This window comes from Microcebus murinus, chromosome 20, assembly GCF_040939455.1.
Source record: "Microcebus murinus isolate Inina chromosome 20, M.murinus_Inina_mat1.0, whole genome shotgun sequence".
Taxonomy (NCBI): Eukaryota; Metazoa; Chordata; class Mammalia; order Primates; family Cheirogaleidae; genus Microcebus; species Microcebus murinus.
Window position 1 is genome coordinate 24,779,309 of NC_134123.1, and position 71,295 is coordinate 24,850,603.

The window sequence follows — 71,295 nt, forward strand, 5'->3', positions numbered from 1 at the left end:
ATTCAGACTAAAAAATGTATAGTATTTAGAATAACTCATACTTTCTTTGGGTTTATCTTGGAATTGCCACTTGAAAAATAATCACAAAATTAAAAAGAAACTTCTAAAAGAAAATATAGCAGAAAACTTTCAGGACCTAGGGCTGGGTAAAGAATTCTTAGACATGACACCAAAAGTACTATTTTTAAAATTAAAAAAATGACAAATCAGATTTGATAAAAATCTAAAACTTGCTCTTCAAAGACCTTGTTAAGAGGATGAAAAGACAAACTATAGACTGGGAGAAAATATTTGCAAACCACATATCAAATGATATGCTTCTAAATAATTCATGAGTCAAAGAGGAAATTTTCTCAAGTGAAATGAAAAAATATATTTTGCCCAATAAATTTGAAGAGGTCAAAAATCACACAAAGTAACTTCTTTGACCACAATAGAATAAAACTAGAAATCAATAGCAGAAGGAAAACTGGAAAATTCACAAATATCTGGAAATTAAACAACATACTCTTAAACCACCAGTGAGTCAAAGAAGAAATTACGAGGGAAATTAGAAAATACTTACAGATGAATGAAAACAAAAATACAACATACCAAAACTTATGAGATGCAGCAAAAGCAGGTCTTAGGGGGAAATTTATCACTGTAAATGCCTAAGTAAAAAAAAGAGGGAGGCTGGTGAGGTGTCTCAAGCCTGTAATCCTAGCATTCTGGGAGGCTTAGGTGGGAAGAACACTTGAAGTCAGGAGTTTGAGACCAGCCTGAGCAAGAGTGAGACCCTGTCTCTACTAAAAATAGAAAAATTAACCAGGCATCATGGTACACACCTATAATCCCAGCTACTCAGGAGGCTGAGGCAGGAGGATCCCTTGAGCCCAGGAATTTGAATTTGCTGTGAGAAAGGCTGACGCCATGGCACTCTAGCCCCGGCAACACAGTGAGACTCTGTCTCAAAAAAAAGAAGGAAAGATCTCAAATTAATAACCCAACCCTGGCCGGGCGCTGTGGCTCACGCCTGTAATCCTAGCTCTTGGGAGGCCGAGGCGGGCGGATTGCTCAAGGTCAGGAGTTCAAAACCAGCCTGAGCAAGAGCGAGACCCCGTCTCTACTATAAATAGAAAGAAAATTAATTGGCCAACTAATATATATATAAAAAAAATTAGCCGGGCATGGTGGCGCATGCCTGTAGTCCCAGCTACCCGGGAGGCTGAGGCAGAAGGATCACTCGAGCCCAGGAGTTTGAGGTTGCTGTGAGCTAGGCTGACGCCACGGCACTCACTCTAGCCTGGGCAACAAAGTGAGACTCTGTCTCAAAAAAAAAAAAAAAAAAAAATAACCCAACCCTATACATTAAGGAACTAGAAAAAGAAGAGCAAACCAAACCCAAACTTAGCAGAAAGAAGGAAATAATAAAGATTAGCACAGAGATAATAAAACCAAAAGCTGGTTCTTTGAAAAGATTACCAAAATTGACAAACTATCTAGACTAACTAAAACAAAGATGAAAATAACTAATTTCAGAAATGAAAGTGGGGACCTTACTGTCTATCTTACAGAAATAAAAAAGGATTGTAAAAGAATCCTGTGAACATTACATGCCGACAAATTAGATAACTGAGCTGAGATGGATGAATCCCTAAACACACAAAAATTACCTAATTGACTCATTGAGAAATAGAAAATCTGAACATACCTAGAACAAGTAAAGAGTTTGAATTAATGAGCAAAACCCTCTGAACAAAGACAGTCCAGGCAAGATGGTTTCACTGGTGAATTCTACAAAACATTTAAAAATGGGCCAGGCTTGATGGCCCATGCTTGTAATCTGAGCACTGTAATCCAAGGCAGGAGGATTGTTTGAGGCCAGGAGTTTGAGACTTTCTCTACAAAAAAAAAAAAAAAGAACAATTCACGTGAGCATAGTGGCACGTGCTTGGAGTCCCAGCTACTTAGGAGGCTGAGGCAGGATTGTTTCAGATTGCAGTGAGCTATTTTTTTTTTTTTTTTTTTTTTTGAGACAGGGTCTTGCTCTGTCACCCAGGCTGGAGTGCAGTGGTATGATCACAGCGCACTGTAACTTCAAACTCCTGGGCTCAAGCCATTTTCCTATGCTCCTTCCTCAACCTCCTAAATAGCTGGGACTATAGGCACACTCCACCACACCAGCTAATTTTTAATTTTTTTTTTTTTTTTTTTTTGAGACAGAGCCTCACTTTGTTGCCTGGGCTAGAGTGCCATGGCGTCAGCCTAGCTCACAGCAACCTCAAACTCCTGGGCTCAAGCGATCCTCCTGCTTCAGCCTCCCAAGTAGCTGGGACTACAGGCATGAGCCACCATGCCTGGCTAATTTTATATATATATATGTTTTTAGTTGGCCAATTAATTTCTTTCTATTTGTAATAGAAACGGGGTCTCGCTTACTTGCTCAGGCTGGTTTCGAACTCCTGACCTTGAGGTATCCTCCTGCCTCAGCCTCCCAGAGTGCTAGGATTACAGGCATGAGCCACCGTGCCCAGCCTAATTTTTAAATTTTTTATAGAGACATGGGTATTGCCATGTTGCCCAGGCTGGTCTCGAATCCTAGGCTCAAGTGATCTTCCGCCTCAGCGTCCCAAAGTGCTGGTATTACAGGTGGGAGCCACCGTACCCAGTCTAGATTTTGATTTTTAGGGAACCTAAATTAAGATAGAATCCTACCTTTATGCCTTTGCCAGAACAAGATTTTTTCTTGTTTCTGATTTCTTCTTTTTCTCTGCTATAGGTGTCTGGGATGGAGTAAAGATGAGAATCCTGGCATTTACTAAATTTTACGTTGATCTTATATTAAATAGCATCCTTTATAGATAAAATTTATTCATTGGGCAAAGCACCTAACTATAAAGAAAGGTCTCATTGAAATTTTGCAGCCATTAGAGCTTTCTGGAAAGTTAGAACTGGAAAGTTCATATACGTAGTTCCAGTTTCCTCTCAAAAATGGCAGATGAGTCAAGAAAGTAAGTCAAGGGAACAGGTAAGGTGGGAAAGTGCTGGAATTTTGAAATCACAGATACCTGCTTCCTAAACTGTCACTGTGCCGGCAGTCATGATGGGACAGGGCTGCCTGCTGCCATCAGAGGGCGGCAGAGGCCAGGGAACGCACAAGGACCCGTTAATGCCACCGGCCAGAGATTTGATGAAGACACAACTAGCGTTTATAGGGCCCTGTTACAAGTTGGTCATTGTGCTGGGAACAATAAAAAAAAAAAAAAAAATCGTACAAAGTTCAAAGGCAGAGATCAGAGGCCAGAGCCAATGGAAGAATGGAGAAGAGTTGAATTAAGAGGGCAGTTCTTCAGGTCAGCCCAGGAACACCCAGACATCGTGGCTGGAAGCACAAACACAATACCAGAAATAAATACTATGGCTCTGGGCCTGTCCTTGACCAGGGCAGCTGGGTCATTGCCAGAGAATCAGGTGAGACAAATTGCTAAGATCACAGCAAGTGAGTCAACTCACTTCACACCAATCAGAATTTATATCTTCCTTCCCTCACCAGTAAACATTAAACTTATATATATTTTTTCTTTTTTATAATTATAAAAAATTTTTTCTTGTTTATTTTTATTTTTATAATTTTGTTCAGATTGAAAAAATTTGAGTATGTAGTATAACATTAAACTTTTTTGATAATTTTTGTGTCTTCTCCCAATATAAGAAATAAACACAATCACATGTTATAAGTTCCAGGCTTTTCCCACCATGCTAGATGTGTTGGCATTTCGATAATGTCCCACGCTTGCTTTTGCGTCCAACCATTGACCCTGACACTTGATAACAATTCTCTAGCCCCTCCAGGTGGTCCCTGATGTCACTCACGGCCACACCATGAGCACCGGATGCTTTGAGGTGGGGGGCCTCGTAACCCGTCCTATATTTTGCTCTTCTGTGAAGATGCAGGCGATTACCTCTAGACTCTCATTGCCCCTCTGTAAGGTGGGGCTTGCTCTCTCCCCAAGGCTAGTGACCATTCCTAACCCCTGTAACTCCCATTACAGCTAGGAGCTCTGCGGGGATCTGTCAGATGTTCATTGATTGGAACTTTTCATTACTAGGCTGGCTTGGTTTTGTGAGTTCACTTTTCTAGTTTTTTCCCTAATTCTTCTCACTACACTACAAACTCTCTCTCTCTCTCTCTCTCTCTCTCTCTCTCTCTCTACATATATATATATATATATATATATATATATATATATATATTTTTTTTTTTTTTAATTTTAAAGAGATTTATTCTGAGCCAAATTTAAGGACCATGACCCGGAGCCACTGCCAAGAGGCTTTGGGCAAGTGGACTCTCTGTGGCTGTGTTACAGTTTGGTTTTAATACATTTCAGGGAGGCAGGGGTTACAGGTAAAGTCATAAATCAATACATGGAAGGCATACATTGGTTTGGCCCAAAAAGGTGGGACATCTCGAAGTGGGGGGCATATAGGTTATAGGTGGGTTTAAAGATTCTTTGGCTGGCAACTGGCTGAGAGAGTTAGGCTTTATCTAAAAGACCAGAAAGGATATGCTTAATTTAGGATAAAGATATGAGCACTCTGGGAGGTCCAGACAGGAGAATGTTTCAAGTTTATGATAGGCATCTGCTAGGATGCTTGAGTTAAGATAGGAGCTTTTTATCTTTTAGGTGATGTTAATGCTGTATCGGAATCAGGTTGGGAAGTAAACCGCTGCTTTATTTGGTTAACAGAAACTCACTTATATTTTAGCCCTCCTCCTCCTCCTCCTCCTCCTTCTTGTTTCACTATGTCACCCAGGCTGGAGTGCAGTGGCATGACCATGGTCCACTGCAGTCTCGCACTTCTGGCTCAAGTGATTCTCCTGCCATGGCCTCCCAAAGTGCTGGGATTCCAGGTCTGAGTCACTGCACCCAGCCTGTTTCATTTTTCTTAAAGAAGCTGAGCCCAGGAATTTGAGGCTGCAGTGAGCTATGATTGCACCATTGCACTCCAGCCTGGGTGACAGAGTGAGACCTCATCTCTAAATTTTTTTCAAAAAATGTTTGCTAAAATGCGTTCATCTTAGACTTTTCTCCATGGACTTATGTGTTGACAGCTAGCCGAGTTCTTCCTTTACTCCTCTTGTGTGTTTTTCTCTTCCCCTTAGGAGTGAGGCTCTAGAGCCAGGTTTTCAGCATCATCTAGTAAATGGATGTAGTGATTTCTGCTGCTTGGATGGGGCAGGTTCCGGTGACAGGTTCTAGGAACTTGAGTGATGCATGGTGCAGATGGGAGCTGCAGGGATAAAGCTGCCCCCGTGGGTGCCTGAGCAGAGAGAAGCTTCTTGGGCAGGTGACTCCAGGGCCAACCCCCTCAGACCTACTGAATTAGACTCTGAGTGCGAGGCCTCCTGGCTGCACTCTGATACCTTCCAGGTGGTTCCAGAATGGTGGTGCAGAAAAGCATATCACTGAGTTGGCCTGATGTTCCACTTCCGACTATGCACATTTGTTGCTAGAGCCTGCGCATTTGTTTTAGGAAAGTTAACTGGAGGCTCAGTTGGGGTTGGATAAATTCCAGAAGAGACCCCTCCCCAGTGGCATATTAAGGTGGTTAGTGAGAGCAACACCCCCCCAACCAGGTGCAGGCAATTAGGGGAGATGCTGTCTGCAGAGAATTTAAAAACAGGAACAAAGCTGAGCAGGAGAATAAGAGTCAGTCAGCTTTCTGTCACCACTGTGCCCCAGCACTTCACATCCTGCTCAGTGACAAAATACTCCGGTTGGTTGGACTGCCTGCCCACCACTGCCCCTTCCCAATTGCGATGGACTCTAAGTCTCCTTCGGGGTCCAAATGAGCAACAAATCTTCGATGATTTCTTTTCAATGTTTTATTTTTCAAAATATACAATTTATTTAAATTTTTATCTCACAAATGTAGTTTTGTATATTTATTCCAAAATCTTTAAATAGCTCCATAGTAAACAGTACAAATCACAAGATCGGTCGAACTGCTGCTTTTTTAGCTTTTACACTCAGCGAGTTTTTAAAAAGTTTCAAGTAGTAACGCTGTGTGGGTAAGAAAGGAACAAAAAAACCAGGAGGAAACAATTTTTTACATAAGCTCGACATGTAGGATTAGAAAGGGCCGTCTGACCGGCTACTTGGTCTGGGGCCAAAGAATATTTATATCATTTATAAATAAGACCCTCTTCGGAGCAGTGAGGGTTTTGGTTATAAGGAGGAAAGGCTGGGAACCTCTTCTGCCAGGGAGATAAGGCACTGCTGGGAGGGTCCTGAGCAGGGGCTGGGGGTCTACCTGTGCCAGGTGGAGGCCAAGAATGGCCAGGGACAGACAGGGTGGGGGTGCCACCAATAGATAGGCCTCTTCTGCTGCCCTTGGGGACAAGTGTTGTGATTCTGGAGGCTGGGAAGGGACAGCTAGGGAAGCCGGTGGTTCCTGCAGACAGGGGCCAGGGCTCCCACCTGCCACCCGGGGTCTGACAGCACAGGCAGGTGGGGGTTGGCTGTGTGAGCACCGATGCGTGGCAGCCTGGGGCAGCTGGCAGTACAGCTGGCTTTTGTGTTGGCAGTGGCCAGAGGGGCGGCCCTGGGGCTTGGGAGTGGCCTGTGAGAGGCTTCATGCTGTCTCTCCTTGTCAGAGTCCTTCTTCCACCTCAAAGCCACCAAACCCTCCCCAGGAAGGGTAGGAGGTATGGCCCCATAGACCCACCCCTTGCTGTGAACACAGAGCTAGAACTCGAGGGGAGGCTCCTAGGGAGCCCGAGGCACTAAGGCACAGGTGGGACACAGGTGTGACCCCAGGGGTCAGTTTTCTTCATTTCCCTTGGGGTGGCTACCGTTGGCCAGGTCCCAAAGCAGTCCCGTGGGCTCAGCTGTAGCCAAGGATGCTCCAGGAAAGGCCTGGTCCTGGGGGCTATCTGGCCACCAGGTGGATGGGCCCCTCCTGGGGTGGGTTGGGAGGGCGGTCCTGCCCCAGGGTCCCCTTCACACCTTCCACCAAGCCCCAGGCCTCAGGGAGCCCATCCTGTCTACTGAGCCAACCTTATTAGCAGGGTCTGGATGGGGAGGAGGGGGCCGAGTAGGGTCCAGGGTGAGGTTGGGGACAGGACGGAAGGGCAGGAGTTGTCACTGTGTCTTCAGGTGAGGTTCCTCTAGGATGAGGGTATGGAAAAAGTAATCCCACAATTTAGAGCTGATGCCAAATCCTAGAGAGGGAGACAAACGGGGAGAAATTGAGGTGCTGTGGAAGCAGAGACAAACTTGCTCGGCAAGGAAGCTGGGAGAGGGCTAGCAGGTAGGGAATATGTCACCATCTGTCCCTGGTGGCCTTCCCAGTGCCCAGGGCCATCCTGGTAGAAGTCAAGGGCAGGCACCTATGTTCCTAGTGGCCCCCAGGATGTAATTGGAATAACCCCACTTCCTTATCTGGCCTGGGTTCCTGGGATGACTGTCCCCTGCCTGCTACTGCTCCCTCTCTCACCATTGTCCCTCTCTTTGAGGGGACCAAGTTCATTCCTGCCTCAGGGCTTTGCACCAGTTGCTCCTGGACTGCTCTTTCTCCAGATAGCGGATGCTGGCTTCTCTTCACTTGGGTCTCAGCTCTGGCCGGGCACGGTGGCTCGCACCTGTAATCCTAGCACTTTGTGAGGCAGAGGTGGGAGGATTGCTTGAGCTCAGAGTTAGAGACCAGTCTGAGCAAGAGCGAGACCCTGTCTCTATTGAAAAGAGAAAAATTAGCTGGGCATCATGGTGCACACCTATAGTCTCAGCTGCTCAGGAGGCTGAGGCAAGAGGATCGCTTGAGCCCAGGAGTTGGAGGTTGCAGTGAGCTATGATGACACCATTGCACTTTAGCCCAGGCAACAAAGAGAGATTCTGTCTTAAAATATCTAAATTTCAGTGTAAAAACTGATCCTTGATTCAGTTAAAACTTGGAAAATTTTTAAGCATGTTTGGAGCAACTTATGTACGTGAATCTACTTTTTGATTGCAAATTTTATAAAATCTAGATATAGATCCAGTATTTGCAACAAAACTTTAGCATCTCAATGGAGATGTGCTGTAAGTGCAAAATATACCCTGGATTTTGAAGACTTAGCATAAGAGAAAGAATGTAAGATATCACCTCAACAAATTTTTTTTTTTTTTTTGAGACAGAATCTCACTGTTGCCTGGGCTTGAGTGCCATGGCATCAGCCTAGCTCATAGCAAACCTCATACTCCTGGGCTCAAGCAATCCTCCTGCCTCAGCCTCCCGAGTAGCTAGGACTATAGGCATGCGCCACCATGCCTGGCTAAGTTTTTCTATATATATTTTAGTTGGCCAATTAATTTCTTTCTATTTTTAGTGGAGACTGGGTCTCTATCTTGCTCAGGCTGGTCTCGAACTCTTGACCTTGAGCCATCCTCCCGCCTCGGCCTCCCAGAGTGCTAGGATTACAGGCATGAGCCACCGCGCCTGGCCACATCAACCATTTTTAAATGTTGATTCCATGTTGAAATAATATTTTGGCTATATTGGGTTAATATATTATTAAAATTCTTTTCATCTGTTTATTAAGACTTTTTCATATGGCCACTAGAAACTTTAAAATCACGCAAATGGCCTGGACAATGTCTTATAGGACAGTGTGGGACCACATCCCCACCTCTGTGCTTCCATGGATGTCACCTTGCTTTATTTTCTTTATGACTTTCATCACTATCTGAAATCACCTTTGCCATTTATGGATTTCCTTGTCCGTTTCTGCACAGCCGCCTGCACCAGCAAGTGAAACGAAGGGAGCCCTGTGTGTATACCCAGTACTCAGTACGGTGTCTGGCCCTGAGTGGGCTCCACGGCAGTTGTCAAATAAATCGATGGACAAACAAGAGAGGCTGGGAGGTGACGGTGCATCCTCACCTGATTTCTGATGTGCAAAGTGGTGCTTGCCGTGGTAGGTCTTCATGCTGTACAGGTAAGAGCCTTTGTGCGGCGAGCCGAAGTGCAGGTAGTAATGGGTCATGTCATACAGCACGTAGCCCAGGAGGCCCCCTGCAAACACGGTGCCCGCCACTGCCTCGGGCAGGAGGAGCCGTAATAATATGTAGAAGCAGGCGATCATCAGAGAAGCTGGCACAGGGGGGAAGACCAGGCGAGAGCCGTCGAAGGGCGCCTGTGGACGGAGAGGCTCGTGCGTCACAAGGCAGCCCCGGGCCCTGGGACCTGCCTACGGTCACAACACGCCCAGCCCGAGGCGCTCTGTGCAGAGGATGGGGCGGAAAAGTCCAGGCATCCCAGTGAGGGGGCAGCCGGGTGTCGTGGGTAGTCTTGCCACCTTGGGGGGCTCTGGGGAGGGCAGGCCACCATGCCTGCAAGACCTGGAGAGACTGTCCTGCTCCACACGCACAAGCCGGGATGGGCCCTGGCACACCGCCCAGGAACACGGGCATGGGAGCCATGCGAGGCAGGATGCCCTGGGAGTGCTGATGGCTCAGAGCCTGCCTCGTGCCCAAGAGGCCACTTTGGCTGTTGGCGTTTGCTAGGTGCTAGACAGCAGCCCTGTCCCCCAATACCATGCCCCTGGCTAGAGGACAGGGCGCCTCGGCTGGGGCCTGATTCTGTCTGGGAGGGCAGCACGGCAGAGGCTGGGGTTCCTGGAGACGTTCTCTCCACCCCACATCCAAACAGGAGGCCTTTTTGGTACAAGGGGTGTTGTTACAGTGAACCAGAGAACAAAAGAGCCAAGCCTTTGGCTCTGGAGGTAAGATGTTAGATACTGCTTGGCGAGTATTCTGAGAAGAGAGAGACCCTCTCTGGGCTGGAAGAGAAGAGAGAGAGAACGCAGGCAGTAGCGATACAGCCACACGCCGGGGTGGGCCTCTGCCCCCCCCAGACCAGGAGCAGCAGGACAAGTCAGGCACTGGAAACACTCTCTCAGAAAAAGGAAGGGAGGCCATGTGCTGTGGCTCACGCCTGTAATCCTAGCACTCTGGGAGGCCGAGGTGGGAGGATCGCTCAAGGTCAGGAGTTCAAAACCAGCCTGAGCAAGAGCGAGACCCAGCCTCTACTAAAAATTCAAAGAAATTAACTGGCCAACTAAAAATATATAGAAAAAATTAGCTGGGCATGGTGGCGCATGCCTATAGTCCTAGTTACTCGGGAGGCTGAGGCAGGAGGACTGCTTGAGCCCAGGAGTTTGAGGTTGCTATGAGCTAGGCTGACGCCACAGCAGTCTAGCCTGGGCAACAGAGTGAGACTCTGTCTAAAAAAAAAAAAGAAAGAAAAAGGAAGGGAAGGTAGGAAGGTGAGAGGGAGGAAGGGATGGAGGGGGAGTGCTGATGTGCAGTGTTTACTAACTCCCGTGGTGTAAATATTCCCCACTATGGCCAACATCAAGCTACGGATGTGACATCACTTAAGGTGGAGCTGGGAAGTGCACGATGGCTCTCGTGGGCTGGTACGGGCTAGCTCCAGGCCACAGTTGGATCAGGACCCTCAGACAGATGGTTTTGGAGATCTGAGAAGACGTTCTTGACTGGAGCCCAGGTGGCTAAGAGCCACACAAGCTCCCCTCGTCCTCACGGTGTGGCAGCAGGAGATGGACATATTGAGACTGGACTGTCTCAGAAGAGGGAGCCTGAGACAGCCTGTGGGGCCCTGGAGTAGCCTAAGCAGCCCTCCAGAAGGTTCTTTTGTCCAATGAGGCTGGGAAAGTTAGCTAACAGGGCACAGCAGATCTGAAAAGGTATCTCGAGTGGAGCAAAGAACATGGCAGTGGGTGCAGCGAGCCCAGGAGGTCAGAGGCCAGATAGGGCTGGACGTTGACCTGGGCCGTGGTCCCTCTTAGAGCATGCCTGTGTGACAGGCTGTCCCAGGACTGGACACCACCCAATAGTGGCTGCCACAAAAGTCCCCTAGGATGCAGATCAGCTCTGGGGAGAGCTAGGAAGGTGACATGCCTGACCAGTCTGAGAGCTTCCCCCGCACCCCCAGGGGCTGATAAAACCTGAAAAGGTGAGACCTAAGTTCAATATCAGCAACAAAAGGGTCTTTGTTTGTTTTCCACATCTGAACTCTTGTCCTGAAATTGTCACATCTGCCACATTTTCTCTGATTGACACACAGGAGAGAACAGAATGTGGAGGAAGGGACTCACTTTTGAGGAGATGAAAAGGTAACAGGAAGTCCAGAGCGTGGGGCCTGCTGGGGACACCCCTGGGACAGCACAGTGGGGGACTGTGGGCAGGACAAGGGCAGCACAGTGCAGGGACAGAGAAGCCTCCGAGAGGGACATGGGACAGACCTGTCTTCTAGGCACAGCTTTTGGGACTGTCCTTGAAGAGCCCCAGGGCAGTGGGTGGTTGCACTCTGGAGTCCACAGAACTGAGTTGACAACCTGGCGGTGCCAGGTGTGACCTGGGGCAAATTCCTTTGTTCCTTAATGTCCTCAGTTTCCTGTTCTGTGGAATGGGGAGAACCATAGCACCACCTCCAGAAGGAAGCTCCACCAGGACAAGGATTTCTATTGTTCTATTCAATGATGTCCAGAACAGCGCCTGGCACTGAACACTCGCTGGACGAACGAGCGGCCATGAGGTTAAAGAAGATGCACGAGGGGTGTGGAGTGCCTGCTATTTGCAACGCTGGCGCCTGCTCACCCTGCCTCTACCTGGCTCAGATTACGATGCCCGACCCTGTCACCTCTCTGAGCAGTGTCAAACGCCCCTGGTTTCCTATTGCTCCCACAACCGGGTTCCCGGGAAGATCCGCAGCTGCCGGGAGCCACTCACAGCTACATCGCCTGTCGGGGGGTGGCACGTGCCGGGCCCCCGCCCCGCTCACCTTGTGGTGCTGGCCGTGCATGAGGAAGTGCAGCATGATGAGGTAATAGCTGTCGCTGGGGGGCTTCATGTGGAATAGGAAACGGTGGATGACGTACTCGAGGAGGCTCCACATGAACACGCCCAGCACGAAGAGGCCAGGGAACACGGACCCCGGCACCTGCACCGAGTACTCTGCAGGGCGGCAGAGAGAGGCGAGGTCATGGTGACAGCCCGGGTGCGGCAATGCCTGGTGGCTCCAGATGTCCTGCCTGGCAGCCCCAGTCAGTGGGGAGCTGCTGCCCTCTGGCGTGCAGCTACCAGGCCAGGCCACACTGCTGGGGCCCTTGGGCGCAAGTGGGAAGGAGGCTGCGAGGCCCCGGACTGGGTCTGGGGGTCTTTTACAGGAGGGTGGGCTGCTGGCCAGGGATCTGATGTCTTCCTTAGGGCAACGGTGGGAGACGCCGCTGCAGCCGTGCTAGACCTTTGCCTGGGAGGGTGACTTTGCCTCAGGGGTGCGGGGGAGGAGAAGGGGACAGTTCTGAGCCGAGGGGGTTACTGATGGAATTATTTACGTTGTTACGCATCTGTGGCATCTTGGAAACTGCCCCTGTCCCCGGGGCCGGAGCCTGGACCGTCCAGCCTCTCTGCTCACTCCCTGACTCCGACCACACCACGATCTGCACCTCCCCTCACTCTGGACAGCCCCTTGCTACCAAGCGTCACCACACTGTGTCCATAGTCCCCCAAGCTTCACATCTCCCAAATGAGGCCAGTCATCTTCCTCTTCCTCCCTGCCCACCCCCATCACTGCGGCTGTTCCTCTTGGGGTCCTTTGTATTATGCAAGGAGTCGGGCTTCAGTTACCCAGCCCCGCACATTCAACCGGTCCCAAGCCCTGCTGGCTCCAGTGCCTTGAGATCTCTCGGCAAAGCAGAAAATCAGAGCTGAAGCCTGAGAGTGTGTGATTCCATTTATGTGAAACGTCCAGAATAGGTGAATCACAGAGACAGAGCAGACTGGCAGTTGCCAGGGGGAGTTGGGGACTGACTGCTCAAGGGCACAGGGTTTCCTTCCTAGGGAATGAAATGTTTTGGAACTAGACAGAGGTCACACAGGATTGTGGATGTACTACATGCCACTGAATTGTTCACTTTAAATGGTTAACCATGGTTAAATGGTTAACCGCAGAACCAGGCCCAGAGACAGGCAGCTTCGGGTTCAGTTAAGGGAGTGCTTCTCACCGGCTGCAGCCATCCCAGGTCATCCCTGTGGACGGATGACCACAGGTGGCTGCCGAGGAAAGAAGGAAGTCCAGGAAGGCAGAGAGGGAGAAGTGACCTTCCAGGCTCATGGGACCAGGTTCTAATCCCAACCAGGTTCTAGGCCAACCCCCATCCTGATTCCAAATGAATCTCCATGCAATGAAAAGATATTTCACACCTCACCTGGGAACTAACATGTGATGGTGCTGAGATTCAATCCCAAAGGATCCACCTCTGTCAAATCAGGTTTCAAGCTGGTCTGACATCTCTCATCCGTGGGGCCTGCCATATCCCCATTTGGTACAAGATGCTTGCCTAACAGCTGGGCTGGTTTTGACTGCAAGTGGCCATTTGGCCTTGGCTGGGCTGCTCTGGTTGTCAAGAGACCCTGCTTCCAGGGAAGCCCTGATACCCCTGGGGTCCTTCAAGACACTCTGGTAAAATGCCGAGGCTTTGGATTTGCAGACTTGGGTTCAAATCCCGGCTCTGCACCACCTACAGTAATTTTCTCAGCAGTAAAATATTCTACCCATCTTGTCAAGCTCTTGTTAGGATAGAGGTAATACACTATCTGATTATATGATGAGTATATATTATATAATAAAAATAATAATACTCATTATAATAATATAATACTCCTGGTATTTAACAAGTAGCTACTATAACTTCTAAACATAAGTCCAAATCCATCTGTCTCAGGTCCAACCAGCAGTCCCTGCTCCTGTCCACCTCTGGATTCTCCTTGCTGAGCTCCAGAGGGTCCGGGTAAGGGAGGAGGAGTTCCCAGCTCCCTGGCTGTCCCCTGCCCAAAGCCGAGGTGCCTCCCTTGCCACCCAGCTCTCTTGTCTGCAGGGAAAGGACAGGACACGCAGGAGCCTCCTCTGGCCGCAGACTTTGGTCTTGACTTTGCCGGGGCGCCCCTAACGCCATGCCACTTGGGACCCATGTCCTTATCTAGGATGATGCACAGCAATGCTCACACCCCCCTACCAAGCCTTCAGGAACTGCTCTCAGACCACCCTGACTTTGCAGAACCCCTCTAGCGTTTCAAAGCATTATCATGCACGCATCTAGGAATTTCAGCCTCAAACTGCTGTCTCCGTTCAGCAGTGCTACTGCCACTTGGCACCCTGACTCTTCGGCATTTATTCCAGCGTGTCTTTGTTTAGCAGCTGCACTGGGACCCCGCCGAGTCTCCCCTCGCCTGGCTTTGTGGACTCTTATTTTCTTTGCCTGCGGCTTGTGCCTTGCATGACAAGCTGGGGGATGAAGGAGGCACGTGGAGACGTGGCTCTTGTCCCTCCACTGCTGGCATCGTGGTTACAGGCTTACTAACCTCCCACACTGGACCTTTATATGACAGGCACATTTGAGCTCTCTGCAGGGGCCTGCCAAGCAGACAGGGCCCTCAAACCACCCTCCCCACCATGCAGAAAGTCCCCTCCTATAGGTCAGGCCTCCGCCCGCCCCCTCACCCCAGCATCACCCCTGTCTGCCCATCCGGCTGGAGCTGGTACTGAGTGGCATCTCGGGAGGAATCCGGCAGAGGGACCTGGGCCAAAGCTTCAGTGTCCCCTTCCCCCTCCGGCCGCCAGCCCTGGAGGCCCTGCCACTGTTTGTGATTGTTAGGGGAGTGCCGGCGGACAGTGGGCGATTCAGGGAGCGGGGCTCTGAGCAACAAGCCCTGTGCTGTGCCTGAGCTATTCAGCGTGGGCAGAAAAGGGTAACCCTGGCTTGCAGTGGGGCAACTGCAGTAACCCTTGGTGACCAGGAGCAGCTCTGGGCTGGGATGGGGGTGCTTCCCACAGCTTGCCACTCCCCACTTGTCTCGGGTCAGGCGGATAAACTGAAGCTCCTGACACTGTGACCCTAGCTCCCAGCCCCCACATCCATTCAGGCCCTTGACATGCCCTCCCAGAGATGTGGCCAGGAGAGATGCCCGGGTATGGGGACTGAGCAGGGAGGGATGCGCGCCTGACAGGCATGGCACTCCCAGCACCTCCCTAGCTCCCTGGGGCAGGCTGTGCCCAGACAGACGGACAGAACACCGGGGCAGACGGCTGCACCTGGAGCCCCAGGTAAGCAGTAGGCTTGTGGGGCCAGCTTGCAGGTAGCCACACCTAAGCCAATGGCTGCCCTGACTCAGTCCCATAGGCTCTTTGGACATTATCTCCTATCAGCCCCTCTCTCTGTCCCCTGCCCCCCAGCTAGAAGCTGGGAGCACCTGGTATCCTCATCCTGGCCACATGACCCTGAAACACTCTCTTGATATCTCTGAGGCCCCATTTCCTCAACTCCAAAAGGGGACAATGATAGGATCCTTCACATGGGCTGGTGGCAGGGACATGTGAGTTGGTCCCTGGAAAGCACGTGGCCTGGCACATGGCACGTGCCTCACAGAGGTCAGTGGGTTGTTACTCCCAGTCTGGGGGTCGGCTGTATGGCCCTGCACCTCGGAGACCCGCTAGGACACCCCCAGGTCTCTCTCCCGGACACTCTGCTCATCTGTGCCGCCATATTAATGGACCAGTCTGAGTCCAGCTCCCAGCTGTGCCACCTGGCGAAGTGACTTCATTTTCATTTAGTTTCTTGCCAAAGAATCCCAGGTTGTACGTTTTCTGGTGTTCAACTCAGCGAAAAGCCCTCTTTTTGTTTTTTTATTGCTACGTCAGCTGACAAAACGATTTCATTTAGTTTCTGCTGATGTGTTGTTGGGTTTTGTATCCATCTGGGGGGGTGGGTGGGAGTCTGACAAAATGTTTCTTTTCTACACAGAGGCCTCACTTAGAGATGTCTGTGGTGTGGTTTGGGGGTTCTGTGCTCTCAGAAACGCAGCAGTGGGAGGGACACTGAGGTCTCCTGCCTCCAGGACCCATCAAAGCAAGTCAGGAGGGAACCTGGCATTACCTGTTGTGAAGGTCGAGAAGAGTCGGACGTTGCCCTGGGCCAGGGTGTGGTAGTAGGACCAGCTGAGGTACAGCACCAGGGGTACCCAGATGATGGGGACAATGTACCTGCAGGAGGGCCGTCAGGGTGAGAGGGACACATGCACAGGGGCTTGACAGGGTCCAGCTTTCCTCAACTGGAAGGGGGACAAGATGACACCAAACCACATGCAGAAAGCATATGGAGACCCGGGGTAAAGGGACATAGGTGTAGGGGATGGGGAAGACAGTCCATCCATCTCCTGCCTCTGACATGAGTTACTGGCAGAAAAGAACTGTGTCCCTGTGGCTACTGACACCATGCAACTGGATAGAAGAATGCTGACCACTTGTGGTAGAGGAGTGGAATTGCAGGCAAAATTGTTCCCATGGGCATTAGAAGTTAGAAACCCATCATGGAAGCAGGGAATAAACCAGGGGTGGCATCCAAAGAGGTCTCTGGCTACACGTTGGGCTGTCACCTACTCAGTAGATAAAACTTTGCATAGGAATGAATTATGCTTATGGGGTGTTTCACCCTCCCCAAGAACTTACAGCACAGCCCTGGGCTCTGGGGAGAGACCCAGTTGCCCCTTCCCCTTCCATATCTGATTAGCACCATCAGGAGAGGGACAGCCTGCCACAGGCTCAGGGAGGAGCTCACCAGACAGTCTTGGAGAGGTACTCAATGAAGTCTGAGTGGAAGAGGCGGATGGGTCTGGTCACCGGCTGGTGGACCCACTCGTCATACTTCTCTCCCAAGTGGCCCACCTGCCATAGGAGAGGTTTTCGCCAGTCTACCAGGTCCTGCAAGAGACAAAGTCAAGTGGACGCTTGATATCCACATCTTCCCACATTCATTTTCCCATCTCCTGGTTATAGTATCCCAATCCCCAGCCCCCATCTCAGCTCATGTGGTCTGTATAGGACACCCACCCTCTTGCTTCAGGGATGAAGAACTGACCAAGCTGCTCACCCCAGGGCCCCTGGCCACAGCTGTGGGATCCAGTGCAGGCTCATGACCTAAGCTGGTGCAATGAGCCATCAGACACACTCTCTTCCTGCCGGAGTTGCTAAGTTGGCAGGTGTGAGCCTGGAGTTGTTAGTGGGGTGTGCCCAAGGTCTCAGCCAGCACAGAGGATGGCCAAGCCAAGATCCAGAGAGCCAGAATCCTGGCGATGATACCTGAGCACCTAGATTCAGCACCAGTTTCCCTAGCTATCAAGTGGAAGTAATAATAGCAGTACCTACACCAAGTGCTCAGCAAGATGTGGCATGCTAATAAGATAGTTTAGTGGCGATTCAAGGCAGGCTGAGATCCAGAGAAAGAATAATTGGTACAGATCCCCAGGTCCAAGATAGGCAAGAGCTTTTTGGAGGACCTAGGGTTTAGGGTGGAGCTCATACAACATGGAGGACTTGGCAAGGGGAGAGAGGAAGGGACAGAAGGAAGTGTGGGCACAGACATAAAGGTGAGAACAAGGGTGGCCCATTTGGCACCTTGACACTGCTCTGCAGATAGCAGGAGGAAATCTGCTGAGAGCTTTGATAACAGAACACCCTGAACCAGGCCGAGGAGTTGGTGCTTCATTCTCGAGGCCAGCTGTGTGGAAGGCAGTGATGTGTATGTACCCCAGCGGTATTAACAGGCTGACCCTGGAGGCAGGGACAAAATATTGGAGATCCTATTTCTATTTTTCTATTTATGTTTGTGATATATTCATCTCATTTTTGTTTTTCCAGATTCAGGGTCTCACTATGTTGCTTAGTCTGGACTCAAACTCCTGGGCTCAAGTGATCCTCCTGCTTTAGCCTCCCAAGTAGCTGAGACTAAGATGCATGGGCACCTGGTTTTACCTCACCTTTAAATTACAGTTGAACATGCTCTAATGCACAGAATACAAGTGTACATTAGCACATACAAATACTTTCTAGATAATTAAAATGGAGCCACTCCAGGTGTAGTGGCTCACACCTGTAATACTAGCACTTTGGAAGGCTGAGTCAGGAGGATTGCTTGAGGCTAGGGGTTTGAGACTAGCCTGAGCAACATAGTGAGACCCCATCTCCACAAAATATAGAAAAATTAGCCGGGCATGGTGGTGCATACCTGTAGTCCCAGCTACTAGGGAGGCTGAGGCAAGACGATTGCTTGAGCCAAGGAGTTTGAGGTTGTAGTGAGCTATGATAACACCACTGCATACTAACCCGGGCAACAGAGTGAGACCTTGTCTCAAAAAACAAAGCACATATAATGGTGACTGTGCTCAAAAAGTTTTACTGATAGGGATGTAAGATTAGAAAACTTTGGAGGCCGCAGCTGTAGGCAATGGGAAGCCCTTGAAGATTTCTGATGGATCAGTGTACTGAAGATTAATCTGGACCAAAATCAGTGAAGAACAGTCAACTTGCAGTATGGGGACCACCTTCAAAGCCTGGCTCTGCCATTTATCGGCTGTGGGACCCTGGGCAGGTGTCTGTACCTCTCAGAGCCTCTCAGCTCTCTCATCTGTGAAGCCACCCACCACCCACAATGGAGTGAGGATGAGGGTTGTCGCATGGTGGGTGCTTCACCTCCAGCACAAGGGAGCTCCCACTTCGGGGAAAAGGGGTGGGAGTGGCAGCAAGGAGGGAGGGTGAAGGGCTGTAAGTGGCGGAAGAGCATGCAAGCCTGCTGGGACAAAGAGCCAGTGCCGATTCTGGAAACCTGCCCTCCCTGGCCCTGGCTGGAGTCTTGTCCTCACACAGGCCTCCCTGCCCAGAGCTGGCTCAGCCCCAGCGGTTCTTCTAGAAACCAACCGTCATGAGCTCCCAGCTCCTCTGGACATGAAGCTAGTCTCCACCACAGCCTTGGGGCAGGGCATGGGGGTCCTGGAGCAAGCAGGCAAGGCCACCAGGCACTCTCCTTGTGCCTGTGCCCAGAGTGAAAGGCCTAAGAAGCTTGTGGCTCTCGTCATGTAAACTTGGCAGGTTCCAGGTGCTGGCTGCTTTCTAGTGGCGTGTGGGGCGGGGAGGGCGGCGAAGGTCACTTCCTGCTTCTCCAAGTCAGGCCGGAGCCATCCTGCCCCAGCACCAAGTCAGGCGACCGCCCAAACCCCACCCAGTCACTTGCTCCCTTCCTGACCCAGCCTCCTTGACCTCAGCCCTGCGTCTAGCAGCAAACGGGTTCACTGGATGTGTGCGGTCTCATTCCTTCCATTCCTCCACCCCAGGTCTCCAAACACGCACACACACACACATACACACGCACGCACACACACACACCAGCACTACCAGGAAGAAGAACTAGAGGAACTAGCTCTCAGCCTGTGTTTACACCTATCTCGCAACAGCCTGCAGAGCCCCACCTTAGAAGCTGGGCCAGGGACACAGTGAGCACTTGGGGCTTTGTCCCAGCTGCAGTAACACTGACAGCTGACAATCACGGAGCACAGGTCATGGGCCAAGCATGATTCTAAACACCTGACATGCATTCAATCATTTGATCCTCACCGTACCCCCGGCTAGGCAGGCACTCCAATAATGGTCATTTTGTAGATGGGGAAACTGAGGCTGAGTAACCTGCCTGAGGTTGCCCAGTTATGTCTCCCTGATGAGTTGGCCCCTTCACCATTGGGAAACAGCCATCGTGGTCCCTCGTAATATTCCTTGTTCTGAAGTCCACTTTGATAGTAATAGAACCAATCAGCTTTCTGAAGCTTGGCATGTGCCTGGTCTTTTCCACTCTTCGACTTTCAACCTCTGTCTTTACATTCAAAGCGCATCTATTACAGGTAGCATATATTTGGGTCTTCCTTTAAAAAAAAAAAATCTACCCAGACAATCTTTGCCTTTTAATTGTCACATTTAGCCTATTTATACTTATTGTTGGCATAGGTCTACCCTTGTGCTAGTTTCCATTTGTCTACTCTGTTCTTCTTTTGTCTTGTTTGCATTAACTATTTTACAGTCCTCTATATTGTCTCCTCGATTGGCTTTTTAGCTATGCCTTTGTGTAGTTTATCCCCAGTTGTTGCTCTAAGAATGATAACATGCATCCTTATCACCATCTATCTTGAATGAAATCCCTGGTTTTTACACATCCCATTTTTGCATGCTACATACAACACCCCTCTAACTGTGTTTCATTTGTATACTTAATTCAGACTTAGCTCACTTCGATGATGAATGTTTCCAGCTATAGCACAGGGACGAGCCTCTCTCTCAGCCTAGTGGTGGTTTGTGCAAATTTTTATCTATTGATCCATTTTGCCCTTATTTTGTAAAGCAAGTAGAAAACAGCCTGTGATTCATAAGTTTAATTCAGTTGAGACACAAGCAGTGTCTAGGTAGGCAACAAGCAGGGACTCCAGCCTTAATCTCACACCCTGTTGTGAAGGCAACAGAACAAAAGGAGGGAGAGGTATGAGAAACTGGAGCTAGACTGCAGACGGGGTGTTCACTGGTATGGCAGAAACAGACCCCCCCCAACACAGGGGTCTGCTATTTGATGTCCTGTTGCCAATATGGCCTTTGGACACGATTCAGTTACTCCCTGGGAAGACCAGCAGGCACCGGCCACCTGTACAAAGGGTGGGCTTGCTGTCTAGAGTCAGGCCCAAGGCTGCCTCCGGTCCACCTGTGGCCTTGGAGGGTCTTAAACCCAAGTCCATATCCAGCCCACATTGCATCTCCATGAGGCAGCCCTCTGTGGCACCCATGGAAGGTCAACCTAGAGAAATCCAAGGAAGCCCTTGCTCTCCCCGTCAAATGCCACCCTCTGTCCTCAAAGGCCAACACTCGTAATTCTACCATTGGGGTCTTGTCCTGTTGTTCCAGGGGAAGTTAAGTGAGCCTCCCACGTAAGTGCAGAAATCCAGGCCTGTGACCTTCTCCCCATTTTATGGATGAGAATACTGAGGCCCAAGAGGTCAAGTGACTAATAAGGGTTGGTTGGTCCTGGAATGGGAACCTCCCTTCCCCCTTCCTGCAGCTTATAGCGCCCTCCACACAGTTTCCCAAGCGCTGGGACATTCACCCTGTGTGCTGGGCCTTGGTTTTGGGTGGCACGTGAGCTGATAGGGTGTCCCTTCCCAATTCCCTTCCAGTCCTGATCACTGAAAGAGGAAGTCTCAGCTGGGTGCTAACGGGTTCAAGGCCTCTCACTTGCTGGTCGTTTCCAACATGGCAGCTGGCTGGGAGCTGGTTTTGAGAAGGGTGGACGGCAGATGACTGCTCAGGACACAACCAGGTGGGATCTCACTTCCTACTCTCCCTGGCTAAAGACCCTTGGGCCCTTTAGCCCTCCCTCTCACACGGCTCTCTTCTTCCCAGCTGGCGCCTGGCCCCGGCCCCACCCACCCTTACTTCCTAAGGCTTGGGGGACACAGGGAAGGCTTGGGCAAAGGTCTGTGGCCTCTGTAGGAGGCTGGGGGGCGGGTGGGGAGAAGGGGAGAACAGGCAGGCTACTGATCACACCCCCAGTTCCCAGGCTTCTAGGGCTCCCACGGCCACCGCCACAATAGCAAATTCTCCTTTTACAGGCGTGGAAGCTAACGCTCAGAGAGGGCAAGCCCAGCGCTCAGGATTGCCCAGCTCTGGAATGAGCAGCGTGTTGGGGGTGGAGGGGGTCCTTTGGAGATTCAAAGACCTGAGCAACAGGCTGGGCCCCAGAAACAGATGCAAGTTGGGGTGAATTTGGCCCAAGCACCTTGTGCCCCTCCCCCCCCCAGCTCTGCCCCTGCCCCACAGGGAGCGGGGAGGGCCTCTCCCGGGCTATGCCAGGGCTATGCCAGGGCTATGCCAGGAATGCAGTGTGCAGCAGCTCCCCGGGGGAAAGGGCAGCCTGCTGCCCAGAGGGTGGGCGGATGGGCAGCTGCCAGGGTGGGGAGGGGGCACCTCTCCTCCCTTCCTCCTCCCAGGTTCCCCTCCCTCTGGGCAGCACAAGGCCCCAGGTGGCATAGGACACCTTCCTGGGGCAGCCCAGCCCGGGAACAGCGTGCTCAGAACCTGCTTCTCCCCAGTGTGGCAAATGTGGGCAGAGGGGACAGCTGCTCGGTGCCTGCGGCTCCTCCCACACCATGGCCACGAGCAACAGCAATTGTTCAAAGAAATGTCCACCCAAAGCCCGGAGCTCCAGGGCAGCTTTCCGAGCCAGAGAGGAGGAGGATGTGCTTCCAAGCAGCGGGGCTGACAGGGAGGGGAGTAAGGACAAGAAGCTCGATAAGAATCCTGGTGACGATTTTCTGTGCCCTGTTGCTTGTCAGCCTAGGCTCAGGCCTCGTGTCCATGAACCTTCGTAACCCATAACTTTGAGAGATGGGGCCTGAGTGGACATCATTTCTGAGACAAGGAGGAGGGTCGGATGCTCAGCCGTGGAGGCTGCGGCAGGGCCTCGACCCGAGCATCCAGCTCAGAGCCCAGGCCCTTACGCCCGGCCAGGATTCCCACCAGCCAAATCAGGACCCCCATGCCTGTGACTTTCATAGCACAGAGGCTTTGCTGCACCCCAGTGCTCGGTCAGTGGGGTGGGGACGGGGCCCTGGGTGGCCTTGCAGGGGCAGCTGCAGGCCTGGCCTGCGCAGTCTGCCTGGGACAAGGCCAAGCTCACAGAGGTGGTTCTGCACCACCTGTCCCCGCTGCCACCCCACAACCCACCCCTTAGCAGGGCACGTGAGGCTGGGGGATGGCCTTAGCTCACCCCGTGGGGACTCAGGCCAAAGACAGTGACAGAGAGCGGCGAGTGCAAAAAGACAGCCGAGTGCTGTGCAGAATCACAGCATGACCTTGGCTTTGGGGCTGAAGACCAGCATGGGTGCCCAACCTGGCCCCATCCTACAACCAGGTTGGGCTGTCACTCCCTTGCAGCACACTTTCTGGTGACCTCTGTGCGCACCCCCAGCCCTCCTGCCCACCCACACAATAGGAAGATGGAGGGAACGATGGTCTCCATCTCACTGGCACTGGCGATGGGCACCCCGTGGCATCTCTTGCCTCGCAGCCTGGCCTGTCCGCTGCCCTCCCAGAGCGTCCTGGATGCAGAGGGCAGTGCCCGGCCACCTGCCTGCCGCCTGGTTTCTGCCCTGGGGTGTTTATTGAGCACTGCCAAGCTCCGGGCAAGGAGGCAAGTAGAGAGGAGACTTGGGGACCCTACACCCAGAGAGGACAGTCTTGGGGAGGCCCTGTGGGTGCTGGACTCAGGGGGAGGGGTTGCGGGGAGAAAGGAGGTGCAAGGGGGTTCGAGATCGCTGGGGAGGCAGAATGCTGGCCAGCCCCCTTGGCCAGCAACTCATCTAGGCTCGAAGGGTAAAACCCTGTGGCCATCACAATACCTCTGCCAGGCCCAGGGGACCTTGGAGCAGCCCTTGATGTCAGAGGTATGTGTCAGGCAGGGGACAGGAACTCTGGGGAGCCGACTTCTGCATTTGTTCTGTGACACACCTGACCAGGTGATTCCACCTGTCTCTTGGGGGCAGAAGGTGGCCACACCCACTGACGGCCTCGTGGAGCTGGAAGGAATCAGCGGGGCTGCAGCCTGGCTCGGCCAAGGAAGGCTGGGGAAGAGGATGTGGCCAGCTTTGGAGACGTCTGCCACCCCATCTCCCAGTCATGGGCATCAGGGTCTTATTTCTGGTCAGCTGTCAATGTGGCAGGGTCCCAGGACATGTGGTAGGGAGCACCAGAGGGCCACTAACCTGCCCAGAAGTGACTTTGGAAAGCAATTTAAGCTCTTCCTCATCAGTTAACTCAGGATAATTGGCCGGGCGTGGTGGCTCACGCCTGTAATCCTAGCACTCTGAGAGGCCGAGGTGGGAGGATCGCCTGAGGTCAGGAGTTCGAGACCAGCCTGAGCAAGAGTGAGACCCTGTCTCTACTAAAAATACAAAGAAATTAATTGGCCAACTAAAAATATATAGAAAAAATTAGCTGGGCACGGTGGCACATGCCTGTAGTTCTAGCTACTCGGGAGGCTGAGGTAGGAAGATCGCTTGAGGCCAGGAGTTTGAGGTTACTGTGACCTAGGCTGATGCCACAGCACTCTAGCCCTCTAGCCCTGGCAACAGAGGGAGACTCTGTCTCAAAAAAAGAAAAAAAGAAAAAAATCAGGATAATTAGTTGTGTTTTCAACAGGATGAATTCAGAGAGTAGATAATATCTCCAAAGAGCTGGGCATGCATAGTAAGGACTCAATGAAAGAGGCATTAATTTGGTGAGTACTATACCCTGGGGCAGGGCTGTGGGGAGGAGCTTCTGCCAACCCCGAAAATCACACCTGTTCCCTCTGGTTCCCCAAACAGAGGCTGTTCCCACAGCAGGAAGTATGGAGAGGGCTCTGAAAAGGACACAGCAAAGTGGCAAAAAGAGGCCATTGGACAAAAGGGACAGCTATGCCCAGAAGCCAAGAGCAGTCAGCAGCTCTGGCCACCTAACCGGGCCAGCTGGGTTCCAGAAAATAGGGAGACACGTGTAGCTTGAGGAGCTACAACCTGGTTTCTTGCCCCACAAGGAAGCCTGGGTCCTGCCTGGCTGGGTGCTGGAAGGGATGATTTAGGAATTGTTCTGGGAAATTCCATGCAGAAAAGCCAGACCACGCCTCACCTCTGAGCAGGGCAGGGTGGCAGGGTCTGCATCCTGGGCCGCCCTGCTGTCTTTACAGACCCTTCCGGCTCCTGCCCCCTCCCCCAGCCCAGTTCCCTCCAGCCTTTCCAGTGTGGCCCACTGTGTCCCCAACTTCCAGGGCTGGCGAGACAAGACTCCCTTCCTCGGCAGCACCCAGAGGACTCACCTTGAACGCCAAGCACAAAGGGTTAACTTTGGCAAGTCCCTCTGCCCCAGGAGCAGGGTGCAAATCCACCCCAGGCCTGGGGACCCTTAGCTACGACAGGGCTGCTGCCTTCTCAGCCTCTCCCCACGGCTCCTCAAGGGCTGGACCCAATGGACCCCCCAAACCCCTGGCGAGGCTCCACTTAGACAAGCACCACGGGCTCCCCCCATCTCTCTGCTCCCTCAAAGGGGCTGGGGATTGGCCATGCGGAGAATGAGACAGGAATGGGACTCTTTTTTTGGAAAGTAGAGAGAAAGGAAAAGAAAAAAAGCGAAGCATCATTCATTTTTTTTTTTTTTTTTTTTGAGACAGAGTCTCACTTTGTTGCCCAGGCTAGAGTGAGTGCCGTGGCGTCAGCCTAGCTCACAGCAACCTCAATCTCCTGGGCTCAAGCGATGCTCCTGCCTCAGCCTCTTGAGTAGCTGGGACTACAGGCATGCCCGACTAATTTTTTCTATATTAGTTGGCCAATTAATTTCTTTCTATTTTTAGTAGAGACGGATCTCGCTCTTGCTCAGGCTGGTTTCGAACACCTGACCTTGATCAATCCACCTGCCTCAGCCTCCCAGAGTGCTAGGATTACAGGCGTGAGCCACTGCGCCCGGCCAAAGCATCATTCACTCTTTGGGGTCTGGGAAACCTGGCTCCCTAGCAGGACCCAGGAGGCTGGGGGGCTCCCCGCAGGGTGGGTCTTCACACACCTCCCGGACCAGCCCTCTCTTAGGGACACAGGAGGAAGGGGAGGAAGAGAGAACATCTGTGTGAAAGAGAGGAAAGGCGGGGAAGGTGAGTCAGGTGTCAGCTGCCAGGACAGCGGCCAAGCAGGGAGCAGGCCCTGGGGCAGGCGCCAAGACCCTCTTCCCCTTGGATGTGGCCTCAGTGCCAGCACAGGTGAGGGCGGAGCCACTTGGGTTGACCCTCCCCTCGCTCATTCAGTGATGCTGGGAGGAGCCCTCCCCAGGGGCCTGGCGGTGCTGGGCCAGCTCAAAACTCAGCTCCTCCCCTCTGGGACAGTTCTTTCTCGCCATCCTACCCTGGCAGCTGCCACATTTATCCAGCCCAAGTCAGGTCTCTTTAGAGCATTTTCTTTCCAACATTCAAGCCCTAAGTCAAGCTCACAGGTCGCTGCTCCAAGGACTCTGCTGGGGGTCAGGGACCCCCAGCTCCTGGGGTCCCTGACCCACTCAAGCAGCTGGTTCCTCTTCCGTCCTGCCCAAATGCAGAGCCAAATCCCCTCCTCCCCCGACTTCCAAAGAAATCTGTCCTTTGTGCTAAGACCCCTCCCCTCCAAGTCCTGTTCCCTGGCCTGGGCACCATTTACGCCCAACTGTGGCCAAGCCAGGGGTGGAGGCTGGGAAGCCCTTGTCCTGTGAGCCAGCAGGGAGGCTCACCATGTGGCCAGGCAGGCTTTCCTCTGCCTGGACTTCCATGTCCCTCTTAGTTACATGCCTCTCTGGAGGGCACGGGGCACAGAATGACTTCTTCCAGCCTCTGTAGTTAAATACCCAAAGTTCTCCCAGAGGTGGGGGCAATCTTATATGACAGGTGTCATTTCTGAGTTCCTACGGTCAGGGCCAAAGAGGACCAGCAAGCATCAGGCTTGTGGAGTGTCCCACCTGGTCTCTTCTGGCCACTCATGTTCCTTGGGCATGCTTCCCGCGTTGCCTCCTGCTGTGATAACTGTTTGCAGGGGAGGGAGTTACATTCCTCTCCACCAGGTTGTGAGCTCCTGGGGGTGTGTAGGGTGTCCTGTTTATTTCTGTGTCTCCGGTGCCCAGTGCAGGCAGAGAGCACACAGGGTGGGCATTTCTGGATGTGCAAATGTGTATCTGTTCCATGACTTTGGGACAGTCCTGTGACCCAGACTAGCCCTGCCCCTACCTGGACTTAGCAGGCATCCATGTCCTGCCCTGGCCAGCGACTCTTCCAGTGATCTCAGGTGCCCGGGGCAGCTACACCTTGAACATTGGCCAAACTGGGCATTTCTGGGTCTGAACCCTGTCATTGTCCCTTTCTCAGCTTCAGGGGTCCTGGTGGGAGACCTCTTCTTCTCCGGGTGTGTTTGGTGTCTGGTTCTGTGCACACACCTCATGGGCTATTTTCCTGAATGTTCCATCAATGAGACACCTCCACGACCTCTGCCTGGGTTGGCCCCCGCCAGGTTCTGCTTATGAGCTGTGGCACCTGCCTCCCTGTCCTCATCTTCCCAAGGCACACCATGGCCTTTGGCTCCACGCACCCTCCCCTCATCCCTGGCTGCCCCAAGCCACCAGCCCGCTCCATCCTGTGCCAGGTACCTTGTCCCAATCCACCTCTTTGAGCCTTGGTTCAATGGCAGGGTCTGTCTTCTGCGGTTCCTCAGTGGCTACAGCCTCACTCTCCGTCAAACCCTGCAAACAAAAGACACAGGATGTCACTTACAGCCGGTGAGGGCAGAGGACAGAGCCCCAAGCTGCCCCGTGGGCTGCACTGACACACAGCCAGGAGAAGCAAGAGCCCCATGGTGGGGCAGTGTGGGTGAAATCAAGGACACTGAGTACTGTCGAAGGCAGAGAGACACTGGTGTGGGTGTTACTATTCTCTGTACTTTACTTCTCCCTTGAAAATATGTCTACAAAACCAAAATGAGCAGGAAGATGGGGAGAGAAAGCAAGCTGGTTCACAGACTGCAGGTTAATGAAAGCGGTTGGTGGGGTGCTCTAGGAAGGGGGTCCCTGCCAGCCCTCTTCCAGGTCCCTGGCAGGTGTCAGGCAAAGGGAGTCATAGGGTAGCACCCAGGGCACCTGGAGGGGCTCACTGTGCCATGCCCGGTGACTGTCCTGCCTCCCTGGCTATTCAATAGAGCCGTGGATTCACAGGTGGGCTTCCAGGTGCCCAAGCCCACAAGAAAGGCAGCAGGAAACGAGGGAGCCTGTTCCTCCAGCTGTCCCATGTCAGCAGCCACACGTGGGGTGGAATTGGCAGGGGAGTGGCCAAGTGGGTTCAAGGTTAAATCGAATTAGCAGAGAGGTAAAGTCAGAAGGAAATGGAATGTGCTGGGAAAATCACAGGGCCCCAGCTAGCTGTGACATCACTCGGGGCGAGGCCAGCGACAGCAGGCTGGCACGTAGGAAGGGTGGGAAGGCGCCTGCCTTTCCCAACTCTTGGTGATTAAAGGAAACTACGGTGTTGGTGGGCGTGGAGTGGCCCTCAGAAGCTGGGTACTGGCAAGAGGCTGAGAGGCTATCGTCACGATTCTTACATTTTTGTTTCCAAATGATCCCAAGAGAATCTGATGGTGACAGTGACCATGTTGGCATTTTCTAGGAAAACTCACATGTAACCCTAATAAAAGTGGGCTTTTGTGGTCTTATCTTGGTCTATTTAGTTTAGTGTCACCAAGATAATACCTGAATTTTTTTTAAAGCATCTCATGCTCTCTTGAAAACAAAGAAGAGTGGATTTTATAGCATATCATACACTGAAATTCCCTAAATATCCAATATAAATGTCTTCCCTCTTCCCATGTCAGTAGCTCAATAATTTTCTTCCTTGCAATTCTGTTTTACCCTCAAAATACCCAGATGGCCCCCAGTCACAGAGCTACCAAGCCCCCCTCTCCTGGACAGTTATTTTCTCCTGGTCACCCCAAGTCCTTCCTTTAAGCAGGGTGATTTACCCCTTTTCTGCACCTCAAATCCCACTCACTGCAACCCCATCTGCCTCTCCCAGCAAAACAAAGAGATCGGATCATCTTAGCAGGGAAGCAGTTATCATATATATATTAACACTTAATGTTTTGTCTGTTATACGCTTTTCAGACATCCCACAGTGGCAGACACAGATCTGTTTTTCACCTAAACAACCACCGGAAGTGGAACAGAAGGTGTCTATGTCATCACCTCTTAGCACTGGATGCGAAGCACTCATCTACCCGACTTGAGTCTGTGGTCCTCAGAAAAGTCTCCCTACACTCAGTGGCTAGTGCCTGGGTGTCACTGCTGGTGCCTCCCCTCTAGGGCTGCATGGGCCCCTTCTCTTTCACCTGACAGGCCTATAAACATTTGGGGACAACCAATACTCCAAATACAATGCTTTTCCCCAGGACCCTCTTGGGACACATTTTCCTCTTCCAAGGCAAGGTGTGATGGGACCAGCGCAGAGCCCAGCAGGGCTTGTGCTGGCCTCCCGTGGGGCATCAAATTTCTGTTCATGGGAACTAAGAAACTGTAAGTCCTTTAAGCCACCACACGAAGCAGATCATTCACTTAGCCTATGGCCACGTAGACTACTGCAGTTGGCATGGTGTGCAGGGCTGGGATGGCCAAGAAGGTGACCTGGACCTGCAGGCCTGTTTACTGGAGTGTCACAAGATGTGTGATGAAGCCTGGGACACCCAAAGTAGGGAAGAACAGGAGAGCAGTAGGCAGCGCAGAGCAGGGATAGCCTGAGAAATGAGGTCGTGAAGGGGGGTTTCTAGGGACAGGAACCCCAAGCTGAAGGTCCTCTCCAGTTAACCTTATAGCCAGAAGTGATCTGCTCATTTTCCAACTTTTAAAAAAAAATCAGGCTGGGCGTGGTGGCTCACGCCTGTAATCCTAGCACTCCGGGAGGCCAAGACGGGAGGATTGCTCGAAGTCAGGAGTTCAAAAGCAGCCTGAGCAAGAGCGAGAACCCGTCTCTACTATAAATTACTTTCTATACTACTAATTACTTTCTATAAATAGAAAGTAATTAATTGGCCAACTAATATATATAGAAAAAATTAGCTGGGCATGGTGTCGCATGCCTCTAGTCCCAGCTACTTGGGAAGCTGAGGCAGCAGGATTGCTTGAGCCCTAGAGTTTGAGGTTTTGCTGTGAGCTAGGCTGACACCACGGCACTCACTCTAGCCTGGGCAACAAAGTGAGACTGTCTCAGAAAAAAAAAAAAAAAGAATTAAAAAAAAAAATCATAGACCCCATATATGATTTCTGCTCAGTTGGTATTTATCATTTTTTGCCTCTTATAGTTTTCAAATTTTGGGGTCATTATCTTTTTTGTCCAATGGTTTTATAGATTCCAGCAGGGCAAGGACCTTGTGGGTTACTATTTCCAGTTTCTCCTGGCACCTTGATGGGCTCTTGCAAATACTAGACGGCCCACCCACATTTCCCCAGTAGGCCACGTTTCAATGCTGGATCTTTGTGGAGCAGCCAAAGCCCCTGAGACTCCCACCATGTGGTGGGCCTGGCTGCTGGGGGCTGAGGCTCTGAGGCTCTGCAGAGTTTGTGCTCCTTGGAAATGTGAAATGAATGAGGTGGGCACAAGTGCCAAGCACCAGCACACAGTGGGGAAACACGGCTCTCAGCCTGAGAGAGGTGGCCCATGACACCCAACATGCCATCTTGGAATGCCACTCCGAGCTGGATAAGACTGTGCCCAGGCCAGGCGCAGTGGCTCATGCCTGTAATCCCAGCACTCTGGGAGGCTCAAGGTCAGGGGTTTGAAATCAGCCTGAGCAAGAGTGAGACTCCGTCTCTACTATAAATAGAAAGAAATTAATTGGCCAACTAATATATATAGAAAAAACTAGCCGGGCATGGTGGCGCATGCCTGTAGTCCCAGCTACTTGGGAGGCTGAGGCAGAAGGATTGCTTGAGCCCAGGAGTTTGAGGTTGCTGTGAGCTAGGCTGACGCCAGGACACTCACTCTAGCCTGGGCAACAAAGCGAGACTCTGTCTCAAAAAAAAAAAAAAGACCATGCCCAGATAAAAGGATCAAAATGCCAACAATCTAAACCACAGATTCTCAGTGCCCTTTGGCTCAGTACATTGGACAGGCATGAACAGAAGTAAAAGTACTTACGACTGATATGAGATTGCCAGCATTTTGCTTTGCCAAATAGAAATATTTTTAATATTGACTATCAGCAACATTTCATACACAAGAGGAAATTTCAATACCAGATATATAGGAAATGCATGTTTTCAGAATAAAAGGCAGATCTTCTCAGGAGAGGGCAGTGGGCAACTTTATACTGACATCTTCAAAAAAGGTTCTATTTGAAAAATATTTATTAATGCAGAAAAATTATGGCATAAAATTTTATTTAGTGAGCATTAACTGCACACAATCGGTTTCTTGGCTGAAGCTGGTTGATGGGGGCGCTGTATGATCTATCTGTCACAGGAAGAAGATCAAATGCTCACTATGTACTGGCTCTTGTCATCTACTTCAAAAATGACAAGAATCTAGTTTTGTAAATGGAAACAGCACTTTTAAGGCTTTTTCATTCCATTGGAACTATTTGGAGTGAAAGGAGGGAAGAGCCACTGCCAGGAGGAAGGGCGTGGCTGGTGCCCAGAGCCTGGCTTGGGCTGGCATCCCCAGCACGGAGCAGGTCAGCGACTCTGGCAGGGGATGTCCTGCATAGGAGGACGAGGAAAAGAGGGACAGAGGGGAAGGCAGTGGGCGCGGTCTCTTCCTGTCCTTCTCCTCCCAGTTCAGCTGCCCTGGAGCCACCAGGGAGCAACGTCATGTGTTATAGGTGTCTGACAATTAAGCCCTGCACTGGCCATATAAGCAAGGTGTTTTCTGGGTGACCTCGTGGGCACCACACCCCTCCCTAGCAGAAGCCCAGGTTCTTACCACAGGATTGGACACACCTCCCACACGGGAGGAGACTCCAAGGAGAGCCAGTGCCAATGTCACGTGGGTGTCACCAGTAGCAGGAACGCTCTCAGGGACAGGGATGTGGCCTCCAGGGCATCTTTCACTAACTAATTTTCTCCAGTCTAGTGAGATGCCAGGTCTACAAACCTTCCCCAGGTGCGGCTGAGACAAAGAGCCTCCCAAAGGCGGCTTCCACTTCCACTCCTCGGACTCCAGGAACTGAGCCTTGCCCAAGAGTGGCTGCACCTCACGCCACCCAAGCTGATCTGGGCCATATTTTCCGGACTCCCACGGCCCAGTGTTTACTTAATAGTTGAGCCAGGCTCACCCTTGAATTCCTCAGGCAAACACCATCCATGAATCAGAGGTGTGTAAAGGTCACTCCTGGGAACTCGGGTACAATCCCAACTTTTGATGGCTTTTAAAAAACTTTCTTGGAAACTTCCACGATGCATTATTTAAAGACTCTCCTGATCTTGGAAGCAAGCCAAAGGGAGCTTTAAAAACCCAAAGTATCCCAAAGTGAAAGTATCCCAAACCCAAAGTGAAGAGCACACGTTTGCTTTTCTGCAAGTATTTGGAAATTGTTCTAGGCAATGCCTTTGGCCTGAACGTGTTTCAGTATTTGGTAGAGGAAGTGAATAATTCCGCAGTCAGACTCATAACTGGCCTTTGCAGGAACGATCGGGACAGGGTTGGGGAGTGTGGCTTGATGGGGTGTGTCCAGCCCACCTGTGTCAGGTGACAGCTTTCTCAGGAGGCCAACCTGAGGGGCGCAAGACTGTCCTGGGGCAAGAAGTCCTCGTCCCGGCCCTCCTCAGCCTCTCTACCTTGGGAAGGAGGGCAGGAGACACAGCCAGAAGCACGTTTGTGGTCAGATGCGGGGCGAGTCGCTGTCCTTACACTGCATTTCCCTGTTGGTGTCTCACAGTCTAGAATGTGCGCACCGTGGGGCAGGAACCCTGCCTGTCTTGCTTACCCCTTGGTTCCCAGTACCCGGCACGGGCTCGCACACGGTACTTCTGGAATGATCCACTAGTGTGCAAGAGAGTATCAGAAAAAGAGCTACCCAAGGCCTTCCACAGCCTGTGTCTGCTTGGAGAGGGAAGGATGGGCTGTTCCTCCAAGGAGATGGGGTAGGGAGGCAGGCACCATTCGACCCTCTTAGTGCCTTCCCACCACAGTCTGAGGCTGAGTGGGAGAAGAGCCAGCAAGGCGGAGCTGCAAACCTCGCTTCTCCCAGCACCACGCTAATGGGTGCTGTTTCCTCTCCGGTCCGCCCGAGCCACAGCTCATGGACACAGGCCTGCTGACATCCCTGCCCAGCTCTCTCTCATTAAGGTCAGACCCTAACATACACAACACCTAGGAACCCTCCCCAGCCGTCCCCAGGGGTACCGTCCCCAGGTTCCCCAACCTTGCCTGTCTCTCCGTGAGGCCACGAGGGTCACCTGGAGCAGGAGAAGAATTCAGGGCTGGCACCTAGTTCTAGTCTAGACAATACAGACTCAACTCTAGACTAGGGACATAGAGCTAGATCAGGCTCCTGGTCACACTGTGTGTGACCTCAGACCTTTCTCTTGGAACAAGAAGTTGCTTCTCTCTGGCAAGGGCACCCGCACTTCTTGCTCTGTGCTCAGGGATCGGGACAGTGATGCCACCAAGTGAAGCAGGCAGGTGTGATTCATAACACACACCTATTTTGTTTGCATGTTAAACATTTATGAACATTCTCAGTTCCACAAAGATGCTCAACTTAAATTTTTCTTACAATATGAGCACTATAGAAACGAAAATCAAGCAAAACCATGAGGCACCCTTTGGCCAGAAGTATTGATACAGAGAAAAAAGAAATGCAACAAGGGCAGTATTGATGCCACTGCCACTGGCCTTGACACCAGGGAGGCTACAGGGAACGGAGTGGGCCACAGTGAAATGGAAGGGCCGTGCCCTGTTACAAGACCACATGACCTATTGGGTCCACATCCTGGGAGCATGGGGCTCAGTGTTCTTCTGATTTCTAAAAAAAGCTGGGAAATTAGATTTTTATGTGAAATCTCCAGATATTTTAATTTGACATGCATTTAAAACAAACGATGTGGGTCAAACCAACATGTCTGAATATAAACACTAGCCCATCCTTGGTGGGCCAGTTTGAAACCTCTAGATGAGCCACCAGCCTCCTTCCTGCTCCGTGGGACGCAGAGAAGCGTGGCAGGGGCTGACCCGAGCAGGGATTTTGTTCTCCCCACAATTCCCAGAGCATGGAATTCAGACAGGGATCTCAGGCTGCACCCACATGGGGTAGGCCCACAGGGCCAGCTGTGCCAAGGCCCTGGGTGGGCTGGGTGACAGGCTGGCATCACAGGAACAAGAGCCCTGGCAAGCTCCAAGGAAGGGTGACCCTGGGCCTCTTCCTTCCTCCTGTCTGGGTAGCAAGGAGCAGAAGTGGGTGGTGGGCACTGATGTCTACTGGTTCTCTTCCCCTCGTGTCTGGAAAGGAGACAAAATTCGCAAGGGCAAAAGAATCAGAGCAGAGACTCAAGCCATGCACCGAGGATGTCACCTCCAGGGTGTCACTTCCCAGTGTGGAGGCCTGTCACAGGTTGAATCATGTTCATCCCCCTTCCCCAAATTCATGTGTTGAGATCCTAACCCCCAGTACTTCTGAATGTGGCCTTATCTGGAAATGGGGCTGTTACAGATATAATTAGCTATGATGACGTCATTAGGGTGGGTCCTAATCCAACGTGACTGATGCCCTTATGCAAAGGGGAAATTTGGACACAGACAGGCACATGGGGAGAACGCGTTGTGAAGACGAAGGCAGAGACAGGCGCGATGCAGCTACAAGCCAAGGACTGCCAGAAAACCACCAGAAGCTCAGGACAAGGCACGGAACAGGTTGGCCCTCAATGTCCTGAGAAGGAACCAACCCTGCCCATCTTGGACTTGCAGCCTCCGGAACTGTGAGATGGTATGTTTCGGTGGGTTGAACCACACCGTTGGTGGCAGTCCTTATGGCAGCCCTAGGAAGCTAACAGAAGGCCTGGAGCAGCTTCACCTGGGGTCAGGACAGGGCCACACGAGGAGAGGGAATTGAACCCGGAGAGACCCGCCAGGTTGGCACCCAAGGAGCTACGGAGCCAGGAGTGGGGGTGTCTCGCCCTAGACCCAGGCTGCGGCAGAGACCAGCGTCTCCCATTCTTCACCTCCTCCCTACCCCGCCCCTATGGGCAGGCCACGCAGAGGGCTCTGGGAGGGGGCATCCAAGGACATCCCCTCCCAGCCCACTGTTTCCCCTCTAGCAGCCAGGGGGGGCCCTTGTTCCCCTTCTTTAGGGCCTGGGAAGTCACCCCCCAGTTCTCCAGCCATGGGAATGCTGTGTGGGGGGCCACATGCAGGCTGCTGCCCTCTTTAGCACAAACCTTGTTCTACTCTGCACCTCCCCACCCTCACCGGTGGCAGCAGGGACAGCCGTGCCACCTCCAGGGCCAGTGCCCTCACCACAGGGCACATGCGGCGGCAGCGACTCACTGGGATCGAGGCTGGCCGGAGCCATTCCACGGACAGGAAAACCGAGGCACAGAGACACCAAACCGCTCATTCAAGATCTCTCAAGTGGTCCCTGGGAGGGCCGAAAGGAGCTTCCCCCCCCCAGTGCTGTCCCTGGGGAGATGCTCCGCGCACATCCCCTCTCTCCTGGGGGACTCCCTGGGGGTCCCCAGTCCCTGGCCTGGTCTCTGCCGCAGCCCCCAGGCCCCTCCAGGGCCCAGCCCCTGTCTGCCCTGCAGAGGGTTTGCTTGGAGGGCGCCTGGGGGAGAGAACAGAGCAGAACAAGGGAAAGTCTGCGCTCCGCAGCGCAGCGCAAACAAACAAGTCGCCACAGAGTCGCTGAAAGGCGGCAGTGTGTGGCAGGGGGCCGCGGGGGCGGGGCAAGGCATAAAGGAATGTTGTTCGGGAAAGCGGGGCTGGGCACCGAGGGACGGACAGATGGCTTTTTATCCCACAGCCTGGGTTGCGCCTGAAAACCCTTTTTCTGAAATGAGATGGTGCCCCGGGCCCTGTGTCCAGCTGCCCCCTCCCCACAGAGGCCCAGGGGGCGGCGGGGGCTCCAGGTGCCTCAGTGGCCCGGCCAGCATCAGCCGGCAGGTGGGAAGGGGCAGGCTGAGAGGAAGAGGATGGTGCTGGGGCGACCCATCTGCACCTAGAGTCTTCTTTGGGGATCAGCCTTTTTCATTAACAAACCCACCTCCGCGGTCCCCCGGGAGCTGGGTGCTTCGGGGCCCAAAAGCTTTCTGCTAAAATGAAGGCGGCAGGATCTGCCGGCTCCAGACCCAACAAGCTGCCCTCTGCCTTGCCAGGTCCAAGGGGAAGCCAGGTCCAGCCAGGTGAGCTCTGGACACCCTACTGGGGGCCTGAGAAACCACACCTGACACCCCAGGGAACCCCCAAAGCACACCCACTCCTCCCCCTCATCACTGCAAGGCGATGGGCTCTGCAGGCGACCATCCCACTACTTGTAGTAGGAAGAAGAAAGGAAAAAAAGGAAACAGGGAGGGAACTTGTGCCTGAAGGCTGACCAACCTGTCCTGCTCACGTGTGGGGAGAAGGACAAGATGACAGTCCTGGCCCCTGGCTCCTTGACTCGGTTCTCCAAGAACCCGGCATTGCTTCTACTCACAAAACGAGCCCCCTCTGAGGTCATCACCAGCAACCTTGCCACAGGAAGCAGAAGCCGGCATACCTGGGCAACCCAGGACATCAGAGAAGGGGGCCGATGGTTCGAAAATGCTAAGTTACAGCTCCCAAGGCCACCTCACTAACTTGATTCCACACCAAATCCTGTCGCTGACAGTGTGCGATCATGTGGCCCCTCTTTCCTCTGGGACAACTTTTCTCCTGAGAGCATGGGGTGGGCATGACCTGGCTCGGCTCCCTTCTGGGTCTTTCCTTACGAAATCCTGCCTCGAGCTGTGGTCTACGATGCGAGGGACCTGAGCTCCGGCTCACAGGATGAGCCATCCATGAGGAAAACGCACTCCAGGCACCTAAAATATATCATCTCCTCGATGACCCAATGTGTACAATAAAACCATTTTCACATCTACCATGTAACACTCCCACCTGTAAGGATTATCCTCATGATACCATTTTTTTTTTTGATACTTTCAAAAGGCTAAACAAGACCACTAGTTTATAAATCACCTCATATACCACTATTCCAGGAGCACTATTCCTAAATTTGTCTTCTGTAATCTAGTAGTTTAAGAGGGAAAAATAATTGTTCTTGCCATTGTTTGCAAAATGGCAAATTATTATAGTCACGGAGCTGTTTTGTAAAACAAACAAACAAAAAACAAACCCAAACAATAAACAACTTGCCTACCACCTACTATTTCTCTTTACTGAGTCAAACCATCTCCTCCCCTCTACAGCTGAGGAGGTAAGAGAGGCCGGCTGACTTGTCTCAGGTGGCATGGTTAGTTCTAGAACACAAGTCTGTTGGACTCGAGTCTATGCCCTCTTTCCTACTTTCTTTTAATCTGACAACTTCCAAACCCACTGCATGTTTCTTAAATTAGCAAAGTCTACACACGGAGTCCTAGAACTCATGATGACCAGTAACTCCTGGTGAACTATAGCCTATATTCCATGTTTTATGTTTTTGAGACACAGTCTCACTTTCTTGTCCAGGGTAGAGTGCCGTGGCGTCCGCCTAGCTCACAGCAACCTCAAACTCCTGGGCTCGAGCAATCCTCCTGCCTCAGCCTCCCGAGTAGCTGGGACTACAGGCATGCACCACCATGCTCAGTTAATTTTTTTCTATATATTTTTAGTTGGCCAATTAATTTCTTTCTATTTTTGGTGGAGACAGGGTCTTGCTCTTGCTCAGGCTGGTTTCGAATTCCTGACCTTGAGCCATCCTCCCGCCTAGGCCTCCCAGAGTGCTAGGATTATAGGCGTGAGCCACCGCCCCCAGCCTATATTCCATGTTTTATACCTGTCACTATGATGATGCTTCGGTCCCAGGGGACAACTTTCTTGAATGACCCAAGGACAGGGTGTCCTTCTGGGTGGGCAGCGCCTACCTGACATAGCCACAGGTGAGGAGCGTCACTGACAACATGTCTAGTGTAGAGAGGCAAAAAGGAGCCATTTGTGAACAGTGCGGGGACGTCAGCTTCCTAGAGCAGAAGCACCAGCCTAGGGACCATTATCCCTGAGAGAAATGCTTGTGGCTCTAGGACCAACTGCCCAACGCCCAACAGACTTTCTCCAACGATGGAAACGTTCTGTATCTGTGCTGTCCAACTGAGTAGCCACTCACCACTCACGTCTGCTGAACACTAGAAATGTGGTGCGTGTGACTGAGGAACTGCATTTTTTATTTGATTTTAATTAATTTAAGTCAATTAACTCAACCACCTGTGGCTAGTGGCTGCCATATTGGACCGCACAGCTCTGGACTCATATATTCAACTACTATTTGAAATCTCTACTTGGGTATTTTCTTTGGCATATCAAACCTAATATGACCCCAACAAACTTTTTTTTTTTTTTTTTTTGAGACAGAGTCTCACTCTGTTGCCCGGGCTAGAGTGCCGTGGCATCAGCCTAGCTCACAGCAACCTCAAACTCCTGGGCTCAAGCAATCCTCCTGCCTCAGCCTCCTGAGTAGCTGGGACTATAGGCATGCGCCACCATGCCCGGCTAATTTTCTCTATATATTTTTAGTTGGCCAATTAATTTCTTTCTATTTTTAGTAGAGATGGGATCTTGCTCTTGCTCAGGCTGGTTTCGAACTCCTGACCTTGAGCAATCCATCTGCCTCAGCCTCCCAGAGTGCTAGGCGTGAACCACCGCGCCCAGCCAGCCCAATGAACTATTGCCCTGTCCCAAACTTGGGCCCCATCCCAGTATTAATCATTTCCATACATCAAACCACCCAGGTGCTTGTGCCAAAACCTCGGCGTCATCCTCAACTTCTCCCTCTCTCACCGCTGATGTGTGATCTGTCAGCACGTTCTAGTGGTTCTGTGTCCAAGACCGTTTCAAACTCTCTCCATCTTCATGGTCACTCAGTCCAGCCTGTCCCCCTCTGTCACCTGGACAGCAGTGATAGCCTCTTCGCTCTCTTCCTGCTTCTACTCTTGGCGCCCCTCAATCTCCCCCTCTATAGCTGGAGCTACCTGAGAAAACGTGGACCAACTTTGTCAGTCTTCTGCTTAAAACCCTCTGGTTTTAAGGCTTCTCACTGTTCTCAGAATCATCGAAATCCCTGACCATGTCTCATGAGCCCTGTCATGCCTCAGGGCCTTTGCACATGCTGTTCCCTCAGCCTGGAATGTTTGTTACTCAGTTCTTCTTTTTTTTTTTTTTTTTGAGACAGAGTCTCACTTTGTTGCCCAGGCTAGAGTGAGTGCCATGGCGTCAGCCTGGCTCACAGCAACCTCAAACCCCGGGGCTCAGCGATCCTACTGCCTCAGCCTCCCGAGTAGCTGGGACTACAGGCATGCGCCACCAGGCCCAGCTAATTTTTTGTATATATATTTTTAGTTGGTCAATTAATTTATTTCTATTTTTGGTAGAGATGGGGTCTCACTCAGGCTGGTTTCGAACTCCTGACCTTGAGCAATCCGCCCTCCTCGGCCTCCCAAAGTGCTAGGATTACAGGCGTGAGCCACCACGCCCGGCCTACTCAGTTCTTCTTATGACAGACAGCTTCTTTTCGTCCACCAGATATCAGCTCTTCAGACCACCACATTCAGAGGCTGCAGCCATTCTGTCACAGTTCCCTGGCCTCAAATATATGATCTAGTCTGTTATTCTGCATATATATATATATATATATAAAATAAAGCAGAATATATATATATATACACATACACATATATATATGGAATAATTTTATTCTGTTGTAGCACTTGCTGCCATCTATAATTATTATGTCTGTCTCCCTCTGCCGAAGTAAACCCCATGGGTACAGCAGCCACTTGTCTCTTTGTCCCCTGCACCAAGTACAGTGCCTAGCATGGAGGAGACATCACTATGTTTGTGGCTGCCTAGAGGAAGGAATGGTGGGAAGCGTAGGCAGCCCTGTGAGTCCCCGGGATACCCGGGGCCTTTGCTGGCCTCGTCTTTGGAGCCTGTCCTTCCCTGCCCAGGGCGAGTGTCCCAGATCCCGTGCTGCACCTGTCCCGGTGAAGACAGGATGGGGCCGGGTCAGTGCAGACCCCGCAGGTCCTGGGCAGGGGGGAGGGGCAGGGAAAGGGCAGCTCTGAGAGGCCAGAATGTCACCATTCTCCAGCTCCTCTGGGAGTAGACGGTCTTGCCCAGGAGGGTCCGAACACACAGCAATTCAGGGTCCCAAACTATCCACTCTTCACCACCCAGCAGAAATCGACGCCCTCCTTAGCAGGAGCTGCAGCTGAAGGGACTCCTCGCCCTGCGGTTTCGGTGTGATCCACGTGTCCTGGTGTACGACGCTCACGTGATCTCACCGTAGCCACCGCCATCTTGCAGGGGAGGCAGGGCACAAGGAAGCCACGCCTCCAGGGGGCGGGGTTAAACGACTCGCTCAAAGCCACAAAGTCAGTACAATGCAGAGCCAGGGTGAGGGCACAATCTCTGGGCTCCAAATCCCACCTTTCCTCCTCTCATTCAAAGGCCAACAAGGTGAGCTACCCAGTCGATGTCCATGATACAACCGCTGTGTGCCAAGTCCCACGCTGGGAGCTTGAGGACACTGATTCTTTAATAAGCCCACGAGAGCTGCCCACCAAGCCACATCCAGGGTCTCCACTCTCCCTGCCTCCATTTTTCTTCTGCCCTTCACCTTCTGAGGCAGCGGGTGGCAAACTTTATGATGCTCCTGGGTCACACAGAGAACTTGTTAAAAGTACAGATTTCTGGGGTCCGCTTTTTGAGGTTTGAAGAGTGGCCCGAGACTCTCTCCTTTTGTTCCATCACCTATGCTAATTAATTCTTTAGTTACATGTCATTTTTTCACTCCAGTGGAGCATCAGACTTTGTAGAGAAGTCTTCAACACTGGAATCTCTGTCACCATTAACATAATTTTTCTGAAATATAACACAGTTCTCCAGGGATCATTCACAGTCACTTCCATCCAGGTTGTTTGACAAGCTGAAGTTGTTTAATGACATTTGTATTAGGAGAAATAGGGCCCCTGCTCCACCCCAAATTCATGTCCACCCAGAACTTGTGAATGTGATTGTATTTGGAAATAGGGTCTTTGATGTAATCAAGTTAAGATGAAGTCAGACTGGATTACGGTGGCCTCTAACTTTAATATGATTGGTGCCTTCATCAGAGGGAAATTTGGAGACATAGACACACAGACACAGGGAAGACAACTGGTGACAATGGAGGGAGAGATTGGGGGGCTATCTCTGCAAGCCAAGGGACTCCAAGGATGGCAGCCCCACTGGGAGACAGGAGAGAGGCCTGGAACAAATTCTCCACCAGAGCCTCTGAAGGAACCAACTCTGCTGATATTTTGATGTCAGCTGTCTAGCCTCTAGGACATTGAGAGAATAAATTTCTGTTGTTTTAGCAGCTCTAGGAGACTAATATATCGTCACTGGAAATGTGATTGCTGCATACAACCATTCACATGCTCTTTTTTAATTTTCCCACTCCTTTTTTTTTTTATCAAGAACTTTGACTAATTCCCACTCCTTCTTTAATGACATATCTGTGAGTGATTTCCACTAGCCTGGCCATCCACGCACAAGTGGAACTTGACCCACAGGCCCTGCCTCCAGCCAACCACAGTTTGTGAACACAGAGCAGGAAAGGTGAGCAGGACCCACCTGAATGCCAACTTCCAAGAGCAAGGCTGCTGCCACCTCCCCATCCCTGCCTTCCCTAGCTGCCATCGCTGCCATTGCATGACTGCTCGGACTCAGCGACTGGGCTTGCTGACTGGGGCCTGCCACCTGCATGGGTTTCCCTGGAGCATTTCCCTACCTGCTCTGGCCACATGACCTCAGGACCCAGGGCAAGCTGGGCAGCCTTGGCCTCTGAAAGTGAGACTTGACTATGTGCCAAGGCCAGCAGCCTGCTTCGGAATGATCCCCCATCTCTTGTCCTGCTCTTTGCTTTCTCTAATGGAAGAGAAACTTGGCTGGAATTGGAATGGAAGGAAGAAAACAATTAATGGCTAAAACCTAAAAAAAAGTAGTGACTTCATTGGTAGAGAACAGAGTCCAAAAACAGACCTAAATACATATGTAAATGGATGATATGTGATAAAGGTGTTTTTTTAGTGGGAAGAGAGAGATTCTATAAATCTACTGGGACAACCAGTTAATCATTTGGAAAAATAACAAACCCAAAATAATCTCTATCTTGTTCCTTACACCAAAAAAATTTCAGGGAAGTAAAACATTTAAGCAAAACCAAACAACCAAGCAATAAGAAAAAACATTAAGCATATAATTATTAGCAGGATTCCAAAATATTTTTGTTTTTATGTATAAAAACTTAAAGTAGGGGAGAATCTTATCTTTCTAAGAATGGCAAGACTAATATCTTTTAGGGAAAATTTAAACGTTTTGTATAAAGAAAAAGTATTAAACAAGTCAAAAGACAAATAAAAAGTAGGAGAAAATAGCAATACCGTTGATGAAAAGTGAGCTAAAACCCTTTATATCTAAGAAATGACTATAAATCAGTAAGATAAAGACCAACTATCCAATAGAAAAGTAGACAAAGGACATGAAAAGGCAGTTTACCAAAACATGGAAATAACTTAGAAGTGTATGAAAGGACATTGACTATGCTTTAAAAAGGGCTTGAAAAAAAGAAAAATTTATACCATAAAAAAAGACATTGAACCTCCCTTATACTTCATATAAATAAAAATTTAAACAAGGAGCAACTTTTTTCACCCATTGGCAACAATTAAAATAATACATGGAACTGGTGAGAGTGTAGAGAAACAGGCATTCTGACACGTTTTTGGAAGAAGTTTAAATTGGTACAATCATGTTAGAGGACACTTTGATAATATCCATTAAAATACAAAATGTGTACTATTTTGATCCAGAAATTCCAAATCCAGGACTGGACTTTATATTACAAATTTATTTGCACGTATATGCAAAATGATTGTGCAAGGATGCTCATTGTAGTATTGATGTAATAGGAAAACACATTAATAGGGATAGTTGTTAAAAAGAATGAAGTCAACCTACATTGTTTATAGGGAAAGAAACATAAAATATGTGTATTAAACAAAAAAGCCAGTAAGTTGCCAAGCAGTCTGTATCACATGATTCGTTTATGTGGCAAATAAAAACATAACAATTTATGTGTGTGCATGGATAGAATATTTCTGTAAAACCACACAAAAAATTGTTAATGGTATTTATAGAGGGAGTAGGGTGAAAGGGAAATGAAATTTTTTTGCGCATTCCTTTTAACTACTGAAATTTTTGTCAACTATGTTCATATGTAATTATTATGATACAAAAAGGGGAGGAGAACCTGCCTAATTTTAACCAACCATGTGATCCTTCCCTTGCTGAATGTCATACACTTTTGACATCTGTCCTAATGGAATGCCCTCAGTGAGTCCTGATTCATATTAATTAAAATGAGAATTTTCTGGCACCAAGCTCCTTCCCAGCTCCTTTGGCAGGTGCCACATCCTGCATCTGGAACATTCTGAGAGAGCCCTCCTGAGGGCCACAGGACCTTGGCTACTTGCCAGGCTCAAAGCCAGGAGGCTGCCTGCAAACTCGGCTCCCAGACACGCTGGCTGCCTGGCTGTACACCAAGTTCACACCTCTCCTAGGTCTTTTGCCCTATCATGCCATCCCCCTCTCCCTTACGCCCAGCGGGTTCTCTCTGGACCCCTGGCATCTAGTCACATCTAGTCTAGGACATTCTTTTTTTTTTTTTGAGACAGAGTCTCACTTTGTTTGTTGCCTAGGCTAGAATGAGTGCCGTGGCGTCAGCCTAGCTCACAGCAACCTCAAACTCCTGGGCTCAAGCGATCCTCCTGCCTCAGCCTCCCAAGTGGCTGGGACTACAGGCATGCGCCACCATGCCCGGCTAATTTTTTCTCTATATATTATTTGGCCAATTAATTTCTTTCTATTTATAGTAGAGATGGAGTCTCGCTTTTGCTCAGGCTGGTTTCGAACTCCTGACCTCGAGCAATCCGCCCGCCTCGGCCTCCCAGAGAGCTAGGATTACAGGCATGAGCCACCATGCCTGGCCAAATAATCATTTCCAGACACGGAGTAGGTATTTAGAAAAGGTGAGACCAAGAATTAGAAAACTAGGATTCCTTTCCTTTCCTTCCTTCCTTTTTGAGACAGGGTCTTGCTCTGTTGCCCGGGCTGGAGTGTAGTGATGTCATCATAATTCACTGTGACCTCAGACTCCTGGGCTCAAGCAATGCTCCTGCCTCATCCCTGTGAGTAGCCAGGTCTACAGGCACATGCCACCATGCCTCACTGTTTTTTTGTTTTTGTTTTTGTTTTTTTGAGACAAGGTACTGGCTAGAGTACAGTCAGTGATAAAATCATCACTCACTGCAACTTCAAACTCTTGGGCTCAAGCAATCTTTCTGCCTGAGCCTCCTGAGTAGCTGGGACTACAGGCCACTCCTGGCTAATTTTTAAAATCTTTTTTTATAGAGATGGGGGGGGGTGTCTCACTATGCTGCTCAGGTTGGTCTCGAACTCCTGGCCTCAAGAGATCCTCCCACCTCAGCCTCCCAAATTGTTGGGATTATAGGTGTGAGCCTCCGTGCCCAGCCTCATTTATTTCTATAAGGGAATTTCTCTGTCAGTCTTTAATGTCACTAAACGTACATCCTGCACATGTCACATTCATGACACACACCTCTTCCTGCCGCTCCCCAAGTCAGACCAGCCACCACCACGGGGAAAGCCTGACACTGAGGGCCCTGGGCCTGCCTGATGAGATGGCTATGAGGTGACAACAGGCCATATCCTGATTGGCTGAGGTCAGCTCTGATCCACTCAAGGGTCAGGTGAACTTACTCTGTGGGTGAGTTCAAGTGTTCCCCTTCCTACTCAAAATTCTGCTCTTAAATCTGCTTGATGAGCTCAAATGTGTCACATGCATGTAATTCAATGATGTTTTCTAAAGGACAAAAACAAGAGAAACCGAGCTAGAAGGAAGTTTGAAAATTCCCTCGCTTCTCCTTGGAGGGTCACCTCTGCCAGGGTGGCATCCTAGAGGAGGCTGCACCCCTGGGTTGTGCGGCTTAGAGCGTCACCGCCATGCTGGCCGGGAAGGCTAGCTGCTGGCCCGAGACTGCGCGGCCACGGGCTGCAGTCTGGCAGCGCAGCAAGGGCCCTGGCAGGGGACTGCCCCATCTCACCCAGACAGGACCTGCCTCTTGGAGAAGAGAAGCAGCAGCTACCCTACCTCCTAGCTGTCCCCTCGTCCCGCCTCGGGGTCTGCCAAAGGACTGGTGAAAATGTGGCACATCGAGACTCCATGGCAAGTGTTTTGGAAAGAGAGAGGTTCTACAAAGTCACCTGGTTCTAAATGGCCCCTCCTGAGACATGCAAGGACAAAGTGGAAAGGAACCTGAGTTTAGCAGCTGCCTTCCAGACTTAGCAACTCCCCTTCCACGTGCAGCGGAAGAGACAGAATCGTCCACCCCCCCGACACGCCCGCCACCTCCACTGCAGCTTAGACCAGACACGAAGGACCTCCAGAAAATCACACCCTTCCCTCCAGAACACCAGGGCCCCTTCGGGAGCATTCTGGGGACCACAGATCACTATTATTTCAGGTTCCCCACAGATTCAGGGTTTCACAGGCCCCACTGCTCATAAAGGAAGTACTTTTCTGGCCCAGCTAAATTACTTTTCAATGAAAGGCTTCAGGGTACAGCTATGGCGAACAAGGGTCCTCTAAGTGCATGTCCCTCCAGATAAACCTCTTTCAAGCCAACACATCACCCCGCCTCACACTTTGACCTCCACCTGCTCACGCTATGGCAGGGCAGCTGCCAGGGGATCCGAGTGTTTGACCCGCCGATTAATCAGTAACTGGGCTCGCAGGGAACGAGTCACATGCAGAGGAAGGCGTGCCTGCTCCCCTCCGGAAATCTCCCTACACACACGTCGCCACACGTCACCCTAGAAGGCAGAGGTGGTTTATGAGGTCTAGAAAATAAACAAGTGCAGCCTAAGGATCCTTTTCCTTCTGCCTTTCGAGGGCTGACTTCAGCCCAGTGAGAAGGCTCAAAGAGGACCCTACGTTGCATCTCACCCCTCCTGGTTCCAACAGAAATGCATTTGCCTAATTGACTGAATCTCATGCCTAAGATTCATCCCTAATGGGCACCTGGAGACCCGTAATCTCTCTGAGCCACAGCTTCCTACATCTTCCCTGCCTACCTTAGGAGTCAAATGGAAATCTACAGGAAAATACTTCAGAAATGTAAATTGCCATACGCACTTAAGATATATTACTTTTACTTCTACAGGGATTATTGTTATCCGTGTTGTTTATCTGAGTCCTGAAGGTTCAAGTTGCAAAGGGCAGCGAAGATATCTCAACACCCAAATATTCACCAATTGATCACTTACAAATTTAATCCCTGCTCAAACACTGATCACTCCTCCCCCAACCTTCCCCAGCCTATCTAGGCAAAGTGTCCTTTCTCTGAGGGAGGTTGCTATTATCTGACGATAAATGTACAGTGTAATAAACTGGCGAGTGAAATTTAAAAAATCAATGCAAAAATATAGAAACTTTCATGAAGTCAGTGAAAGCTATAGAGAACTGTTTGACACACAACTCCACTGCCAAATAAGGGTCTAGCAAAGTTAGGCTGGTTAATACCCAAAGACAGGCAATTAACAAAGGGAAGAGGCCCTTCAAGAGAGATTGACCTGTTTACCAAAGGATCAAGAGAGACCCTTAGCCCTTAAACATTGTTGCCAAAATGACCCTCTTTGTAAGCATGCTCTGAATGAGTTTACAGAATGCCAGATTGTGCTTCCATATAAATTTGTCAGAAAAAACTACACAATTTATTCAATTGAAGAATTGGTACACAGTTTGGCTCTTCATTTTGCATACTTTTCAGTTTCTTTTTAAAGACAATCAATGCCCCTTCCCCCAGGCCCTGTCTCACTGTTGATGGAATTTTTGTCTTCATTTAAGGTAGATTCACTTGAAGTGACCTCTTATCCTAAGATTCAGAGACTCTTCAACTTTGGTCTAAGGAACGACTGAAGTTTTTACAGCACCTTCTCTCTAACCAATGTAAGTCGTGACACTTGGGGCTCCAAAAGCCCCTGCCTGGGAAAAGAGAAAGCAACCACTAAACCATGGGGGGCTGCCCTCTTCCCTGATTTGAGGTGATGTGGGACCATGAAGCTGTATATACTCAGCCCAACGTAGGTTCTCGTTAGTCCTACACAGTAGCCAGTTGCAAAGAGTAGGCCTTGAACTGACTCAAAAATTGGAGATCTTTCTTTGATCTTTGTGAGTAAATGATGCCCCATTTCATAGACTTTCACTATTACATAAGACTAGGGGCTACTTGTGAACAACTAAGTGGGTTATTATAGGTTATTAACACTTGGAATTCATAAACTAAAACCAGATACTCCTAGAGATCCCCAAAACTCAGATTCCACTTTCCATTAGGGAATCTGAGCATCCTGCAATGTTAAGCAACGATGAAAGGGTTCTGCTGGCGAATGCAGGGAACTACAATTCCACTCTTCCTTTTAAAGGAGAAATGACAACTAATTCACTTAGGTAAGTATCAACCAAGTGTGCTGTAGATTGCATGACTCTATATAATCGCATGGACTTGCATCAGTGGAATTTCCGGCTACTCACTTTTCTTTAACAGGATTTTAAAACAGTTTGTATGTGTTGTAGTTCAAGTATGTGGAAACAAATTGCCCCTCCTCCAGTTTGCTTCCCTGGGACTGCTATTTAAATACCTTGCAATGTACTGTCAAGGTAAGAAACCGAAGAATTTGGATAATTATGCTTTCGGGCAATGCTTCACCGTATAAAATCCTGAGTAGGAGGTTCATATCTCTCAGTTATAAGCTTTGTGAGTGTTGCTGGCATCAAGCTCATGGTTCTCCAATTTTGCTGTTATGATTGAGCTCTTTTCCCACTCGAGAGAAAGAGCAGGTGGGGAGAGTGGTCATTGGTGTATTCTGCCCACCTTACATGGGCAGCAGTTAGAGAAGATTGCAAACCACTGTTCTGAGACTACAGCTTTAGAGAAATGTGCATAAAAAGACAGTGGAAAGAACAGGACTAGAAATCCAGCCAACCACCAGGTCACGCCTGTGCGTGTCATCTAGGCACTTAGAGAGCCACATGGGGAATGGTTACAGCCCTAAGAGCAACATGGGGCTGGACTGGGATTCTCTATGGTTAACTTCACTTCTCACCCTTGTAGGGGAATCACAAGGATGGTGAATTGCAGGAGCCTGGTAGGGAAGACATTCTGCTAACTCTTTCTCTGGGGCAAAGGGGATCCCCCTCTGTCCTTCCTTCAGCTCCCAACCCTTTAGCTAACAAAGAAGAACAGAGACTTTTTTCCATCTTAATTCTTCAACTACCTTGTGTATGCCCATACTTCCTTGTGTATGCTAACTTTCTTCTTCCACTACGCACATGCCTCAGTTTTACAAGCAGCTTGTTCATTCATTTATTCAAACATTTACTAATTGATGTTGGCATACACCACTGTGCTAGTGCAACCCAGATGAGTCAGACAATTCCAGCCCTCAGAGAGTTTACTGTTCAGTAGACAAGATAACAGGCAAGATAATAGAGCAATGAAAATAAATGGGGAAGAATATTACAGATACTGTAAAACGGTACAGGTAAAATGCTATGAGAGTTGGGGAGAAGGAAAAACCAGATGAGGTTAGAAGAATCTCTGTAGAAGAAAAAGCACTTGAGCTGGACTGAAGGGATATGGCACTGGGGAGCCAGTGAAGACGAAGGAGCAAAACCAGGTGCTCTTTAGGAAGGTTCCAGGACAACCGGGTGCAGGGGGGAGGCCAGCCTAGGAGGCCGCTACAGTAATGAGTGTAACGGGGCTCTGGCCAAAGCTGGGCAATAGCGGGGAAGATGTTCCAGAAGGAAGACTACAGAGGGTCTGTCCACGTCACTGGCTCTTCTTTTTCCAGTTACTTCCCACTTTTCCCCTTCAACTGCCTGTGAGTTCTCTAAGACGGAGCAAGCAATGGAGACGGTTGCCATTAAAAGTAAGGAAAACACTGATAATCTCCCAGGCGTAATACTGGGTGAAAGGAGCCATCCAGCAGAGTGCATGACTCCTATGTGAAGTTCAGAGACAGGCAAACGATCCCGTGGGGATAGAGGTTAGAACGGTGGCCACCTTTGGAATTGCTACAGAAACTAGCAATGAAGACTGAGAAGTCAAGACCCCGACCCCATGTCTATTCCAATATCTGGGATCTTTGACTGTCACCTTACTTGTCAAAGGGTCTTTGCAGATGAGATTAAGTTAAGGACTTGAGATGGGGGGATGACCCCAGCTTAGCCAGGTAAGTGGAAGAGGGAGGCAGGAGAGTCAATCATAGAAGGGGATGTGACATTGAGCAGAGGAGGGAATGCTGAGATTGGTGGCTGGGCCTCTAGAAGCTAGAAAAGGCAAGAAAACAGAATCCTCCTGAGCCTCAGAAGGAATCCTCTCCTGCTGACTCATTTGTTACTTCGGAACTGTAAGAGAGCAAATGTGTGTTGCTTTAACTTACCAACCAGGTTTGTGATGATTTGTTATAGAAGCATAGAAAAGCAATTCCATGGAAAACCAAAAGCATAGGGTATCCAGAAGCCAAGTGAAGAAAGTGTATGAAGGACAGGGGTGGGGGGTGGGCAGTGATCAACCATGTTGCTGCCAGGCCAGGTGCGATAGGTGAGAAGTGGCCACCGAGTTTAGGGGAGGTGAGGGTCCTGGTGAGCCTGGCAGGGCTGTTTCAGTGGCATGGCAGGTTTCAGAGAGACCGGGGCACTTATTACCTGTCTGTCTAAATAAATGAGGGCTACACATGGACCAATGATCAGTGTGTGTTGTAAGAAACAAAAATAAGGAAAACAAAGATAGTGGATGCTGCCCAGGCATCGGTCTAGGTTATTGTCTGAAAATATTTCCAAAGATGATTACTCTCACGTGTTTCTGGGATTCTTGTTTGTTTCTGTTTATTTCCCCCAGAGAATTTTTATTTCTGACCTTCCCTCCATTCGGAGTCCTGCAGCCCCTTCCTCCACTGAATTGTGGGGTAACTCCAGGGAGCACTCCTGTAGCCCGTGCCTACCCTGGGATGGGCATGGAGCCACAGCAGCCTGGTCCCTGGACATTCTAGTGTCCCAGTTGGCCCTGGTTCATCCTCCAGGTAAGACTTGTCTGGCAGGCCAGCCACGGTGGCTCACACCTGTAATCTTAGCACTCTGGGAGGCCTGAGGCAGGCAGATTGCTCAAGGTCAGGAGTTCGAAACCAGCCTAAGCAAGAGTGAGACCCAATCTCTACTATAAATAGAAAGAAATTAATTGGCCAACTAATATATAGAGAAAAAATTAGCCGGGCATGGTGGCACATGCCTGTAGTCCCAGCTGCTCAGAAGGCTGAGGCAGAAGGATCGCTTGAGCCCAGGAGTTTGAGGTTGCTGTGAGCTAGGCTGATGCCATGGCACTCATTCTAGCCTGGGCAACAAAGCTAGACTCTGTCTCAAAAAAAAAAAAAAAAAAAGACTTGCCTGGCACATAGCTGGGCTGAGCATGGAAGTCCTTGGCACACCGTGAAGGGCAATGACTGCCAGTGGCCAGGCGGGCTCCACTGGAAGCCCTCTTACAGGCCAAGTGGGTCTCAGCTCCCTTCTGGTAGCTGGCTTCTCATCTCACTCCGCTTTGCAGGAGGACAGCAGTTAAGTGAGCTCCCCAAATGTAAGCTTTTATCTGCGTCCTCAGCTCAGACCGGCTTTCTAAGTTGGGCTGTGCTCAAGGTAAGATGTTCTGGGACCTGGGGTGAGGAGGGAACCCCAAGTCTTCCTGCACTTAGCTCTCCTCCCTATTGTCCATCCTCATTTAATTACCCAAGCCCTGAAGCTCTGAACGGCCAGAACCCAAAGCCTGGCAGAGCCACACGTGGCAGAATCTGTGGTCTTCTCAGCCACTCAGAGATGGAAAAATGCACATGACACATTTTTCGCATACGATTTCATCTCTTTCATCAACCTCAGAAAATGATCCGCAGAACACCAGGATTAAGAGGCTCTGCTCCATGTGTGATACAGACTCCACTGGTGGTGCCCAGATGACCTTACGGATTTGTTATTTTCATAGTTCTATATTTATTTTAAAGTACATGCAAAAACTTGTGCTTTCATGGGTATTACTGTCTAGGGTAAGTAAATCATAAAGTAAAAAGTGAGTTAATTTAAAGATAATTGTTGAATATAATAGTGTAAGTGGTGCGTCAATTTAGAAAAAAGCGATGACAGTTATTCATGGATGATGAAAGTCTGGGAATCACAGTATCTAAGGCTTTGGAAGGAGGTTTAGACCCAAAGTCTTTTTCTTGTCTGTTTCTTTCTTTTTGTGAGACAGAGTCTCACTCTGTTGCCCAGGCTAGAGTGCCGTAGCACCATCACAGCTCACTGCAGCCTCAAACTCCTGGGCATGAGCAGTCCTCCTGTCTCAGCCTCCCGAGTAGCTCGGACTACAGGCCCACGCCACCACCACGACACACCACCATGCTCGGCTAATTTTTCTTTTCTTTATAAAGACAGGGTCTCGCTCTTGCTCAGGCTGGTCTCGAACTCCTGGCCTGAAGCAATCCTCCTGCCTCAGTTTCCCAGAGGGCTAGGATTGGGAGGGGGCAACTGTGCCCAGCCTATTTCTTTTTTGAAAAATGCTGGTGGCAGCTCAATCCACAGACTTTACACCCTATCAACATGTGACCGCGACCTGAGGAATACTGCTGTCACCCAAACTTGGGGTGAGGAGCTTGACCCCAACGGCCCCTGAGCACCTTCCCTGCTCAGCCATGGCTCTTCCACTTGCGCAAGGCGGACAGCATGGCCTCTCCACCTCCAAGGCCACGGCAGACCTTGTGTTATCCCACCCCCTCCCTGCAGTATGTTGGCTCAAACTAGTTTGACTTGTTTTGTGCGTGCCTCCGTGTGGCTGTGTGTGCAAGCGTGTGCCCAGAGGGAGCGTGGCAAAGTGGGGAACAGGGGAAGCAAATGCAGCCAGGCCTCTTCTCTGGGAGAAGACCCAGGATGGTCCCATCCAAGCACCATGCTACGAAAGAAGGTCCTTCATTCAGAAACAGGCCCCGAACAGCAGAGCTGGTTTATGGCACCCGCTTCCCTGCGACACCCCTCCAGCTCGGCGCACCGCAGAGGCGGGGCTCTACCATCAAGGTGTCAGCATCCCTGGTCCCGTGGGAGGAGAGAAGGGCGGTGGAGAAGGCAGCCTGCGGGTTGCTAGAAGCGCATAGCTAGAGAGAGGAACAGGAATGTCTTCCCTCCATCCAGACTTCTTGCTGAAAAGATACCACACCCCAGACTCCTCCTTTGACTACCCCTCTCCCCTCATTTAAAGACAACTCTAGTTGTCCACTAGTTCCTAGATTAGAAATCTGCAAGTAGAAGCTCACAGGCAACTGGAGTGTTGGGCTAGTGTGGCCAGAGGTCAAGTTTGAGCCATGGACTTGTAGGTGCCTTGTTAGTTTTCAGTTTTTCCCACATCCTCAAGGTGGGGCCCAGAAATAAGGACGCCTGCAATGTGGCCACACCGGGGCTCTTAAGGTACCAGGTGAGCATGCAGGTTAGAAGCAAAAGTGGAGTCAGAAGGCCCTGCGAGCCCTCCCTGAGGCCAGGAAAGGCAAAGCAAAGTGAAGAGCTGGGAGGTTGGCAGAGCTGGGAGGCGGGGCAGCCTAGGGCAGAAGTGACTGGTACTCAGGACAGTGTTGGGAGAAGCCACACCCTAAGGCTCCTGTCTACAAGACACAGTGACAATACAGGGCGGGCCCCATGAGCCACCATAAGCTTGGCTGTCTCTACTGTTCTGGTCTCAACCTCTTTAGTTTCCTGCACTCAGTTTTTCTTATATCTACGGCTAAACCTTCTGTCTCTTCAGTGTGACCTGACACCAAACATCAGCTTCTGAGATTAAACTGGGTTTCCACCACAGAATGCTCAGTCCTGGCCCTTTACCTGTGAAATCCCCCCAATTCACCCTGTCTCTCCCCTTGATCACAGCCACCGTACTGCAAGCCACGTGGTAGCCTCCTGCCTGGTCCCTCACATCCACTCGGGCTCCCTCCATTCCTTTTTGGCGCTGTGGTCAGGGAACTCTTCCAAAGATGCAAATCGGGCCATGCCACGCCCCTGCTCGAATCTCTTCCCTGGCTTCCCATGGTTCTTAGAGTCAAGTCCCAAACCCTGACCACAGCCTATGAGGCCCTGCGGGATCCAGCCTCGGCTGGTCCTGGCCTCCTCCTGCTGTACCCCTCTCCTGGCCTCCAGCCTCTGATCACATGGATTTTACTTCTGCCACCTGACTGCCAAGCTCTCTACTTCAGACCCTTCGCACATGCTGTTGCCTTTGTCTGGAATGTTCTTCCTACCATGAGTCACCTATTTGTCAACTGACTCTCAGTGTAAATGTCACTTTCTCAAAAAAGCCCTCTGTGAACTGCCCCAGATCCACAGTCTGCTAGCACCATGGAATTAAGTGATTATCACATGATTAGTATGTCCCCTTTCCCTCCTATTATCCTGTTAGCTCCATGAGGACAGGACCATATTAGTTTCATTCATCGGTGCGTCCCGCTACTGTGCACAGTGCTGTTGACCCATTAATGAACCAAGTAAGTGATTCAATAAATAAATGATTGAAGAATTAGGCAAGATGGTCCAAGGCGGAGCCACTCGGAACAGTGAGTGGTAAATCCTTCCACCCACAGATCTAAACGCACTTGCTGGATTCATATTGAAAGCAAGGGCTAGAAGCAAGGAAGGACTGTTGGTTTACAAGAGTCCACTCTCAGCCACGGTTTCACTTTCCATGCTTTCAGTTACCCATGGTCAACTAAGATCCAAAAGTATTAAATGGAAAGTTCCAGAAATAGACAATTCATAAGTTTTAAATCGGTTTTCAATAGCAGCCTAACTCTACGTCACAATGCCGACGTCATTCTCCTTGCTTCATCCCACCACACAGGCATTTTGTCATCTCACATCATCACAAGAAGAAAGGTGGGTACAGCACGATAATACATCTCGAGAGAGGGCTCACATTCACATGACTCTTATTACAGTATATTGTTATGATTGTTCCATTTTATTATTAGTTATTGTTAACCTCTTATGTGCCTAATTTATAATTTAAACTTCATCATGGTATGTAAGTATAGGGAAAACATAATATACATAAGGTTTGGTACTATCTGTGGTTTCAGGCACCCACTGGGGAGAGGTCTTAGGATGTATCTCGCTCAGATAACAGAGGACTACTGTATGTTTAAGCATGATGGCTCCAATGTCACCAGTCCCACAGCCAGGCCTGGGGGATGCCCAAGAAGTCAGTTTGCCTTTGGCCTGAGCCTACCTGGAGCCCCGTGGATAGGGTGTGTTTCCCCTGCCCACGAGGGTTCTTGGGACAAATCCAGCATTGATTTTAAAGTGAGATACACTCGGCTCTTCCACTAACTAGCTAGTTACGTTAGACACATCGACAGAGCCTCTCTGAGCCTCAGATTCCACATCCTACACTGGGGATAACGAAACATACCCCAGGTTCAGTTGAAGGCTTAACTACCACGAGCTTGTACTGCACAGCAGCCTGCAGCTTAGCACATCGTCTGAGTTCCGAGTGATAACATTCCCTTTTCCTCTGCGAAACTGGATTATGCCTTTCATTTCACTCTTGACTCCCAAGCCAGGACAGATACAAAGGGAGGCCTGAGGGGTTGGAGGACACAGTCCACCCACAACACTGCCTGGACCTCTCCACCCACCCAGGTGAGCCCTGGTTCAAGACCCAGGTGCGGCACCAGGAAACCCAAGCTAGCTGGGAAGAGCTACTGATCTGTCCCTTTTTGAAGCAGCGGCGGCCGGCAGGGTGGGATGGGGAGGGGAGCCTTGGAAGGGGAAGACAGGTGAGCCTATCCAAACAGACACGGACAGCAACTGCAAAGAGGGAGAAGCTGATAAAGGAAGAGGAAGGAACGTCGGGGGCGTGTGGGGCGTTGGGGCCAGAAACCGGGGTCTGAGTTGTGGGGGCGGGGGGCATGGGCTAAGGAGGATCAAGGTGGAAGGAAGGGAAACTCGGGAGGCGGGAGAATTAGCCGATGGAGGCGGGTCAGGGCTAACGCTGGAGAGGAAGAGTAAGGTCCTGGTGAGAGGAAGGGGGAGGGACAGTGACCTGTTACCTGGCGAGAAGAGAGGGGAAGCGGAGGGAGGGAAGGGCAGAGGCTGCCTGTCACCTCGGGTCCTCCTAGAAGGCAGGTAAACGGGGCTCGCCGGGGAAAGGAGAGTTGGGGGAGGGGGTGGCGGGAGTGGGTGGGGTGTGACCCCAGCCGGGCTGTACCTGCGGGTCCCCTTGCAGCTCGCCCACGTAGTACTCCTCCAGCCAGCGGCGCGCGTTGGCCGAGTGTCTGTGCGGTGGCCCGTCCAGGTCGGCGCTGATGTCCTGGCCGGCCCTCGCCCGCAGCAGCTGCTCGCCCCCCGGGTGATGCCGCACGAAGCTGGTGAGGTCGTAGAGGCGGGCCCCGCGGCGGACCCAGCACGCGCCGGCCGCCAGGCGCCGCTGGACCTCGGAGGGCGAGAAGGAGGCGGCGGGGGGCGGAGCAGGGGCCATGGCTGGAGACCGGAGCTCGCCGCTCGGAGCCCGGGCGACTGCCGGGTGGCCTCACCGACGCGCCTCTAACAGCCCCGGAGCCGGCCGCCGCTATAGGCCCGCCGCCACCGCACCTGCTCATTTGCATGCCGCGCTCCCATTGGCCGCCCAGCGGGACGCGGCCCCAGCCCGGAGGGGCCCCTCCCCATTGGCCGGCAGCAAGCCCGGGAGGGGCGGGCCGGGGCGCCGCGAGCTGCCCGCCAGGTGGCCCCGGGCAGGTAGAGGGCGCGCCGGCCAGGTGTGTCCCGTCCCCGGAGGAGGACGGACGGATGCGGGCGGAAGAAGTCTGGATGGACGGTGGCCACTGGAATAACTTCTGCTGTCGCTCAAGGGAGAAAGTGGTGGGTAGTGGATCCTCCGGCTAAGAGAAGAGGAGGCAGCGCGGGGTACCAGTGTAAGGAGAGTGAGCCACTTGTCTGGGGGGGGGGGCAAAATTTAAGGCGGCACCCCAAAACTCAATAATCGCAATATATAATATTTTAATGTAATATTTTCACAATGTGAAAGTACTTAAGGACACTGTCCTGTACACTTAAAAATGGTAAATTTATATTATGTATATTTTGTCACAATAAAAAATATATATCATAAAGAATTTTTTTAGGCCGGGTGCGGTGGCTCACGCCTGTAATCCTAGCACTCTGGGAGGCCGAGGCGGGCGGATTGCTCGAGGTCAGAAGTTCGAAACCAGCCTGAGCAAGAGCGAGACCCCGTCTCTACTAAAAAATAGAAAGAAATTAATTGGCCAACTAATATATATAGAAAAAATTGGCCGGGCATGGTGGCACATGCCTGTAGTCCCAGCTACTTGGGAGGCTGAGGCAGGAGGATCGCTTGAGCCCAGGAGTTTGAGGTTGCTGTGAGCTAGGCTGACGCCACGGCACTCACTCTAGCCTGGGCAACAAAGTGAGACCCTGTCTCAAAAAATAAAATAATTTTTTAAAGTCATATTGGCAAACCGATGGAGGTAGGGTGGAGGCTGGCCACTTGTCTTTGTAAAGAAATGTTTTTTTTTTTTTTGTCAACTGATTTTTTTAAACGTTTTTTTAATTATTATGGGTACATAACAGTTGTATATCTTTCTAGGGTACATGGGATGTTTTGATACAGGCATACAATGTGAATTAATCAAATCAGAGTAATTGGGGAACCATCAACTCAGGCATATAAATAAAGTTTTATTGGAACAAGGGCCAGGCTTAGTGAAGCATGGTTGTGAAAATGCAGGATTGGCTCCTGGTTTTGACATTTTATTCATCATGGATTTTTTTTTTTTGCATGCATTTTGAATTCTTAAAATACTGCATTAAACTATTATTTATCTTGATTACTGAATATTTTGATGTGCCCTTAAATTTTGCACCCAGGATCAATGCCTCACTCCCTCCCTCTAGTGCTGACTCTTAGGGGAGGACCTGAGGGGAGAACAGAGGACACTTGTCACCATTAGAGAAGGGGACCTAGAGGAGTAAAAAGCCTGCTGGGTAGAATGGAGGACTGAGTGTGTTCTTCACAGTGTAGTTTACACCAGGGAGAAATTGCACACAGCTTTCCTTGCCCAGTGACTTGTGTGTGGGGAGTCACCTTTGAATTCTTGATTTGTAATCAAATGCTCCTGGCACTGACTGAGGCTGTCCCATCCAACTGGACTTTGTGTCTCTCAGGGAAGAAAGTTTCAGGGTTGCTTTTGCTTATGCTCTTCAGGAGCCAGGCATCTGTGCTGGGCGAGGGCTGGGTGGGAGACTGGGTCCGGACACCTCATGGGCCACCCCAACAATAGAAGTGGCCAAGGTCAAGATAGCTGCACCTCCCCTCTCTTCTTTCCAGACCTCTCCTGACTTACCCTCAGGGAGTAGGCAGGAGTTCTGCTGCATCTATGGGTCTAGGAAACAGCTGTCCATCAGGCCTGGAGGTCTTATGTCACTAGAGTTGCTTTTCTTAAGCAGTGAGTGCAGTCATCCTTGCTGCACTTCCACACCTACTCTGTTCCAAATACCTTACATGCGCCAAAGCAGCCATGCACACACGCACAAGTGTACTCAGGTACTTCCTGTTGACGATATCTGTGGGACACCCCCATTTGGATTTCTCACTATTGCCTTCAACTCCCATTGTCTGAAGCTGAACAAACAATTTAGCCATCTATTCAGAACTCTAACACTCACATTTCTTGCCCTAGTATTCTACTTCTAGAAATTTGATCTTATGGATATATCAAGATAAGTGAATAATAATATTAATTGCAGCATTCTTTATAGACTCAAAACTGAAACATTCATCATTAGGGAGGACCAACTAAATAAATGATGATATGTTCAGACAGTGGAATACTATGTAGCCATTAGAAAGGATGAGGCTGATCTATGTGTACTGATTTCGAACAATCTCCAGGACATTGTAGTGGAAAACAAGAATAATGTGTATGGCATGCTAACATTTAATTTGCTTTTCTTAATTATTTAATCATTAAAAATATTTTGATGCAAGGAAAAGAGTATAGGTATATTGAGTATAAGTATACGTATAAGTAAAAGAGTGTACGTATATTGCTTTTTAAAGCAAAAATAGTTAACTCCTTAAATCTTACTCCCAACCCTAGAGCTAGGACATTACCTAGAACTTGCACCTATTTCTATACTCCAAACCTTCCACTTCTCTGCTTCCTAGTTACCAAGAGGTAACCTCTGCCCAGACTTTTCTGCTCATCCTTCCATTGCTTTTTATTTTTAATGTTTTTGTCACATCTATGTGTGTGCCTATAGAATATATTGTTTATAAAATCTTGTTTTTAAGTTTTGTGAAAATTATATGATACTGTATTTCGCTATATGTTTTACTCAATGTTATTTTACGATTCACCCATGGCTGGGCGTGGTGGCTCACATCTGTAATCCTAGCTCTTTCAGAGGCCGAGGATTGCTTGAGGTCAGGAGTTTGAGACCAGTCTGAGCAAGAGCAGGACCCCCTAAATAGAAAAAAATTAGCCAGACATGGTGACGCCTTCCTGTAGTCCCAGATACTTGGGAGGCTGAGGCCAGAGGATTACTTGAGCCCCTGACTTTAAGGTTACAGTGAGCTATAATGATGTCACTACACTCCAACTTCAGTGACAGAGCAAGACTCTGCCTAAGATTCATCCATGTTATTGAGGGTCAGTGTAGTTCATCAAATTTCACTGCAATGTCATATTCCATGATATGAATTTATCCATTTTCCTTTTCCTCTTGATAGGAATTAGAATTGTTTCTTTTACTATTATGAATGCTCTTTACATATGAGTTAGAGTTTCTATAGCCTACATATCTAGGAGTGCAGTTGTTGCACCCTAGGCTGTGCAAATATTCAAATTTACAAGATAATGTAAATTAGCTTCTAAGTGGTTATGCTATTAATATTTTACATCCCCATGAAAGAGGTATGAAAATCTCTAGCACTAATGTTGAGAACAAGGTAAGGATGCCCACTCTTATCGCTTATATTCAACACTGTTTTAGAGTTTCTAGCCAGTGATATAAGACAAGCAAAAGAAATAAAAATCATAAAGAGCAGAAATGAAGGAGTAAAACTCTCTACTTGCAGAGAACATGATTGTTTACATAGAACATCTCAACTAATTTGTAAAACAACTAGAACTAGTTGTTAGGGTGGGAATTCATAGCACGGGTTGAAAAAGAATTCTCAACACAAAGATTAGGATAGTTTTAAAGAAAGAAAGTTTATTTTACTTCCCAAGGATGGGAAGGGCACTGGCACAGGATAAAGAAAGGAAAGGTGCCAGCAGAGAGGTTAAGAGGTTTGGGAAGTTTTTTTGGGAGTAAAGGGGGAAAAAGTGATTGCTGGCAGCTGATGGCAAAAGGCAACTGTGAATGGCTGCATCTCTTTTTCCTATTTTTTTTCCTTTTCTCCTTGCGGCTGGCCTATCGGTCTCCTTGGAATGTGGTCTGGCAGGAACTGGGGTGGGGAGCTTATATCCCTGCTGTCTGCTCTGGTCTCTTCCAGGCTGTTAAAACAAACTTTGAAATAGAACAATTGGTGGTTGATCTTAAAGACAAGTTGAGTCACAGGTAGTTAATCAAACAAAGGGTTAGTTGTTCAGTGTGATCTTTCTCTTCAAAGGGGAAATCATGTACAGTGAGTTTATGCCTATTTCTTTCTGTTATATACTTTATTTTTCTCTCTTAGACAGTTTATTAGCAAGGCCATCCTATCACTAATAAGTAAATTTTGCAAGTCCACAGGATCCAAGGTCAAAATACAAAACTCACTTGTATTTTAATTACTAGCACCAAACAATCAGAAAATTATATTTTAGAATTTCATTTATGACAGTATCAAAAAAATAAAAATGTGAGAATATGCCCGGGCGCAGTGGCTCATGCCTGTATTCCTAGCACTCTGGGAGGCCGAGGCGGGTGGATTGCTCAAGGTCAGGAGTTCGAAACCAGCCTGAGCAAGAGCGAGACCCCGTCTCTACTATAAATAGAAAGAAATTAATTGGCCAACTAATATATATAGAAAAACTGAGCCAGGCATGGTGGCACATGCCTGTAGTCCCAGCTACTCGGGAGGCTGAGGCAGAAGGATTGCTTGAGTCCAGGAGTTTGAGGTTGCTGTGAGCGAGGCTGACACCATGGCACTCACTCTAGCCTGGGCAACAAAGGGAGACTCTGTCTCAAAAAAAAAAACAAATGTGAGAATAGATTTGACCAAAAAATTGAGACCTCTAACTGAAAACTACAAAAATTCTGCTGTGAGAAATTAAAGAATATCTAAATAAACAGATTCATGGATACACCAAGTTCCAAGTTCATGGATTGCCCAACTCAATATTAAGATCTCAATTCCTCTCCAACTGATCTCAAGATTCAGTACAGTCCCAATCATATTCCCACCAGATTTTTCTTTTAGAAATTGATAATTTGCTTCTAAAGTTTATGTGGAAATGTAAAGGACCTAGAATATTAAAAGCAATCTTGAGAAAGATGAATAAAGTTGCAGGACTAACACTGCCTAACTGTAAGGCTTACTATATACCTACGTATTTAGGACCACATAGTACTCACATAAGAACAAACACATAGATCAATGGAACAAAACAGAGCAGAAATAGACCCAAGGTCATTTTGTTCTTTTATTGAGATATAATTTACATACAGTAATATTTGGCCTTTAAATGTAGTTATATCAGTTTTGGGGATCTTCTACACCCTTCTAAAGGTCAGATTTGTCTCTTCCTTTTCCAATACCACATTGTGTTTGTTACTATAGCTTTTTTTTTTTTTATTCTTTTTTTGTTTGTTTGTTTTGTTTTGTTTGAGACAGAGTCTCGCTTTGTTGCCCAGGCTAAAGTGAGTGCCGTGGCATCAGCCTAGCTCACAGCAACCTCAAACTCCTGGGCTCGAGCGATCCTCCTGCCTCAGCCTCCCGAATAGCTGGGACTACAGGCATGCGCCACCATGCCCGGCTGATTTTTTCTATATATATTAGTTGGCCAATTAATTTCTTTCTATTTATAGTAGAGATGGGGTCTTGCTCTTGCTCAGGCTGGTTTTGAACTCCTGACCTCGAGCCATCTGCCCACCTCGGCCTCCCTAGTGCTAGGATTACAGGCATGAGCCATATAGCTTTATTTTTATTTTTATTTTTTTGAGACAGAGTCTCTCTTTGTTGCCCAGGCTAGAGTGCCATGGTGTCAGCCTAGCTCACAGCAACCTCAAACTCCTGGGCTCAAGCAATCCTTCTGCCTCAGCCTCCTGAGTAGCTGGGACTACAGGCATGCACCACCATCCCTGACTAATTTTTTCTATATATTTTTAGCTGTCCAGCTAATTTCTTTCTATTTTTTAGTAGAGACGGGGTCTCGCTCTTGCTCAGGCTGGTCTCGAACTCCTGAGCTCAAACGATCCACCCACCTCGACCTCCCAGAGTGCTAGGATTACAGGCATGAGCCACCGCACCTGGCCGTTATTATAGCTTTATATAGTAATAAGTTTTGATATCTGGGAAGGCTACTTACTATCCACAGCCTGTACTCCTTTACAAATGGCTTGGTTTATGCTTGGATTTTTTTGTTTTTCATATATATTTTAGAATCATTTTTGTCCATGTCCATGAAGAAACATGTTGGGATCGTGAAAACAATTGCATTGAATCCATAGATTAATTTGGAGAGGATTAATATGTTTGCAAAATGGAACCTTCTTATTTAAAAATCTAAATCTCCACTTATTCAGGTCATCTGTAATATCATTTCATAAAGTTTAAGGTTTCTGCATATGGGACTTTCACACATGTGCTGAATCAATTCCTAAGTATGCTACAGGTGTTTTTCTATTATATAAGGTTTCTTTTTAAAGTAAACTTTTTACTGAAGTATGACATCCATAGAGAAAAGTTCACCTATCCTAAGTGTGCAGCTCAATGAGTTTTCACAAAGTGAACGTACACTTCTCAGGAAACAGGACACTAACAGCCCCAAAGAAGTCTTCCTCAAGCCTTTTCACAATAAATACCTCATCTCTTTCCCGAAGGAAAACCACCATGTTGATTTCAAACGCTGTGCGTTACTTTTGTCTGCTTCAGAACTTTATATAAATGGAATCATACAGTGTATACTCTTTAACTACCTTCTTTCACCTGTTATGTCTGGGAGATTCATCCATGTTGTTGGGTATGGTAATAATTTGTACATTCTTATCTCTGTATTCTACTACATAAATATGCCACATTTAATTTATTCATTCTATTATTGATGGACATATGCGTTGTTTCCAGTTTGGGGCTATTAAGTGCTGCTATGAACATTCTTGAACCCGACCACACAAAGGATCTGCCACACATGCAGGGGACACATCAAGTGGCTTCCCGGCTTCAGCTCAGGAACTCTGCAGATCTACTTGGAGGAAAGGAGAAAGTCCTCCGAAATTCCCATCCATAGTAGAGTCTATAAATAACCCATCCCTCCAGCATCCAGGACGCCTGCTCCAGGACAGGTTTGCATTGCCAGTCCCTCACTGCACTGCTGTTGAGTATACTTAGAAACCACCAAGGGCTCATTCTTGCTTTCCTCAGTGCTCCCAAAAGGATAGGATGACATTACTGTAATAATACTGAATGCCATAGTAAGAAAGTAATTCCCTTTTCAATTTTCTCCCTAAGTCCTTCCAATCATGTCAAAGAGAAAGCGTTTGTTTGATGTTACTAAGGTTTTAACACCTTGCTGAGCATGAGAGCCTGTGACAGTCAATCAAAGATTAGCTGGAACTTATTAACAATAATGTATATTGTTTTTGTCTTTATCTGTCTTTATAGTTAACCTTATATTTGTGGGAAAGTATACTGGGTTTTCCATTTTTGATAGTGGTGTAAACTTTTCTATGTATTTATTTTGGTAAAAAAGTGAGTCCTTTAAAGAAAGTTATTGCATATTTAAATAATAATGGGATGGCCAGATTCACAAGGGTGGTACTGACTGTGCTTAGAAATCAAAAAGCAAGGCCTTGGCTGGCGCCATGGCTCATGCCTGTAATTCTAGCACTCTGGGAGGCCGAGGCGGGTGGATTGCTCGAGGTCAGGAGTTCAAAACCAGCCTGAGCAAGAGCGAAATCCCGTCTCTACTATAAATAGAAAGAAATTAATTGGCCAACTAATATATATAGAAAAAATTAGCCGGGCATGGTGGCGCATGCCTGTAGTCCCAGCTATTCGGGAGGCTGAGGCAGCAGGATTGCTTGAGCTCAAGAGTTTGAGGTTGCTGTGAGCTAGGCTGATGCCACAGCACTCACTCTAGCCTGGGCAACAAAGCAAGACTCTGTCTCAAAAAAAAAAAAAAAAAAGCAAGGCCTCTGTGTATGACCTGGTGCCCACCACATTATCCAGGCCATGCACGCTGGAACACAAAAGGAGGTGCAGAGGAAAACATTGAAATTCGGGGCCCTGCTGGGGGGTGGGGAAATTGTCAGCATTCGGGGTGAGCCGGCGGCAGAGTAAGGGCGCAGGGACAGCCGCCCAGCGGGATGCGACACCTGGGCTGGGCAGGGGCCTCACCTGGGCCCCGGAGCGCCGCGCAGCCTCTCACCACTAGGTGGCGGACTGGCGCTGCCGGCGGGAGAGGCGCGTGCGCCGGGCGCGCTTGGTCTCCGCAGCCTGGAACAGGCGGGACCAGGTGGCACCAGGTGTTCCCCCCTCCCAGCCCTGTCCTGGAGGGGCCTGAGGTCTCAGCCCCCTTCAAAATCAAATCCTCCAGCTGCTTGAGCCCCAAGGAATTGGAAATAACTCCCATCAGAGACCCTTAGCCATCTTTTGTGCACAGACGGGTGACGCTGTGGAGCTCTTCTCAAAATAATGTTTTTAAATGCGTAAACTATGTTGGAATAAATAACAAAATCTAGTAATTTTGAAAAAACGGTGAGAACAAGTGACTTTTCTAGATCACTGCAATGACTCTAATACTACTACGGTTTGTTGGTTACATTCACGAGGAAAATCCCAAATGTCACTAAGAGGTTAGTAAGAATAAAGATTTGATTATTTTCCCCATTCAAGTTCAGGGACCCCATGAACGGCTATCCCTGAACCCAAGGTTAAGAAACCCTTAGTGGCCGGGCTCAGGTCTGTAATCCTAGCACTCTGGGAAACCGAAGCGGGCAGATTGCTAGAGGTCAGGAGTTCAAAACCAGCCTGAGCAAGAGCGAGACCCAGTCTCTACTAACAATAGAAAGAAATTAATTGGCCAACTAAAAATATATAGAAAAAATTAGCCAGGCATAGTGGTGCATGCCTGTAGTCCCAGCTACTCGGGAGGCTGAGGCAGGAGGATAGCTTGAGCCCAGGAATTTGAGGCTGCTGTGAGGTAGGCTGATGCCAGGGCACTCTAGCCTGGGCAACAGAGTGAGACTCTGTCTCAAAAAAGAAAAAAGAAAGAAGGAAAGAAACCCTTAGTGAAAATAGAGGTGAAGTAAGATGGAAAAAATTTAAACTGAGCATACCCGGACTTCCCTGTTAATTTCCTGTTCTGCCCCAACAGTTAGTGCTTAAGGCCTCCTTGGCCTTCTCTCTCTCCTTTGACCTTAAGAAGCTGGCTATGAGCAGTGCTGGACAAAGGCATGGTCCTAGGGTAAGTGGAGACTTGGAGCTGCCTAAGATATCATCTAGGCTCAATCATATGGTTTCCAAACATTGAGACACAGGAGAGAGCAAGAACCTAGTATCTCCTAACTCATTCCAGCCAGAGCCAAAGGTCCACTCCTCCATGCCCATTTCCCCATTTGAGCCAAGGGGACAATTGGGAGGGGTTTGGTAAGGGACACTTCCCCAAAGCAGGCCAGGGGAATCTCTAGGGCCACACTACTGTGCTGTCACCCAGTAGCCGAGACATAGAGTCTAGTTTACTTGAAATTCTGAAGTGCTGGGGAAAAGCCTCCCCAAGGTGACACTTGAGGTAAAGCTTGAATGAGAGAAGGACTGAGCCATGTAGATCTTGGAGGGAAGAGTGTAACACCTGCGCAACATGCCTGGCATGATTCCAGAAGGAAGCCACGCAGCTGAAGCAGAGCGAGGCATGAGTGACCTAGGAATTGAGGTCACAGAGGTAGCCAGAGACCAGATCTAGAAATGCATCCACTTCTTTCCAGGACTTTGGCTCTTACACTGTGTGAAATGTGGACCCAGTGTAGGATTGCTATGGTTTGAATGTGTCCCCCAAAAGTCCATGTGTTGGAACCTTAATTCCTCTGCCATATGACTGAATTAATGGTGGCTCTGTCCTCATGAATAGATTAAAGGCCCAATGAGGGTTCTGACCTCATAAATGAGTTAATGTCACTATTGGTGGAATGGGTTGGGTATCTTGGGAGTGAGTCTGCTGTAAAAGCAAGCTCTCCCTTGCACATGCTTTGCCCTCTTGCAATGTGATCCCTTCTGCCATTTATGATGCAGCAAGAAGGCCCTCACCAGATGCCAGCACCATGTTCTTAGACGTCCCAGCCTCCAGAAATGTGAGTTAAATAAACTTCTTTTCTTGACAAATTACCCAGTCTGTGGTATTCTGTTATAGCAACAGAAAATAGATTAAGACAAGGGTTTTGAGCAAAGTAATAACGAGATCTAACCAAAGTGATCACATGTTCTGCTTGGCAGGGCCAGTATGGGCTTTCTCCAGCTGTCCATTGCAATTATCATTAGCATTCCTTTTTGCTCTCGAGGGTGGTAAATTACAGTCACTTTAATAGGATTGCCTGGCTGCCATGTTGAGAATAGACTGAAGGGGGCAAAGTTGGGAAGAAGGAAAGTGGTCAGGACACCAAAGCAATAATCCAGGCAAGAGCTGGTGGCAGCTTTGACCAGGGTGGCAGCAGTAGAGGTGGTAAGAAATGAAGGGACTGAGTCAGAATTTGGTTTTGACTATTAACTTAAGACATCTATTAGACTTCCAAGTAGCAATGGCCAAGAGGCAGATGCTGAACCTTGGTTCCTGTGCCCATTACTACCTGGCTGGTGCAGACTTGGTGAGGCAGCTGAATATAAAGAAGAAATGATGCTACAATCTGGGATTCCTGGAGACAGCCCTGGCTGTCCCTACACAGAGCCCCTACATAATTTGTGGGGCTCTGTGCAAAATGGAAATGCATGGCCCTTTGTTGAAAAATGATTAAGAATTTCAAGACAGGGACAGCAGAACATTAAATCAAGCACAGGGTGACTTTGTGCAATTATACAAGTCATATATAGGATCTGCCTAGAACTAAAAGATGTTTCACAATCACTTCTGGAACCTAGGAGTGAAGCTCCTGTGGTATATAAGAAAGAAGAGGGTGTGAGCCTAGCTAAACAGAACCCTCAATGACAATTTCCACTTCTACCACGCCAACTGGAAATATTTGTTAGTCTAATGGGCATCTTGTTGGAAGTATTATAATAAAAGACTGTCAGACCCTGGTAGGTGACCTATAAATTTGGGTTAAGCAATCTTCTCTTACAAGATGTCTACAGAAACCCTGGGACAATGGATATGCAAAGAAACTGCTAGAAGGAGTTTCCCCACAATAGTTCTTTGTGGGAACCCAGGGACAAGCCAGGAAAGGTCACTGGGTGATGGGCCAGGTATTGGCATTATAGCAATAAATAAAGTATCAGCAGCCTCCGCACTGGACTGATCCAGCCTGGTATAAGTCCCTGGAGGCCTGAGGGTGGCAGGTGATGCATGGTGACACAGGTGTCAGAAATGAGGACAAGATGGGGTCTTGCCAAATGAGCTGACTGGGAATCTTAATCTGGTTTTATTCCATGTCTGATATGGATGGCAAAGGTACAAGAAGGATGAGTCTCCAGCAGAAAGGAGCTTTCTCCCTAGTTCTGCAGAGAAGGTGTATGTATCATTTGGGACACTTTTCACAAATCCTTCAAAATTACACTCGCTGTCAGGCAATGAGGGCTCTGACTTTCAATAATTGAGGCTGCCTGAGGAATGAAAAGAAAGTCCTAATTAGAGGCTCAGGGAAAGGTGGGCAGGGAGCAGCTTCAAGGAAACACATCCTGGGTGTTCATTTCAGGCATCCGGGTCCTCTCAGTATAGACCCTGCACACCCAACAATACCTGCTCGGGCCACCCACTTGCCCTTCCATGTACATCGTAGCAAGAGGAAGCAAAAAGAAAGATGAAAGAACAGAGTAAACCAACAAAAGCATCTCCCAGAATAGCTTTTGTCTTCTCTCTAACCACAGAGCTATGGAAGCAACTTCTGATTCCCGATATTACCAAGAACTTTCATATGCCCTTCACCAGGATTTACCAATTATTAATTGTTTTATTATTCTGTCTCTGTGTGTGTATAAAATTATATAACACACAAAATACATATTTGTATGTAAATACATATTTGTATGTATGTATACACATATTTGTGTGTACATTTGTATGTACACATACATATTTTTTCCAGAAAAATTTGAAAGAAAATTAGAGCTATCATGTCCTTTAAACACTTCCATATGTATTTCCTAAAAGCAAGGACATTATCTTACATACCCACAGCATAATAATCAAAACCAAGAAACTTAACATTAATACAACTCTATTATTTAATCTATTTAATTTTACATTCAATCCATTCAAATCTACATTCAAATTTTGCCAATGCCCAATAAGGTCCTACATAGAAAATTTGTCATTCTTCTTTTGAAAAACTTCTGTTTATATCTTTTGCTCAGTTTTTAATAGGGTTGTTTGTTTTTTTCTTGCTTCTTTGCTTGAGTTCCTTGTAAATTCTGGTTATTAGCCCTTTATTGGGTGTGTAGCTTGTGAATATTTTCTCCCATTCTGTAGGTTGTCTATTTGCTCTGTTGATTGTTTCCTTAGCTGTGCAGCAGCTTTTTAGTTTAATCAAATCCCATTTAGTAATTTTCATTGTTGCCATGATTGCCACTGGGGCCTTTTTCATAAATTCTTTGCCTAGGATGATATCTAGAAGAGTTTTTCCTACATTTTCTTCTAGAAATCTTATGGTTTCATGCCTTAGATGTAAGTATTTTATCCATCTTGAATTAATTTTGGGGAGTGGTGAGATGCAGGGACCCTATTTCATTCTTCTGCATGTGGCTATCCGATTTCCCTAGCATGATTTATTGAGTGGGGCTCCTTTCCCCCAGTGTACATTGTTGTCTGCTTTGTCAAAGATCAGTTAGTTGTAGGTAGATGGTTTTATATCTGGGATCTCTGTTCTGTTCTATTGATCTATATCTCTCTATTTTTTATACCTATACAATGCTGTTTTGATTACTATAGCCTTGTAGTATAGTTTGAAGTCTGGTAATGTGATGCCTGCAGATTTGGTCTTTTTGCTCAAGATTGCTTTGGCTATGTGGGCTCTTTTCCAGTTCCAAACAAAACATAGAATTATTTTTTCTAGATCTGTGAAGTATGACATTGATAACTTACTTGATGGGGACTGCATTGAATTTGTAAATTAGTTTGAGTAGTATGGTTATTTTAACAATGTTGATTCTACCCATCCATGAGCATGATATGTTTTTCCATTTGTTTATATACTCTGCAATTTCTTTCCTCAGAGTTTCATAGTTTTCCTTGCAGAGATCTTTCACCTACTTAGTTAAGTATATTCCTAGGCATTTTATTTTCTTTGTAGCTATTGTGAATGGTAGCGAGTCTTCAGCTTAACTGTTGTTAGTATATAGAAATGATACTAATTTATGTGCATTTATTTTGTATCCTGAGACTTTGCTGAATTTATTTATCCATTCCAGGAGACTCTTGGTGGAATCTTTGGGGTTTTTTAGATACAAGATCATATCATTAGCAAAGAGTGATAGTTTGACCTTCTGTTTCCCAATTTGGATATCCTTAATATTCTTCTCTTGCCTGCTTGTTCTGGCTAGGGCTTCCAGCACTATGTTGAATAGGATTGGTGACAGTGGGCATCTTTGTCTTGTTCCAATTCTTAGGGGAAATGCTTTCAACTTTTCCCCACTTAGTATGATGATGGCTGTGGGTTTGTCATCTATGACTTTTATAATTCTGAGATAGGTTCCTTCTATGCCCAGTTTCTTGAGTGTTTTTATTATGAAAGGGTGATGGATTTTGTCAAATGCTTTTCCCGCATCTTTTGAGATGATCATATGGTCATTTTTGCTTTTGTTTATCTGGTGAATCACATTTATTGATTTACATATGTTGAACCATCCTTGCATCCCTGGGATGAAGCCCACCTGGTCCTGGTGGATTATTCTTTTTGATGTGCTGTTGAATTTGGTTTGCTAGTATCTTATTGAGGATTTTTGCATCTACATTCATAAGGGATATTGGTGGTAGTTTTCTTTTTCTGTTGTGTTCTTTCCTGGCTTTGGTATCAAACTGATACTGACTTCATAGCATGAGTTGGGGAGGATTCCCTCCTTCTTGATATTATGGAATATTTCTGTATTATGGGTATCAGGTCTTCTTTGTAGGTCTGATAGAATTTGGCTGTGAATCCATCTGGTCAAGGGTTTTTTGTTATTGTCTTTGGGAGCTTTTTCTATTACTGATTTGATCTCACCATTCTTATTGGTCTGTTCAGGAATTCTATTTCTTCCTGGTTGAGTCTTGGGAGTTTGTGTGTTTCTAGGAACTCATCTATTTCCTATACTTTTTCTAGTTTATATATGTGGAGATTTACATAGTATTCATGGATTCATGTCCTGCTTCCAGAATTCAGGTGGAGAGCTCCCACCTTCACCGGATCCTGCACTGTCCCTATTATGGAGCACTGAGAATGTTTCTATCCCCCCAACACACACACCTGTTCCAAAGAAGTTTTTGTCTAAAGCCCATTTCCCTAAGAAGCTTCCTCTAGTCTATATATTTACTTGTCCTCACTTCATGGTCTTGTGACCTCAAGGTGAGGTAACCCCTTCACCTTGAGTTATCTCTAAGATAATTTCTCTTTACCTTAAAAGGTCATGGAAATGTGGCATGGGACTGGCCATTACACCTCTTTCTCCAGCTCCTGGGATGTTGGCTGCCACTGCTCAGCCCTAAGCTCTTCTCCTGCCCTTCGCAGACTGAGCTGCCTTGCCTGGAGATGCCTGGGATATTATGCAGCTTGTGGCCAATGACTAGTGGATATGGAGTATAACAGCCCAGCCCCCTTGCCTGGGCCTAGGGACAGCGATGACCTCTATGGTGCATCACATTCCACAGCTCCTGGTGGAACTGTGGCTAGACTTTGCCTGCACCCACATCTTTGCTTGACTTATTCCCCTGCCCTGTACAAGTTTCTCTGGAGATTCCCCTCTCAGTAAATCACTCATGCAAGAATTGCCACTTCATGTCCGGCTTCTGGAAAACCCAGCATATAACAGTGTCTTGCCCAACACTAGTCCTCTAAGATCATTGACAAGAAACAAGTTTCATGGACAAGTAAGTTTGAACAACTATGCAAACTTTGTTCCTCCCCTACAGAGTCAGAATGCTTACTGAAGGCTCAGAGAAATCCCATGATAAATAAACCTGCTTAGGCCATGTGTGGTGGCTCACGCCTGTAATCCTAGCACTTTGGGAGGCCGAGGCAGGCGGATTGCTCGAGGTCAGGAGTTCAAAACCAGCCTGAGCAAGAGGGAGACCCCGTCTCTACTATAAATAGAAAGAAATTAATTGGCCAACTAATATATATAGAAAAATTAGCCGGGCATGGTGGTGTATGCCTGTAGTCCCAGCTACTTGGGAGGCTGAGGCAGTAGGATTGCTTGAACCCAGGAGTTTGAGGTTGCTGTGAGCTAGGCTGATGCCACGACACTCACTCTAGCCTGGGCAACAAAGCAAGACTCTGTCTCTAAATAAATAAATAAATAAATAAATAAATAAAAATAAACCTGCTTAAGCTTGCTCAATTCCTGTCACTGTCAGACACTTAGGAAGACTCACCTGAGCAATGTGCCACAAGGAGCCAATCAGGCTCAGAAGGAGTAGGCTGGGGGATGGCAAAAGGGTATTGGGCAGAATCACTGATCTAAAGCATTCTAAGAAGACTAAATCTATCGTAAGGCTGGGTTTGGATTCCATTTGGTTGAGGAGTAGAGAGAGGGTTTGTTCTGTGGCTGGCCTATAAGCCAGGGAAGTTTCCAGATCAGTGGTCACCCAAGTCCAACCCTGACCACAGATGACGAGGCCACAACTAGCTCAGTCCCCAAGGTGTGGGTGTGAAAGCTGCATTCCTCTTGCCATGCTGACCTCACTGCTGACCCATAGTCATGACTCTCTTGTACCTAGCTGTCCTCAAGGACTACATAGGAGGACTACCTGCCCTCCTTTCACTGCCAAATAGGAAGACTGTTGTTTGACTAGTGGAAACTTGGGCTTTTTCTTAACTGCAGAAGTTCCAGAGCCAAATTCAGTCTAGGAGACCAATTTATCATGATCAAGCTTCTCTTTTCTCT

At 48.9% G+C, this 71,295-nt stretch overlaps 1 protein-coding gene across 2 annotated transcripts; it reads right to left on the reverse strand.

The window, feature by feature from the left end:
• Positions 1-5,774: 5,774 nt before the first annotated feature.
• Positions 5,775-55,450, reverse strand: FA2H (fatty acid 2-hydroxylase). 2 transcript variants are annotated; one of them, XM_012772483.3, is made up of 7 exons: positions 55,057-55,450; positions 27,094-27,186; positions 16,658-16,800; positions 15,977-16,083; positions 11,827-11,999; positions 8,905-9,157; positions 5,775-7,207 (listed from the first exon to the last, which is right to left on the reverse strand). In XM_012772483.3, exons 1-7 carry the CDS (start codon positions 55,324-55,326, stop codon positions 7,128-7,130), a joined length of 1,119 nt encoding a protein of 372 aa, XP_012627937.2. In that variant the 5' UTR covers positions 55,327-55,450; the 3' UTR covers positions 5,775-7,127. The 2 variants fall into 2 exon arrangements, with proteins under 2 accessions (XP_012627937.2, XP_075851911.1); XM_075995796.1 differs by lacking the exon at positions 5,775-7,207 and having other exon boundaries at positions 8,550-9,157.
• Positions 55,451-71,295: the final 15,845 nt, after the last annotated feature.

Bases quoted from the DNA above. Each gene is read 5' to 3' on its own strand.
- FA2H (XM_075995796.1), bottom strand. From the start codon at position 55,326: ATGGCCCCTGCTCCGCCCCCCGCCGCCTCCTTCTCGCCCTCCGAGGTC. The intron at 27,187-55,056 runs GTACAGCCCGGC...TTTTGTTTGCAG, and splicing joins AGCTGCAAGGGGACCCGCAG to GGTTTGACGGAGAGTGAGGC. The intron at 9,158-11,826 runs GTGAGCGGGGCG...CTCCGTCCACAG, and splicing joins TGCACGGCCAGCACCACAAG to GCGCCCTTCGACGGCTCTCG.